The sequence below is a fragment of the Theropithecus gelada genome, chromosome 1 (assembly GCF_003255815.1).
Source record: "Theropithecus gelada isolate Dixy chromosome 1, Tgel_1.0, whole genome shotgun sequence".
Classification (NCBI taxonomy): Eukaryota; Metazoa; Chordata; class Mammalia; order Primates; family Cercopithecidae; genus Theropithecus; species Theropithecus gelada.
This window is the reverse complement of record NC_037668.1, coordinates 154,473,673-154,545,761: the sequence shown is the minus strand read 5'-3', so window position 1 is coordinate 154,545,761 and position 72,089 is coordinate 154,473,673. Positions and strand designations below refer to the sequence as shown.

Here is a 72,089-nt window from a genome sequence, read left to right as displayed (position 1 = left end):
GGTATTGTGTATGTATGTGCGTGTCTGTAGATACACATACTACATAGAGTGAAATAAGAGTGATATATTATATCATGATTTAATTGAAAGCATTTACAGTTTTTTCACAATATGGGTAGCCAACCCTTCAGATAGGCTTCTGCACTCTTCTTAGATGAGTTTATACTTGATTTGGCAGGCTTAGGAAAATGATTCCACTTCATACAGACACCACTGAAGACAAAAGACTTGGAAGAAGACAGGGTCTGAGGAGCTAAGGGTTGTGGTGAGCCATGATCTTACAGAGGAGGGTGAAGGAGGAGGAATTACTAAACATGGCAATCTATTATTGAGAATGCTTTGATCTATTTAAAAGGAACAGAAAACACAATATTTATGAGGTGAATCTATAAAGCTACTATTTTTATAAATATGCTTTTAATGAAAATCTACAACCAGTCCTTCCCTCCACCTGTCCCATATATACATAAATTGCTCTTGAGTGCCAACAGGTGCCAAGCACAATGCAAGATCCTGGGGGTCTCCAGATTGATAAGAAACGGTCCCTGCGCTCAAGGAACTTAGCAAGACAAATAGATACGTCCACAACTAACTAAAGAAACAGGTAAGAAAACAATGAACTCTGAGAGAGGTAAAGGGCTGTATCTTAGAAGGGATAATATTTGAATTTGCTCTAGTCTAAAAGGATGAGTAAGATTTATTTAAACTTTTTGAATGCCTAATATGTAACTGGTACAGATAATACAAAAACAATAGATATAGAAATTAAAATATGATCACTGTCTTCGTGAACTCAAGAGGGTGTGAGAGGAAGAGAACATTCCAGGCAGAGGATCCAGCGTGGGCAAAGGCATGGCAGCATGGAACACGGCGCAGGCTAGGGTAGACAAAAGGCAGCCAGGAAGAGTGGCAGGATAAGTAACTGGAGACTAGACTGGGAAGGGTCTTGAATGAATCAAGTCAGAGAGCTTTGATTTTATCCTAGGGGCAGAATAATCCTTCATATTGGTCTTCTCTCCCTGAATAAACTCAATTTCCTGAACTGAATAGCTTAGACTTAAAAGTAGTACAGTATTTACTAAATTCCTCCCAAGTGTACATGAAGCCTAGTCAGTTTGACTATCTCTTTTGTTAAATCCTGAAATAGTAGTTAATTTCCCTCAAAATACCTAGAGCAGGAGGAAAAACTGAGTATTCTTTATCATGGCTAATGCTCCACTGAGATTATCTATGCAGAAAGAGGGAAGAATAGCCAGTTATATGTAACGGATTGACCACATGTGTTTATTTTCTTTTGTATACCAGACCCCAGTAAAATAAAAGTAAACAAATTAAAAATGTAAAAATCCACAAAAATGAAAATTACGTAAAAAAAGAATGAACAACAAAAATAAAATATCTGGGGAAGAAGGTGCAATATTATAGGAAACAGAGAAGAACTTAAAAAAAAAAAAATCTAATTGGTATCCTTAGAGAGATTCAAGAAGTATTACATCCACAAAACAAAAACAGAATGCTATGTGGAAAAAATAATAAGGGAACAAGAACTCTTGTAAATTAAAAATGAATAGCAATTAAATATTGAACATGAATTTTAGAAGATACAATCTAACAGAAAGTAATACAGAAAGAGAAAGAGACAAGAAACACGGAGAAGAAAAAAAAAAAAGACATGGATGATCAGTCCAAGAGGAAAAAACATGCACCTGAAGAGGAACAGCAGAAAGAACAACTTGAGAAAAGGCCAGAAGACATTCTTTTTAAAATTAAAACAATCAAATGTGAGTGTACAATGAAGACATTTTCATATATGCAAAGATTAGGGGAAATTATTTACCACATGTTCTTTCTTTGGCAGTTACTTGAGTAAAATGAGGGAATAAAGCAAAAAGGAGGACAACATGGAAACCAGGAAAAAATAGCTCCAAATGTAGAAAGCAAGGAAGAGAGCTAGTAGACGGTATTCAACACGAAACAATTCAGAGACTAGAAGTTCCAAAAGAGAATTATCTACGGATAAAGGAGGTCAGGATTTGATGATATTCTTGATTATTTAGAACAACATTGTCAATAAAGGTATGGCAGGAAAGGGAATTAGAAACATCAAAGAAAACAAAAACCAAAATCTCATCATCACATCATTGTAAGAATAAGGTAAGCACCTTATTAATTTCCAATTTTAAAACCAATACATAATAAAGAATGAAATATTTAATTATCATAAGTATCTGAATGTAATCTCATTGATTCTGACACTAAAAATACAGATGATAAAAGTTTAGGGAGAGAAAAGAGAACAATGATGAAGAGAATAAGAGATGGTGTGTACAGCTGATTAAAAAATGGTATAAATATTTTACTTAAAGTTGCAAAAATAAACAATAAGAGAGTAATATAATTATATTAGGAGGAGGGGTAGGGAGTAAGATTAAGTGAGCTAAAACCTCAACTAATTAACAGAAGTCAACAGATAATATCTAAAATGGATAAATCTATAAATAGCTGTAATGCATGTTATTTAGAGACATGGCAGAAACTATAAGAAGAAAGCTAAAATTAGAAGACACGGCCTCTGGTGAGTAGGATGGGAGGACGGACAAGGCATAGAATGGTTATTGACATTACATTACAAGCTCTTCTGCTTGATTTTTGTAAACATGAACTTACTGACTTTGATAAAAATAACTATGTACTTAATTTTAATTAATTTAATCTAAAAGATTAATTTATTGATCACATTTTTTACTTACTGAAAAATGAGAGCAAGATAGATTTCAAGCTCCGGATATCACTGCAAGTGCTCACAAAAGTGTTCTGATCACCTTTTAAAGTTATTCATCCTTCTGGAAGCATACCCTCAGTCCCTGGTGTGCATATTACAGCCCCATCTAAGAAAAACCAAGCCCACCGCCTCTGCCCAGCGGTCCCACCGTCTGGGAAGTGAGGGGCGCCTCTGCCCGGCCGCAGCCCTGTCTGGGAAGTGGGTGCCCTTCTGCCCGGCCACTGCACCTCTGGGAAGTGAGGAGCGCCTCTGCCCGGCTACCCCACTGTCTGGTAAGTGAGGAGCGCTTCTGCCGGCCCCCACCCATCTAGGAAGTGAGGAGCCCCTCTGCCTGGCCGCCCCACTGTCTGGGAAGTGAGGAGTCCCTCTGCCCAGCCGCCGCACTGTCTGGGAAGCAAGGAGCACCTCTGCCCAGCCTCGGCCCCGCCTGGGAAGTGAGGAGCCCCTCTGCCAGGCCGCCGCACCATCTGGGAAGTGAGAACGACCTCTCCCTGGCCGCCGCACTCACTGGGAAATGAGGAGCGCCTCTGCCCGGCCACCGCCCCGTCTGGGAAGTGAGGAGTCCCTCTGCCCGGCCCCCCACCACCGCCACCGTCTGGGAAGTGAGGAGCCCCTCTGCCCAGACCCCACCACCGCCACCGTCTGGGAAGTGAGGAGCCCCTCTGCCCGGCCGTCGCACTGTCTGGGAAGCAAGAAGTTCCTCTGCCCCGCCGCTGTGCAACCCTCCAAGTATTAAGTAACAGCCTTGTGTGTGATCTTTCTGCCCTCCCCAAGTGTGCATTTTGGACATTAAAGTTTACTTTTTAATAAGAAGAAAAAAAAAAGAAAAACAAGCCCACTAGCATCCTCTCTGACTTTAGTAAGGGAAACAAAAAAATAGGAAGTGCATTAGGAATCGAATCATCAGCCTATCACCCACTCAGAAGATTCTCACCATAGAATTTAAAATTCCAAAATAGTTTCCTCTCACTGCTAACCCAAGCAAGCAATTATAGCTCTAGGGAGCAAGATTCCCTTGTCACTCCATGATAGAAGGTCTAGGAATTCCCTCTTTACCCAAGGAGTCAGAGAGAATGGAAGAAACATTTCTAGTCCCAGCCACACAGCCGTTTGCCTCCAACAGTATAGAAATTCTTCCCCCCTCCCTGCCCCGTTCCTAGCACGTACTTTCCCTTCTATTCTAAACCACAAATAATTGACCTGTAAATTACCTTCCAGAACACAATCTGTTTATAAGTTAGGGGCTACCCATACAAATGCCATAACACCACAAATATCATCAGGAACTAAGGGATTCCACAGAAGTGAGATTTTAGGTATTAATAATAATGGGCACCATTTATTGATGATTACTCTGTACCAGGTACTGTTTTAAGTACTTTACCATATATCATGGTATTTTTCAACCTTTACATAAATCTTTGTGAAGTGATATTACTTTACTGAAGGAAGTCTCAGGGATTGCATCATTTTACTCATGAGGAAACGGGGTCTCTGAGGATGCACAATCACCATTGATACCAGAGTAAAGTTGGGATTTGAACCTAGGTCTGTGTGACTTCAAAATTTATGCTTTTAATCATTATATTACATAGTCTCCTTATGCCATTAGGTGCTAAAATCAGACCATTTCTATGAATACTGTTATTGTAGTCATATATTGTTATTCTGCTTCTGGTATACAATGATGCCCTCTGGAAATTTTGATGTGAGTAGAAGTCATTGTTCCAGTGCTGAATGCTTGGGTTCTCCTGTCTTTTCAATGTTTTGTCTCTTCCCTCACTTGAAGACTACCATCTTTTACTTCTTAAAACCTAGCATGCTGGCCAATTTCTGTAACAGTCCTGCTTCCACACAGTAGAAGAGGAGAAGGAACAGGAGAGAAGAGGGTAAACTTTGTACCTGGCTCCCCATTTGACACTCAGGGGTGAGGAGGAACACCACACTGGGTGACCCAAAGCAGCTGCACAGGAAACTTGGCCATGTTAGCAGTCCTGAGCCTCCCTCAGTTCCCATGGAGTCTGGAAAGAATCCAGAAGTCCCCAACTGCCCGTGGCTGCTGAAGTTGAATAAGCAGATGATTATCACAGTGGAGTGAGCTGACCTTATAGCCAAGGGCTGTATGTTAACCTACCCAATCCTAGGATCAAATGGGGTGGGTGGGGGTGTTTGGGGGAGGACAGTGAGTCAGGCAAATATCAGATGTGAGCTGGAGGCCAGGAATAGCCTACATTAGATCAAGTCTCTCTTTCTCTCTCTCTCTCTCTCTCTCTCTCACACACACACACACACACACAGAGAGAGAGAGAGAGAGAGAGAGAGAGAATATGTGTGTTGGATTGGGGCAGAGATACCAAGTTTTATTCCATCCAAGAGAGTGGAATGTAAGTTTGCCAGCTGTGGACTGGAGCCCCACATATCAGCTGCGCACCCAGTGACCAGCAGAGCAGGGACCATTGCCAGAGACTCAAGGAACAAGAGGGGAAAACTAGGGCTCTGCATCCAGGGCTCTGAGGCTCCAGAGGCTATGCAAGTGCCACTTGTTTCCACCCCACACACCATCTTAGAAGCAATGAGGTGAGTAGAAGTGGAATCTGAGTCCAGAAGAGACTGAGGTACCCAAAAGACTATTTAAACCAGAAGAGCTAGAGATACCACTTTAGAGTCCCCTCAACCACATTCCCTTTGCTATTCAGTAAGATGGGAGGGAATAGCAAAGGGGAAGATTAGATCCGTTCAATAAAATAAAGAAATAAGCCTATGTATGTATGTCTGAGTGAATTTGCCAGGATGCCTCTAGAAGTATGTCTGCCATAAGAATAAATAGGCTCAGAAAATGGGAATCTCCTGAATAAAGTACATAAATTCCAGTACGAGGACACTATGACAGCAACTTCGCTTAGCCAAGGCTTCTGAATTCCTCCAGGTGGTTGGCCGTATTCCCCATGGTTGAGAATGCCAAATAAGAGAGCTAAAGTGAAGCGACACAGAGTTTCTAGCCAAATGCACAGATGGGCATTCTACGTCCAAACATCAATGACTCTGGGATTATTTACTATTTTTCGCACTCAGTAAACAGAAACCTAATTTTAAGCTAAGCAAAACTTAATTAGCAAAGTAACCCATTGCTTGAATAAAATATCAAATAATATATAATCTCCTACATAAATAAATGGAAATATATCCCATGTTCATGTACTGGAAGAATTAATAATTCTTTTGTGTGTAGGAGGAGTGGGAGTTGGGTTTTTTGTGGTTTTTTTTTTTTTTTTGAGACAGGGTCTTGTTCTGTCGCCCAGGCTGGAGTGCAGTGGTGCAATCTCAGCTCACTGCAACCTCTGCATCCCAGGTTCAACCTCCACCTCCCAGATTCAAGCAATTCTCCTGCCTCAGCCTCCTGAGTAGCTGGGACTACAGGCACACACCACCATGAGCAGCTGATTTTTGTATTTTTAGTAGAGACGGGGATTCACCATGTTGGTGAGGCAGGTCTCGAACTCCTGACTTCAAGTGATCCACCTGCCTTGGCCTCCCAAAGTGCTGGGATTACAGGCATGAGTCACTGCACCTAGCCAGAATTAATATTGTTAACATGTTCAGACTACCTGTGATGGTTAATAGTGAGTGTCAAATTGAGTGGATTTAATGATACAAAGCATTAATCCTTGGTGTGTCTGTGTGGGTGTTGCCAAAGGAGATTAACATTTGAGTCAGTGGGCTGAGGAAGGCAGACCCACCCTTAATCTGGTGGGCACCATCTAACCAGCTTCCAGCAAATATAAAGCAGGCAGAAAAACGTGAAAAGGCAAGACTAGTCTAGTCTTCCGGACTACATCTTTCTCCTGTGCTGGATGCTTCCTGCCCTTGAACATCGGTGTCCAAGTTCTTCAGTTTTGGGACTCGGACTGGCTCTCCTTGCTCCTCAGCTTGCGGACAGCCTATTGTGGGACCTTGTGATTGTGTAAGTTAATACTTATATCAGTTAATATTAATATGTATATAAACCTGCCTTTATACACACACACACACACACACACACACACACACACATACACACACATCCTATTAGTCCTGTCCCCCTAGAGAACAACCCTAATACACTACCCAAAGTGATCTACAGATTAAATGCAATCCCTGTCAGAATTCCAAGGACATTTCAGCCAGGCATGGTGGCTCACACCTGCAATCCCAACACTTGAAGAGGCCAAGGTGGGAGAATTGCTGGAGCTCAGGAGTTTGAGACCAGCCTGGGCACCACAGTCAGCTCTTGTCTCCAATAAAAACTTTTTAAAAATTAGCCAGGCACAATGACATGTGCCCATAGTCCCAGCAACTCGGGAGGCTGAGGTGGGAGGATCACTTGAGCAAAAGAAGTCAAGGCTGCAGCGAGCTATGAGCATGCCACTGCAATCGAGCCTGGGCAAGACAACAAGACCCTGTCTCTATAAAAACAAACGAATCAATGACATTTTTCACATAAATAGAAAAAATATCCTAAAATTTGTATGGAATGCTAAACTCATTCAAAAACACCCTCTCAGAAACACTGAGAATAATGTTTGATTAAATATCTGGGCACCCCATGGCCCACTGATAAAATTAACTACCACAAACACCAAAGCGGAGGCTCTTAACAATACCACTTCTGCAATAGTCTTTAATGGAATCAGCAGAGCCACAGCTTGCAAATGTTCAATGCCCTCACAGGCCCAATGGTACTCTGAGTTTGGGAGGATTGAGCACCCTTTCAAAGCTCTATTTTGATAAAGACTTTTTATGCGGGCAACACTTACCTTTCCACTCCTGGGGTTTCCACTGAGAGAAAGGAGTGTCCACCCACCCCTAGATAGAAGTATTGGGGTGAATACTTTTGTCCCCCTTTTCATCCCCACCACTTACACCTTCATAATCAGACTGACCAAACTGTCGGTAGCTACCTCAAGAGCAAGAGGAATCACTCTGTCTTGGCCTCTCATACTTGCCTATGCCCCAGCCTGGTGGGGAAAGAGAGGGTTTGGGCTACTTGTCTCCTTATGGCACTCAGAATCTATAATACTTGTGACAGGCCCTGCCAGACCTGGGCTTAACTTCAGCTTCTTAGCCTAGGAGTAGGTCAGTAACTCATGGTCTAGAAGCCAGGGTATAAGCTTGAGAAGGGAGACAAATGGCACCACTATCTTCTCTAATCCAATAATAGTAATAGAGCTGATTCTGTATTTTGACCCTCATTTGGCTCCTTCAGACAGTCTTCAATTGAGTAAAAATCTGAAGAGAATGAGAGTAAAATGGGCTCCAACACATTAATAAGCATCAAACCCCCAAGATTCCAAGGGTATTAAGAGGTCACCCATGTTCCTGACTCCTAGAACTGCTGAATCACACTGGTGAGACCCTTTATGAATACCTCCAGAGGAAGAGGAAATACGGCCACTTTTACAACACTGCTGATGCTGTGTAAGTCCTTTTCACTGTCCTTCTTTTTTATGTGTGTGGAAAAGACCAGACCCTTACACATCTCAGGTCCCCTACTCTATATTAGGTAGTACAGTCAAAGCCTCATTATAACCAGTTAAGATTATATTGGTAGCCCCCAATAAGCCCTGCCTCCTTGCATTCATGCCTTGTGTAGTTCTCTCCCACTTGTATCTGGGCGGGCCTATGATTTGCTTCAACCAACAGAATGCAGTAGAGTTGGTGCTGTGCCCACTGCAGGCGTAAGCCTTAAGATCTGGTGACTTCTGCTGCGTGCTCTTGGGAGCCCTGAGCTTCCATGTAAGAAGTTCGGCCATGCTACAGGAGAGGCCATAAGGAGACCGTGCAACCAGAGCCAACCTAGAGAGAAAGAGGTCCTGAGATTACATGGAGAAGAACCGAGGAAATCTAGTCAACAATGAAAACCAATAGAAGAATGAGGGGTAAAAGACACTCTAGTAATCTACTCTTCCCCTTCTCCAGCAATCCCTAGGCTTCCCAGGGCACAATTTGTGAGAAGAAAGGGGATGACAACAAGTTTAATTCTAGTCACAGTGTTGTCCCTAATGAGCTGTAGGTAAGTCACTTCAGCTCTATAGATCTGTTGGGGGACAGGGTCAACTAAATCTCCATGCTTGTGGCAGCAATAAAATACGACTCTCTAAGTAATCAGATGCATAACAAAGAACAAATCAGATGATGCCCCGCAACCTGCAATCCATGCATCCATTTGGAGTAATCAAACCAGTCATCACCATGAAATATCACTTCTCTAAATGCTGGACTCTGTGCAGCCTGGATCACTTCAAAAACAGCAGAAACACCCTCTAAACTTAATACCCTTATTCCAGGTGAACCATGTTGTATCAGGCTTTTGCTCAGTGGAATTGTTTGGATTTGGGATATGATGTGATGTGCAGTATTAATATTAAAATGTACCATGTTGTCAAATGATTCAACAGTAGAAATAAATTACATATTGGTGGGTCCATTTATATATAGGGAAAATGCCTAAATGTGTCTTCGAAAACAAACTATTGATGCACACACATACACACACACACGTATATGTACATATGTATCTTTTACAAGTAGAATGTGTAACTTCCAATCAGCCAATAGCCCATTCTGAAGCATTAAACCTGCCTCCAAATTTGTATTTTCTGAACTTATCAAGTCCTTCCTACATTGTTCAGTAAAATATGTAGGTTCAACCTGGCTGCCCTTGACATGATTTATTCATTGGCTCTCATCTGAAAGTTCCCCTGCATCCCAGGTCTTTGATGCAAATTAGCCAGATTCTACTGCCGACTTCTGATTCCTTTTTACCCCCTAAGGGTCTATAGCTGCAAGAGTGTGTGCAATTAAGTGTAAGGTTTCCTAAATTCAACCTTCCTCAGCCCACACAGTTTTCCTCTGGTTCATAGCATAAAACAAACATTCTCTAAAAATTTAAAAGACTCCCCTCCTCCCCTTACTGTGTAAAGTTTCTCCAACTGATGAGGCATGAGCCAAACTACACTGCAGTAGTCAGAAGTGTCAAAATCATTCCAAGCCTGCCATTTGCCCATAAAGCATAACACAGACATATTCTCAAGATAAATTATTAAAAATCGCTTTTCATCACAATTACCACAAATAACAAAGGAAAAACTAACTAAAGCAATGACTTAGAAAAGTGACTCAGTTTGGCAGTTACGCAGATAAAAGCTACATTCAGCAAGCAGTGCACACAAGTGTACTGTTCCCTGCCAACACTGGTTATTTGGAGGGCTACAGTAAATATTTCACAATACACTTCTAATAACTTGAGATATTTTAGTCAGAAAAGCACATGTCTTCCTGACATTTTAGAATTAGAATTACAGATTTCTAAGGATATCAGTACTCCTACAAAAAGGAAGTTTGAGGCCGGGTGCGGTGGCTCATGCCCAGCACTTTGGGAGGCCAAGGCGGGCGGATCATGAGGTCAGAAGATTGAGACCATGGTGAAACCCCATCTCCATTAAAAATACAAAAAATTAGGCAGGCGTGGTGGCAGGTGCCTGTAGTTCCAGCTACTCGGGAGGCTGAGGCAGGAGAATGGCGTGAACCCAGGAGGTGGAGCTTGCAGTGAACCGAGATCATGCCACTGCACTCCAGCCTGGGCGACAGAGCGAGACTCCATCTCAAAAAAAAAAAAAAAAAAAAAAAAGCAGGTTTGAGTAAAAATATACTTTCTTTCTTTTAGAATAAAGAATTGAAAGATAATGATTGAGATAAATGAGAATAAGTGCTATGTATTTTTACTATATAAAGACCAGAAAACAATAGTTTGATTTACCTGAACCTAAATAAAATCCATACCAGAAATTACTTAAAAAAAAAAAAAGACAGATCAAGGTTATTTAGGAGAATGGAGAAGATGGAATGAGAAACAAGAAATTAAATCAGTATGATATACCCAAATAAAACATCTAAAATCTTAACATCAGCAAAAGTCATCTTGTGGCTCTATTGTGATTTTCAACAATAAAGTCTCATGAAAATGACTCTTCTAAATTGTCAAAAGCCTAATCTTTGCACAAAACAAACTGAACTCTCAAGAGATTCAATAGTTATTTGCTTTCTCTGATTTTAATATCCTACAGAAATACATTTTTTATTAAGTCAGTAAATTACAATGGAGAGAGAGATTTCAATTTCAAAAGCAAACTCAAATACTTCATTTATTGGGTAGTTACCCCTAAGTACATGATATCAAAAGCATGACCTCCATCTTCATTCAGCATCAAATTAATTTTAAAACAATAAAAACAGATGAACCAGTTTCACAAGAAGTATGGAAGAGAATGAAAATGTGTTGAAATATAGAGACTTTTATTACTGAATGATATTTGACTTAAGAAATAAGAGATCGCCGGGCGCGGTGGCTCAAGCCTGTAATCCTAGCACTTTGGGAGGCCGAGACGGGCGGATCACGAGGTCAGGAGATCGAGACCATCCTGGCTAACACGGTGAAACCCCGTCTCTACTAAGAAATACAAAAAACTAGCCGGGCGAGGTGGCGGGCGCCTGTAGTCCCAGCTACTCGGGAGGCTGAGGCCGGAGAACGGCGGGAACCCGGGAGGCGGAGCTTGCAGTGAGCTGAGATCCGGCCACTGCACTCCAGCCTGGGCTACAGAGCGAGACTCCGTCTCAAAAAAAAAAAAAAATAAGAGATCAGTGATATCTTGAATTACTGCTAAGAAATATTTGTGTAATCAATTGTTTAAAAGTGTTTCAATAGATTAATCAATCTATTTAATGATTGATTCTATATATATATACACATATATATATATATATATTTTGAGACAGTTTTGCTCTTGTCACCCAGGATAGAGTGCGATGGCACAATCCTGGCTCACTGCAACCTCTGTCTCCTGGGTTCAAGCAATTCTCCTGCCTCAGCCTCCTGACTAGCTAGAATTCCAGGTGTGTGCCACCATGCCCAGCTAACTTTTGTATTTTTAGTAGAGACAGGATTTCACCATGTTGGCCAGGCTGGTCTCGAACTCCTGACCTCAGCTGATCCAACTGCCTCAGCCTCCCAAAATGCTGGGATTACAGGTGTGAGCCACCGTGCCTGGCCTAATTCAATAGATTTTATTCTCATTTTTACAGTCTTAATAATTTCTTAATGCACATCTGTATATATTATAGACAATTTGAACAAAAAGTCTTAGACCATAATCGAATAACACAAAAACATTCACTCTCAGAACTCAAAAAAAGTGACGACTCAAAGTAAGCAACATAAAAATATTAATGAATGCTAGAAAAAGGGTTTTTTTTTTTTTTGGTAAGTTGGCTTTACATTTGTCTCCTGTGTTATTTTAAGGAAGTCAAGTTGTCTCTGTTTGCAGATGACATGATTTTATATTTAGAAAACACCATCACATCAGCCCAAAAATTTCTTGAACTGATTAACAACTTAAGCAAAGTCTCAGGATACAAAATCAATGTGCAAAAATCACAAGCATTCCTTTACACCAACAATAGGCAAGCAGAAAGCCAAATCATGAATGAACTCCCATTCACAATCACTGCAAAGAGAATAAAATACCTAGGAATACAGCTAACAAGGGATATGAAGGACCTCTTTAAGGAGAACTACAAACCACTGCTCAGGGAAGTAAGAGAGGACACAAACAAACGGAAAAAAATTCCATCCTCATGGATAGCAAGAATCAACATCATGAAAATGGCCATACTGCCCAAAGTAATTTATAGATTCAATGCTATTCCCATCAAAATACCATTGACATTATTCACGGAATTAGAAAACACTATTTTAAATTTCATATAGAATCAAAGAAGACCCCATATAGCCAAGACAATGCTAAGCAAAAAGAACAAAACTAGCGGCATCACACTACCTGACTTCAAACTACACTATAAGGCTATAATAACCAAAACAGCAAGGTACTGGTACCAAAACAGACATACAGACCAATGGAGCAGAACAGAGACCTCAGAAATAAAACCACACATCTACAACCATCTGCTCTTTGACAAACCTGACAAAAACAAGCAATGAGGAAAGGATCTCCTATTCAGTAAATGGTGCTAGGAAAACTGGCTAGCCATATGCAGAAAACTGAAATCAGACCCCTTCCTTACACCTTATATAAAAATTAACTCAAGATAGATTAAAGACTTAAACGTAAAACCCAAAACCATAAAAACTCTAGAAGAAAACCTAAGTAATACCATTCAGGACATGGGCATGGGCAAAGACTTCATGACAAAAATGCCAAAAGCAATTGCAACAAAAGCCAAAATTGACAAATGGGATCTAATTAAACTAAAGAGCTTCTGCACAGCAAAAGAAACTATCATCAGAGTGAACAGACAGCCTACAGAATGGGAGAAAGTTTTTGCAATCTACTCATCTGACAAAGGTCTAATATCCAGAATTTACAAGGAAATTAAACATATTTACAAGGGAAAAACAAACAACCCCATCAAAAAGTGGACAAAGAATATGAACAGACACTTCTCAAAATAAGACATTTATGTAGTCAACAAACATATGAAAAAAGCTCAACATCACCGATCATCAGAGAAATGCAAATCAAAACCACAATGAGATACCATCTCATATCAGTCAGAATGATGGTTATTCAGGAAACAATAGATGCTGGCCAGGCTGTGGAGAAACAGGAACGCTTTTACACTGTTGGTGGGAATGTAAACTAGTTCAACCATTGTGGAAGACAGTGTGGCGATTCCTCAAGGATCTAGAACCAGAAATACTATTTGACCCAGCAATCCCATTACTGGGTATATACCCAAAGAAATATAAATCATTGTACTATAAAGACACATGCACATGCATATTTATTGCAGCACTATTTACAATAGCAAAGACATGGAACCAACCAAAATGCCCATCAATGATAGACTGGATAAAGAAAATGTGGTACATATACACCATGGAATACTATCCAGCCATAAAAAGGAATGAGATCATGTCCTTTGCAGGGACATGAATGAAGCTGGAAGCCATCATCCTCAGCAAACTAACCTGGGGACAGAAAACCAAACACTGCATGTTCTCACTCATAAGTGGGAGTTGAACAATGAGAACACATGGACACAGAGAGGGGAACAACATATGCCAGGTCCTGTTGGGGGTGGGAGTAGAGGGGAGGGAGCTTAGAGAATGGGTCGATAGGTGCAGCAAACCACCATGGCACATGTATACATAGGTAACAAACCTGCACGTTCCGCATATGTATCCCGTTTTTTTTTTTTTTTAGAAGAAATAAAGAAAAAAAAAAATTTTTTTTTAAAAAAAAAAGACTTGGACAGGGTATAGCACCAGAGTGAATGGGAGGAATCTCAAAGCAGCTCTCTGTTTAATACAACAAATATTTGAGTAACTACTCTGTCCCAGGCATGGCAGGAGTGTAGGGGACACGCTTGTCCATTTTTAAGCAATGCCCAGTTTCCCTATCTGGCTTTATCTGCCCCACTCTACATATCACAAAATTCCATGTCCTACCCCCTCCACCCAGGCCCCAGTCACAGAAAACTAGGCCTGGAGTGGACCACTGGCCAAACAACCAATAGTCAGGGCTGGACCAATGAGATTCTCTCCCCAGAACAAAACTCAGACAACTAAAGCTGAGAGATCCGTAGAGCTGAGCATGTATCTTTGACCACATGCAAGCTGGTGAGTAAATGGAGAAAAGTGGTTTCGAGAGAGAAACAGGAGCTCAGATACACAGGGGAGCATATATGAGGCCATTTGAAGGGAGAACTGGACAGACAGAAAGACAGGCAGATGGGCAGAGATGGATAGATGGAGGCAGAGACAGACAGCAAAGAGACGTGGACAGTGGCAGAGACAGCAAAAACAGAGACAGTGATGAAGACAGATGGTAGATGGTGACAGAAGGTGACACAGATTAAAGGTAGACAGTGGCAGAGACAGGCAGGAAGATAGACAGATGGAGAAAGGAGAGGAGACAGCGAGGGAATGAAGGGACATAGGGCATGGGGCAGAGGCCAGGCCCACGGAGTACAAAAGCATGAGCGGAGAGCAAGAGACCAATAATAGCAAGACCAAGAGAGTGAGCCGCGGGAGTGAAAGACCAGGAGAGGAGAGGACATGAGAGACTGAGGGGAGAGAAGAAGACCAAAGGCCAAAGAGAGATACAAAAAGAGAAGAAGAAAGCCAGGAAACTGGAGATACGGTGTTACTAGAGACACGTGAGAGGTACGCATTGGGAAGATGGAGGGGAGGAGACATTTTAAATGAAGAAAAGACGGAGGAAAGCGGCCACTCAATGAAGTCAGGCTGGAGCACAGTCCTGGAGTGCTCCAGCCAGGTGGGAAAGCGTAAAGGAGAATTTCATCTGACATGAGAGTTACTAGAATTTAGGAGCCCTTTTTTCTTTAAAAAGTATCAGCTATCATTTCAAAATGGCGAATGCAGTATACACACTTATTTCCTCATTCTTGAATGATGAAAAAAGATGGAAATGGGACGTGAAAGTATTCTATCAAGCTTGTAGGTGACCAACTCACTAAACTGAAAAGCAAGGGCAGGCACATACTGCCTTCTTCAGGCAGAACACAGGTGTTTTTGTGTGTTGAAAGGAGTACCTAAGTGCACATCCCCTCACCAAATTCACCGCCATGACTGAATGGTCTGCACAAAATGTTAAGAAACCACTTTTGGTTCATGCCTGTAATCCCAGCACTTTGGGAGGCCAAGGCGGGCGGATCACAAGGTCAGAAGATCAAGACCATCCTGGCCAACACAATGAAACCCCATCTCTACTAAAATACGAAAAATTAGCTGGGCATGGTGGTGAGCACCTGTAGTGCCAGCTGCTCAGGAGGCTAAGCCAGGGGAATTGCTTGAACTCGGGAGGCGGAGGTTTCAGTGAGCCGAGATTGTGCCACTGCACTCCAGCCTGGTGACAAAGCAAGACTGAATCCGTCTCAAAAAAAAAAAAAAAAAAAAATAGAAAGAAACCACTTTATCCAAAGAACAAGTAATTGGCTTTCTCAGTCAGGGTCTTGGCAGCAAAATATGACATACTCAATGGGTAATTTGAGGAATGTTTAATAAAGGAACTATTTACAAAGGTGTGGGAGAGGTACAGGCAGTAGTGTGTTAGCAAGCTGACTCTGGGAAGAAGAGTCCCGATTTATAACATTGGCCAATTTCTAATGTGTAAATACCTTACGCCTTGGTATAAGCAGTTTTCAAGCTTCCAAAGCGAAGTCCCTGAACCAAGAATAAGGAAGAGATGCACATAATCACATCTTAAGAGGTAGAACCAGCCAGTTGCAGCCTGCTCCAGCACTCCACTGAGGAACACTCCAAGACATTAGTAACAGCTAGAAGCTTTAAGTCTCCAACCCTACCCAAACCCAAAGAGAGCAAGCTAGAGACGGTAAGCTTTAATCAGGGGAAAACAGCTAGGCTAAGATGACCTCACGGGAGAGAACAAGGAGAATAAGGACTACAACCTCTCTCTTGCTTCCCATTTCATGTGATGTACCCCACAAGCTGAAGGCAGCCAAAAGCCAAAAAGCAAGGAAGGCTACAGGTGTACTCTATACAGGTCAGCCTCCCAACCTCCAACAAGAGACAGGCTGGTAAAGAAGAATGTGGTTCTAGGGAGGCAAACAGAAACTATTCAGTACCTTGGCCCACACAGAGGCTTCAAGCACAGCCTTAATGATGACAGCATAGAAGTCTAATATATTCAGTCCTGATAATGCCGAGAGGAAAAGAAAGCAAATAAAATAAAAACTTAAATATCAATTTAATGGAAATAAATATAGTCTTATCACTCAAATTAACTCCATTTTCTTTGCATGGCCCTGAAGTTCTAGTCTAAGATGTATTTTCCAACTTCACTCTTAATACAAATCAAAGTTAAGCCATAGATAAATATCAGTAAAATTTGCCAATACAGTATCATCTTTCAAATGCTGACTCCAGCACTCTGAGAATGCCAGTGGAGGGTGTCTAAATCATTGCTTTAAGGGAAGAAAAAGGAGACGGAAGGCCATTTCTCTTCCTTACAGAAGCACCTGTTGTGATTGCAGAACCTTTAAAAGGCTATGGGAAATGATGGCTTTTAGTCACTCTCAATTAATAATTACATTAATAATTATAGCATTGACTCAGTTAATTTCAGAACATCAGTTTTATGCAACATAGGACTGATCATAAGAGTTGTCATTTTAATTTACATAATGAACAATCAGTATGAGTAAGCAAAATTGACTATTGGCGTAACTCTGTAATACCTAATCAGGAGAATTTTAAGTGGTTTTGTCATTAACAGGAGTGTTTCACTGTTAGAGCAGAAACTGTGAGAATCAAAGGAGATGCTGAAGTTGGCCAGACTGTGATCTGTTCAGCAAGACCACACTTGCAGCAGGGCGCAGTGGCTGACACCTGTAATCCCAGCACTTTGGGAAGCTGAGGCAGGTGGGTCGCTTGAGCCCAGGAGTTCGAGAATCCCCCGGACAACATGGCAAAACCCCATCTCTACAAAAAATATAAAAATTAGCTGGGTGTGGGACCAGGCACAGTGGCTCACACCTGTAATCCCAGCACTTTGGGAGGCCAAGGTGGGCGGATCACGAGGTCATGAGATCGAGACCATCCTGGCTAACACGGTGAAACCCCATCTCTACTAAAAATACAAAAAATTAGCCGGGCATGGCGGCAGGCTCCTGTAGTCGCAGCTACTAGGGAGGCTGAGGCAGGAGAATGGTGTGAACCCGGGAGGTGGAGCTTGCAGTGAGCCGAGATTGCACCACTGTATTCCAGCCTGGGCAACAGAGAGAGACTCTGTCTCAAAAAAAAAAAAAAAAAAAAAAAAAAGATGGGTGTGGTGACACATGCCTGTAGTCCCAGCTACTCAGGAGGCTGAGGTGGGAGGATAGGAGGATTGCTTGAGCCTGTGAGGCAGAGGCTGTAGTGAGCTGACATTGCACCACTCCAATCCAGCCTGGGTGACAGAGTGAGATCCTATAATATCTTAAAAAAAAAAAAAAAAAAAAAAGACTGCACTTGCCTAGAGAACAGCCAGAGCATCAAACAAATTCCAGCACCTAGGATGTACTAAAAACTCACACCAATGGATGAGCAACTCAAGACAGCATGCCAAAGAAGACAGAGCAGTGGGATATCCCAGAGGAATAAGGTTTGTTTAAAAAAATCTCAACCGCATCAGAACAAAATGTCACACATTCTGCAATCTTCTTTTAATTCACTTACGGGATCTGGTCATCCCACACCCAACCTCACAAAAAATAAATAGCTATAAAATCTAAGAATAATTTTGGGTGAGGTGTTTATAAGGGAAAAATATGTAGTAAGTGTTGAATCCTTATAACATCCCTTAAATCTTTGGAGAGGTTTACAAAGCATGTTGGCCTCCGTCATAGATTCCTCTGTTAGACCCAGCATCACAAAAGCTGTACTCATTTTGGTATTCCTACTTGTTAGCACAGTATTGGGCACATAGGAAGTCCACCGTGCTTATAAAACTGAACCATAAGCTAGCCTTTGCTTTTTGTTTTAATTTTCCATTGAGTTTTGATTCCTCCACTAAATCTGTGCCTTTCCTTCTGTCATTTTGTTTTCATTTCAGTGAAACAAATATAAATCATTCACTTCCTAGTTCCTTCTCCCTTCCAGCTCTAATTCTTGCATAATCTCTGTCCCCAGGGTTTAGTGCTTCTCAAATTAAGAAAATGAATCTCCTAAACACACACACACCAAAAAAAAAAAAAAAAAAAAACCCACCACACTTGCATGTACCCTTTGCACATAATTCTAACTGTACGAGTCTTTCACACGTCATTTACAATCATGTGTGAGGGAGCTCCTCAGAGAGAATAGTTCAACCCACAGTGGATACTGATGCCTCCCAAAGGGCAAGAACAAGTTTTGTTTTCATTTCATTTTGGTCATGTGCTCCTATTAACATAACTCTCAATGACCCTGTTTTATTAGTTACTAGATTGTTTGGGCAACACCACTATTAAAGACAAAAGAAGAAAATACCAAATGCTGGCAAGGATGTGCAGTGATGGAAACGCTCATACACTGCTGGTGGGAGTCTATATTAATATAAACCCTTTGGAAAACTGTTTGACAGCATCTACCGCAGTTAAACATGTGCATCTTAGATATATACTCAAGAGAAATGTGGGCCCACAGGTCCCGAAAGATATTCTAAGAATGTTTGTAGCAGCATTAATAGCACAAAAGTGGAAACAATCCATCAATGGCAGAATGGATACAATGTGTGGTACAGTCATACTATAAAGCACTATGCAGCAGTGAAAACGCATTAACAGGCCAGGCGCAGTGCCTCATGCCTGTAATCCCAGCACTTTGGAAGTCCGAGGTGGGTGGATCACAAGGTCAGGAGTTCAAGACCAGCCTGACCAACATGATGAAACCTTGTATCTACTAAAAATACAAAAATTAGCCAGGCGTGGTGGCGCATGCCTGTAATCCCAGCTACTCAGGAGGCTGAGGCAGGAGAATTGCTTGAACCTGGAAGGCAGAGGTTGCAGTGAGCCAAGATCCCGCCACTGCCTGGGCGACAAAGTGAGACTCTGTCTCACAAAAAAAAAAAAAAAAGAAAGAAAGAAAGAAAAAAGAAAAGAAGAGAAAAGGAAGCAGTACATGCAACAACATGGAGGAATTGCCACCCGACAAAAGAATACATGCTAGATGATCCCATGTATATAAAGCTCCAAAACAAATAAAAATTTGTTTATTAACTATAGTGGGGTTTTTTTAGGAATGCAAAACAAACTGGTAAAATTATGAGGAAAAGCAAGAAAGTGATCATCATACAATCAGGAGACGCCACCCGTTGGGAGAAGAGTGAGGGTCTTAGGATCAGGAAGGCTTTGAGGGCTTCTAGAGGAATGGCAAGACCCTATTTCTTGACACAGGTGGCAATGACATACAGTATCACTTTATGGAAATATGTTAAGCTGTACAAAATTGTTTTGTGTGCTTTTCTATTGGTGGTACTGAACAACTAAAAAGAAAAAGATTAAAAGGGGAGAAGAATACAATACAAAACTTATCAAAATTTTTTAAAGGTTTGCAGCTGGAAAAAACAGTGGGCTGTCAGTTTTGTTCCACGGAGCAGACTGCAAATAAGTGGTAGCTATAAGAAGACAGATTTTGGTAAGACCAAATGACAGCAACAAAGGGAGGAGGAAGAGGCAGAAAGAAGAGAAGAGAAAAACAAGGAGTGGAGGCAAAAAGAAACACAATTATACTTGCTTACAAACAGAATATTCCTCATAAGAAAGTGAGGGTTCCATCACTGAAGCTAGTCAAGCACAGGCCGGAGGACCATCGGGAGGGATGTTCTGGAAAGGATGCAAACAGTGGAAAATGAATCGTGTAGCATGTCCCCCAGAACGAAGATGCTGTGATTCTATTTCTCTTTCTCAACAGTTATAGGTGTGGCCACTTAGAGAAACAGAAAAAATAAAAACCAAGAAAATTATGGTCCAAATATCCTAAATGTATAAAGCAGATATTCTAGTAGATTTTAAAATGTTTACAAGCCATTAACTAATCAAAAATAAAGGGAAGGGAAGAATTGAAGAGCTTCAAGGTAATGCTCAAGGAACCACTCCCAAATGAGGTCCAACCATAAATGAAGAGCTGGCATTGGAAACAATGAAGACAAGGATTCAATTGACCCACAGTGTTCCTCAAATGCATCTATTCTTTTAAGATAGATTATTAAAATAAATGGGTTGCCTAAAAGTCATGGAATTTGGAAGCTTTATTTCCTTAACATTAAATCACAAGGCTTCAGTCTCTCAATCCCCCATCTAACATCAGCCAATAGATTTAACGTTTTGACACTTTCAGAGAAAGATAGCTGAGCCTTGGCTTAAGACTGTCTTAGAATATTTTGCAAGAAAAAACAAGCTCTGCTGAGCTGGTGATAATCCAGATTACCATCCATTTCCCCTTTTAGAGGCACAATGGATTTTAACCAGTTTTCTGTTTTATAAATATTACCATGGCTCAAAACATCTATGAGGAGACACAACATTACTCGTGGCTCTCATCCTGTTTGCTAACTAATTATATCAACAACCTGAACCAACTTAACACTATACAAAAACACAGCTGATTTAGCAATCTGTAAATTATACATGTACATAAATCTGTACTAAAATGTGCTGTGTTTCACTCCTGCTAGTGTGCATGGATTCTTACTGGCACCTACAATTGTTTGATATAGGTTCCCGAACACTAAAACATATGTTCTGCCCAGAATGGGACCATTTAGAGTAATATTTTTGTAGTTTCCTGGCACTAAGGTCTGCCAGCCTTTCTAAGACAGATCTCCTATTTGCTTCAGCGAACATTCTGACAACAAGTGCCTGCAGATTTAAGCAACTATCAAAAAATATTCTGTAACAACACTTTCCATCCATGAATATAAAGAGAAACGGGCTGGTTTTGCCTATGTGGCAACAAAGCCAGTAGGATTTAAAATGATCACTGACATGACCATAAGCAAAATCAAATAAAATATGGAGTATTAATTATTTCTGCTGCCTACTTATGGCAATAAAAAAACAGATAATTATCAAATCTTTCCTTCAAATGGGATTCAAAGTGTACCAAAGAAAGTTAAAGTAGATTTAATACCAGCAAGACCACTAAACACCTTAGAAATGTTTTTTAAATACAGTGACAGGCCTAAACAGTTTCAGCCAGTCAACACTGTAAAATAGGGGCAAGAACCCTGGACCAAGATTCACTAGAATGTAATTTGCTATCACAAGGAGGGTTTCTTGTTTACCACTGTATCCTCAGTGTTCCATAAATACATTCAATAAATCTTTGTTGAATGAATAAACCAGTAACAACTACTGGCTAGTCCTGATCTGTCCCTAATTGCCTTTTCCTAACTCTGCCTCTTACTAACTGTAGGTAAATCACTTAACCTGAGGATTCTTAGGTGAGTTTTAGTTTAAGGATTTTAGTTCCTTAAATTCTAAAATGGAGACACTGCACCTCCTCTACTAGCTTATCAGGATCAAAGGCGATATTCTATGAAAAGTGACTTGGTACTTTATAATGGGGCACACAGATGTTAAGTGCCCATTATCCCCGCCTTTGCCTTCAGCTAAACCACTGACAAAGGTGAACAGACTGCATTTCCTTGAAATATAATTAGCCTCTCCTTTGCCCTATTATTCTGTTGAGATGTAGTAGTGTGGCTGTTAGCCAAGATGGATGTTGTTCTTGTTGTTATAGCATTTTATTTAATCTCCACTCGGAAATTATGCTTCTTGAGAGAACATAATGGTAACACGAGGAAAGTGTTTTTGCATGGTGTACCATAAAGAATATGACATTGGATTCAAATGGTTTGGGGCCTCATCAGTTCTGCCCTTAAATATTTGAGGAAAGTCTCTTGCATCAGTTTCCTTATTTATACAGTGATGGGGAAGGAGAGGCAGACTAGATAATAATAAAGGTCTGTCTCTTCCTACAGTTCTATGACATTCCAGACATCAGATATTCAAATAACCCAAAATGAAGTCAGTACTACTGTTCATTATCATATGAGAAGTTTTTAAAGGATGATAAAAATAGTTCCACAGACTAAATCATAAAAGCTGAAGCAATAATAATGCTGAGAGAAGGATATATGATATATGTCCTCTAAGGAATACCAGCCTCAGGCATTGTTTGCTCTGCCACTTTGAATAAGCCACTTACTATTCCTAGGACTCAGTTTTCTGATCTGTAAAAGAGGAACATTAATAGTGCACAGGACCACTGGGAGAAAACACCTAATAAAATGATCATAAAACATTGCTTTTCCAAGGTAAAATGCTATTTTAATACCATAATGTCCAAAAAAAGGGCTCATGGATTTTAGAACGAGACAATCAATATCTTTAAATAGACTTTTTCCACCACAGTAAAATAATATAATGCACGCAGATATTGTGATATTTCCAGGAGTTCGCATTTTTCTTCCATTTGTGTTCAGGAAATATTATAAAAAGGATCACCTTTTAAACATTAAGTGCCGTATTTCAAGATGATAATCATTTCTTCTGAAATAATAATTTTAAAAATTCATCCAACTCTCCCAAGATGCTTCATTTTTGTTGAAGCTATTCGTTTGATTGGTTCATTGAAATCAACCTGCTGAAACTGATGTTGAAATGACAACGCCCATCCTAAAAATATTCCCAGTGACTTACTCTAGTCACATTCTATGCTTACAGAGGGAAAGTGGCTCTAATAAGATCTACTAAACTAGACAGTATTCTGCCTTCACAGCTCCAAGATTCTTAAGGTTCTCTTACAAACCCAAGGCATCTTGTGACTTTTACATGTAAGTTTCTCTTCCTGCTCCCTCCACTCAAAAATATACACAGTATACATTGGGGTTTCCCCTCTAACTTACAGGGTACTGCCTCTTTACTGAAAAATAGAATTGTCATTGATATTTATGAGGAAGTTGGTGTCACTGACAATGGGATAACCAAATTTTCAAGATTGTCTCCATACCCCTTAGTAGTCCAATAAAAATAGCAATAATAGCACAGTAACTCTTAGTTATTTTATTTAAAAATCCATGAACACCTCCAGCTTTTTTTATGGCAAAACAGTTCATTGTGGCTGTTCACATAGTAATTATCATCCCCTTGCATCCCCAGGTAATGACTGTGACCTTGACCTAAAAGCCACCTTAGTTTGAATAAGGAAGACCTTGAAAGCAAAGGTGACTGACCAGAAACACTCTTAGGAGGCACACAATGAAGAAATGATCATTTCTAAGAAAGTACTTAAATAATACATGATTATTTGCTATGCTAGTTGATGTGTTTTATTATAAGATAAACTTAAATCACTGTTTAATTAAAGAGTATTAGTAACATAATACTTTTCATGCCCTTCCCCTGAATCCCTAACTAAATCCAAACAGAATCTCACCTGAAATCTTGAGATTTACACATGATTAAAACCCATTTCCTAAGTTAGCTCCTCATGTCCCCCTGGTAGAAGAATGTCATCTGTTTCTGGAAGGGGTGGGGTGGGGGGTCTAGGAGTCTGCAAAGAGCATCTTATGCTTGGCTGTCTTTCAACGTAGCGTTTGATGAGCTCGTGCGCTGCGCCTTCCAACTGCCAGGACTCCTTTTTGCTCTGCAAGTGCTTAGCTGGGGTCTCTCCGCTGTAAGTCCAAAAGCGTTTGGAATTCTTCCTTACCATCCCTGCTCCTAGGACTCTCGCCTCTCAAGGCTTCATGCTACCGTCGATCTTAATGCCACAAGGAAACAGATGAGTGCTGATGATCAGTGTATTGGGTAATGGATCTATTTATAGGTTTGGTGAGATTGGGAATTTATAAGTGAGCAACACTTAAGGGTGGCATAAAACAGTTGTGGGTTTGGAAGACAGGAAATATAACAGGTTTGTACCTGTGACCATTTAGTCCGCTCTGCACCTGTGCCCTCCACTTCCCACCTGACGCCAGGAGAACCATCTGCCCCTCACTTCGAAGGTGAGCTTTAACTTCACCTGGAAAGGGGTGGGGGAGTGAAGGGGTGGAATCAGGCCGCCGACAGCACTTCCCCACACCTCGGACTTTTCAGTTGCAGGGATGGAAGGTGGAGGCAGCCGCATCCTCCCATTCTGAGGCAACGGGGACCAGGAGTTGCCCGTCTCTACTGCTTGCTCTCCCTGGGGAGAGCCGGCGCCTCCGGGAGCCCCAGAGCCTTCGCGGAAGGGTGGGCAGTGCCGACGGGGCACGCGCTGCCGCTCCGGCTGCGGCCAGCTTTCCATCACTTTTCCCAGGACTTTGCTCAGCAGCTGTCACGCACCCTTGGAGATGAGACCGAGAGGGCGCGAGAAAGGCCCAAAAGGCGTCCCCAGAAGAGCTCTCCTGTTAGGATGGGGACCCATCAGACCCCGCCCCGCCCTGCCCACCTTTCTCTGCCTCGGGGAGGCTGCCCTGGGTGCCCGCGCCGCGGCTCCTTAGCAGAGCTCGCGGGTTCTGCTGCATCTGCTGGCTCCGAGCGGCGAGAGGTTCTGCAATAAAAGCACGGATAAAACGCCCGGGTAATCGAAATCCGAATGCACCTCTTACCATTGGACCGCCGGACAATATTCTCCAGAAACGTGTTCTGCGGGGCCACCAGTCCCCTCCTGCCCCCAGCCATGGTCATTCTCCCAGCAGCTCAGGGTCCGGGGGGCGTCCTGTCGCGGCTTCTTACGACAGCAGGAAACTGGACTCGGGGCCCGCACGCAGTCCCGGCTCGAAGCGCCCCATGCGCCCCGCAGGGACCCGCAGGCAGGGCTGGCGGCTCCCTACGGCTGCTACCCTCGCGCCCTCTTCGCGCCTCCCTCCCTGCGGCCCGCCTCGCAGTGCACTCGCGCCGGCCTCGGCTCGCTGCAGCCGCCTCCGGGTGGGCGGAGGGAGCAGCGGCGCCTAGGCCGGCGGCGCCCCCTACCGGGCTCGTGCCCCCCGCCGGCCTGCGGGAGACCAAGCTTTGGGGTTCCCGCAGAGGCCGGGAAGCGGCGGGCGGCCGTGGACCAAGGCTGGGACGGCAGCGCCACCCTCTGGGTACAGCCGGGAAATGTGTTCAGGATGTGCCTTGGGTTGGGTGGAGAGGGCATTGTGAGCAGCTTTCAGGGCGGATTCACCCCTAACAAGTCTTGGGGGAGCGTGCTGATGTAACTCTCTTCCTTTGCTCTGTTTCAGGCCAGGGACCCCGGGACTCTAAGGCTCTGGGAACACCTTCTTGCCTTCCTGTAAGATTTGTCAGCCTGACTAGTGAAAGTTGCCCCACCTTGATTCTAGGCCAGTGTTGGAGCAGTAATTAATGAAGTTGTATTGCAATAATGCAGATTTACAGAGTGACTGGCAGATTCAGCTTCAGAAGAGTTGTCTTGGGTTGTTTTTACCGTAGACACAAATGCAGGCTCCTGATGTTTGGTATGATCAATATCAAACTGCCTGACAAACATCAAAAACGGTGGACTTGTCTCTAAGGACCAATGGTCAGGGGAGGGGCAGTATTAATTAAGCAACCGTGGCTTTGGCTTGAAGGGTAGTCTGTAGTGCAGAGGATACAGTTAGTTTTTACAGCTGACCCCTAGTATACGGAAGAACCACGTACATCCAAGGTTTCTGGACAGGGGCTAAGACAATAGTCGTTTGTTCACTTATTTTGGGGGATTTCGGACCAAACATACTCTGTACCTGCCTTTTTACTATATATCCCCCGTCGGTGTGGTGGGAGACTAAGCCTATGTCCCACAGAGGAAATGAATGGAGAGTTTACTAGTTTCAGACCAAGTCAACAGTCAACACGAAAATGTAAGAGGAAAAAAAAAAACTGACCCTGGAAATTAATTGTCTGGGTTAGCCATCCTGACATATCCTAATGTATTGCAAAGACATCCTGTCTCAGTTAATTAATCTCAAAAACAGAAGAACTAATTCTTGCCCAGAAATCTCTCAGAGTTGCTGTGAAGATCAAGCAAGATTATGTATGGGGACAGCACCCTAAATTGTAAAGTGCTTTGCCAAGGTCAGATGTCATTATTGGAGTGACTAAATAAATTGGGCCATTACGAATATCACCCTTTGTCTCGTCTTGTGAAGAGACAAAGTAAACAGATTGCTGTTAGCAGAGAGTTAAATAAGGTTGTCATAGGATTTGAAATGAAAGTAATGATACACTTTTCCCTTAAGATAGCCTTCTACCCATCGCCTGTCACCCAGTCTAGAACTGTGATTTCTTAAACCCTAGCTCCGTCTAGTGGTTCTTTGTTCTATTACAAATGAGATAACACAGTGGTTGAAGAGAACTTGACTCTCAAATGCATTTGGTGCTGAGCTGAGCCAGTTTGGTGCCTATCGACTTCATTTAAATAAGTTCATTTAAATAAGGTTTTTAAAGTTGTGTTATCGCACAAACATGCCAAGGGAAGATTTTTCATGACAATATTAAAAACCCATCAAGAAACTTCATAATCCTGCTTGTGAAAGGAAGATAAAGAAAATAATGCGGAGGGGAAAACTATCATAGAGTTAATAAAATCTGTAAGGTTTTAATGAGCTCTCATGTTCTATGGCTTAGATAAAAAAGGAAACAGATGATATTAGTTTGAGATGAGAGATGTTAAAGCCTTGGTGGGCTACCTGATAAGAAAAAGAAATGAGATGTCTTCTATTTTAAATGTACTACTGAAATGGATCTCAACATGGACTGTGCGTGCGTGTGTGTGTGCATGCGTGTGTGTGTGTGTATTGGCACCTTTTTGAATACTACAATTTTTAGTGGCACACTTGAAGAAATTAAAAGACCTAAAACAAAGTAGTGCTACTACAAAGTGGTCCTTTTTTTAAAGTTTTAAACCTCCAGATTGTGTGCCATAACACGATCACATTATTTCATATCTTTTTGCTTAAATAAGACTGGATGCTTATAAAAGCACTGTTATACTGTGTTATGGCACTTTAAGTACTTGCTTAGAAATGATCATTTCTTCATTGTGTGCTTCTTAAGAGTGTTTCTGGTCAGTCACCTTTCCTTTCAAGGTCTTCCTTATTCAAACTAACTAAGGTGGCTTTTAGGTCAAGATCACAGTCATTACCTGGGGATGCAAGAGGAAGATAATTACTACGTGAACAGCACAATGAACTGTTTTTGCCATTAAAAAAAAAAAAAAAAAAAAAAAAAAGCTGGAGGTGTTCATGATTTTTAAATAAAATAAATATTTAAGAGTTAAATTGTTCAAAAGTCAGCAATCTTTCATCACAATGTGAGTGTCTCACAGTGTCTGTGGAGGTACATCCAGTTTTTTCCCCCATTCCCTTGGTTCACTCACAACACATCTGACTGTAGGAATAGAATCACATTCTGCCCTGTCCACAGCCACATCCTCAATATTCCAGTAAACACTCCCTCTTTCTTGGTGCTAGTTGACAGGATACTGTGCTTCTTACCTTTTACTTGCCACCTTCTGTTCCCTCCTTAACATTGAGTTCCAGCACCTGCTCAACTTAAAAGTTCTGTCTGAGATCTACCTCTGTAATATAGGAATCTCAGTTAGAGTAAATTTTAATCTTACAGATTTGTCGAAACTTGGTTACAGATTCGTGAAGGATTCACAATATACCAGTGTACCTTGGAAAACAGTTGAGAACGCTTATATTTTTGCATAACATACAAAGCCACTCCTTCATTTAAAGGGACAACTTTAGATAACTGTGACCAGAGTTCCAATTCAACTGCCTCTATCCATCTGTGCGGAAAATGTAGCCCATTTTCTGCAGGGATACAGAGTTCAGATACAGAGTTGGAAATAAATTCTAAAATGTGAGTCTACTGCTTCTAGGCTTCTTTCCTCCTCAGGGGCTCTCCTCCTGTATCCCTCAGCATTTTGTTTACCCCTTAGCTATAAGATGTGTTTATGTCTGTATCATGCTGTAGATTATGTCTGTATCACGCTCCTTGAAACAAAGACACACTATAACTCTCTTTGTTCTCATAAATGCTATTAAGCTACACTGTAGTTAGTGAGTTCACAAATGTAATAGATAGTGATGGAGGCATAATGCTATAGGGAGAATATGGAGATGGTGGTCTGCAGATTGGCTGGGAAAAGAGTCCAGGAGATGACAGAAAAATCTCTCCCCGCAACAACAACAACAAGTCTATCAAACGAAGAGGATGACAATGCCACACATCAGAAGGGGCGAATGGTATCATATAAAGACAGGAACTTCATTTTGCCTTCCATTAAGACCACAAGGTGTGGGTGACAGATTTTCGAAAGCCAGGAACCTCTCTAACCTAGGAAAGTTGCCTGTGAGTCCTAGAAGGTCTGAGAGCTGGAAGGGGCAGGCCACAGATGCATCATCATGAGCAACTTAAGTGGAGGAGAAATTGAACATAGAGGCGACTTCACTACTCAGCCACCATGAGTGAAATATCTAAATATCTAAAAGTGGAGAGGAATTTGCAGCATGAGAAATTTCAGCTTCTATAGCCCAATGACTGACTGACGTCTTGTATGTAATTTCTGTTAACAAAACTTCTATTTGAATCAACTTATAGGAAGAATGTTGGGCAGACTATATACATTGAAAAAAATGATTCCCTACTATAGATGTATCTCCCCAGTGTTGGGAGAAGGGACAGAATCTGCTTCAAAGGAAATACTAGTCCCTGAATTCGATTGACTAGGGGCAAAGAATGCACTGATGTGGGTCTACACTTACCCATGGCTAACCCAACAGACAGTGTGAAGCGTTTGTAGAATTGAGTTATATCCTTCCAAGTGCCCTAAGCTATTCTTCCTTCTCATTTCCTCTAAACAAAAGAGAAAAGGATCTTTTATCACACCCTTCCCTCAGTGGGAAATAATTAAAAGTCATTTACAACAGTCTCATTTTATTATAACAAACATTTGCATGGTGTCTAGTATATAGCAGACACTGGGATAGGTTCTAAGGATTAAAAGATGGTTATGACTGGCACCCGCTCACAAGAAATTCAACAAACACTTAATGAATGTGTATGTTCTTCATGATTTCTTTCAACTGCTTTCCTGTCTCCAACGTGCCCTCTAACTCTTCCTTTCTTTTTAAATAAACTATAGTTCAACTTGACCTCTTCGCTTAAGATTTTTTTTTTTTTTTTTGAGACAGGGTCTCAAAAAAGCCAGAAGTTCAGGTGAGAATTTGTCTAGTTCCTCATTGCCATATTTAAACCACTACTCTTCTCCATTCATATAAAATGTCTCCTACTTTGAAGTTCATGACCAATGACAATATCACTATTACTTCCCTTCAATTCTTAAAACAAACTTGGGGAAAACTGTATTCAGTTATGAAAAGGCTGAGTTGCCTGCAGGACATTTCAGAGAAATATCAAGTAGGAAGTTGGATATTCACATCTAGAACCCAAGAGAAACATCTGGGTGGTGCTCGAAATTGGAAATCACCAGTTTATAGCTTTCAAAGGAGACTGAGAAGGAGCAGTTTAGAAGTGGAGGGAACTGAGAGAAGTGGTTTTATAGAAGCCCAGAGGGGAAAACTCTTTAAATGAAAAGAAAGAAGAAAAGCGACATTTGTTGTACACTGTAGAGATAAACACTGGAAAATGTGCATTAGCTCTAATGATTAGTTGGCCATTTGATACATTAGTGGAAACATTTTCAATGGAATAGTAGGGAGGGAGCCAAAGTGCAAGGCATTTAAAGATTAAATAGAAACATACAATTAAACCGTTCACGCCTGTAATCCCAACACTTTGGGAGGCCAAGGCAGGCAGATCAGCTGAGATTAGGAGTTTGAGACCAGCCTGGCCAACATGGTGAAACCCCATCTCTACTAAAAATACAAAAATTAGCTTGGCATGGTGGTGGGTGCCTGTAATCCCAGCTTCTTGAGAGGCTGAGGCAAGATAATAGCTGGAACCCGGGACGCAGAGATTGCAGTGAGCCAAGATCATGCCATTGCACTCCAGCCTGGGCAACAAGAGCAAAACTCCGTCACAAAACAAACAAACAAAAAAATATATATACAATTAAGATGGCAGATGGGGCTAAGGTGCAGTGGGTACCACCTTGCTCTCCTAAGCATACAGAAATGCCAGGTAAGGCTGGGCACAGTGGCTCACGCCTGTAATCCCAACACTTCAGGAGGCCTACGCGGGTGGATCACTTGAAGTCAGGAGTTCTAAACCAGCCTGGCCAACGTGGTGAAACCCTGTCTCTACTAAAAATAAAAAAATTAGCCTGACGTGGTGGCACACACCTGTAATACCAGCTACTCAGGAGGCTGAATATTTTATTGAAAACTTTATCCATGTCTATTGAGATGATCATATGGTTTTTGTTTTTAATTCAATTTATGTGGTAAATCAGGTTTATTGATTTGTGTATGTTGAACCAACCTTGCATCCCAGGAATGAAGCTTACTTGATCATGGTGAATTAACACTTTGATATGCTATTGAATTCGGTTTGCTAATATTTAATTGAGGATTTTTGTATCTATGTTCATCAGGGATGTTAGCCTGTAGTTTTCTTTTTTTGTTCTATCTTTTGCCAGGTTTTGGTATCATGGTGATGCTGGCTTCATAGAATGAGTTAGCGAGGAGTCCCTTCTCCTTGATTTTTTGGAATAGTTTCAGTGAAATTAGTACCAGCTCTTCTTGGTACATCTAGTAGAGTTTGACTGTGAATGGACCTGGTTCAGGGTTTTTATTGGTTGGTAAGTGTTTTGTTTTGTTTTGTTTTTTTTCACGGATTCAATTTCAGAACTCAATATTGGTCTGTTCAGTGTTTCAATTTCTTCCCGTTTCAATCATGGGAGATTGTGTGTTTCCAGGAATTTATTTATTTTCTCTAGATTTTCTACTTTGTGCACATACAGGTGTTCATAATAATTTCAAAGGATCTTTTCCGTTTCTGTGGGATTGGTTGTAATGTCAACTTGTCATTTATGATTGTGCTTATTTGGCTATCTTTTTTTTGTTATTCTCACTAGCAATCTATTGATCTCGTTTATCCTTTCGAAGAACCAATTTTTGGTTTCACTGATTTTTTATATGGATTTTTGGGTCTCAATTTCATTCAGTTCTGCTCTGATCTTAGTTATTTCCGTTATTCTAACTTTAAGGTTAGTTTGTTCTTGTTTTTCTAGTTCCTCTAGGCGTGATGCTATTAATAGATTATTAATTTGAGAGCTTTCTTTTTAAAGTGAGTATTTAGCACTAAACTTCATACTACTTTTGCTGCATCCCAAAGATTTGGCTATGTCGTGTCTCTATTTTCATTAATTTCAAAGATTTTTTTTAAATTTCTGCCTTAATTTCATTGTTTACCCAAAAGTCATTCAGGAACAAGTTCTTTAATTTCCATGTAATAGTGTGGTTTTTGTTTTGTTTTGTTTGAGATGGAGTCTTGTTCTGTCACCCAGTCTGGAATGCAATGGCACAATGTCAGCTCACTGCAACCTCTGCTTCCTGGGTTCAAGTTATTCTCCCACTTCAGCCACCCAAGTAGCTGGGATTACAGGCCCACACCACCACACCTGACTAATTTTTGTACTTTTAGTAGAGATGAGGTTTCAACATGTTGACCAGGCTGGTCTCCAACTCCTGACCCCAAGTGATCCGCCCACCTCAGCCTCCTAAAGTGCTGGGATTACAGGTGTGAGTCATCGTGCCCGGCCAATAGTGTGGTTTTGAGAGATCTTTTTGGTACTGATTTCTATTTTTATTCCACTATGGTTCAAGAGTATGGTTGGTGTGATTTGTTGTTTTTTTTTTTTAATTGAGACTTGCTTTATGGCTGAGAAGGTGGTTGATCTTGGAGTATGTTCCATGTGCAGATAAGAATGTATATTCTGTGGCTGATGGATGGAGTATTTGGTAGATGTCTATTAGATCCAGTTGATCCAGTGTTGAATTTAAGTCCAGAATTTCTTTGCTGACTTTCTGCCTCAATGATCTGTCTAATATCGTCAGTGGGGTGTTGAATTTCCCTAATATTGTGTGACTGTCTAAGTCTTTTTGTAGGTCTAGAAGTACTTGTTTTATGAATTTGAGTGCGCCAACATTGCGTATTTAGAATAGTCAAGTCTTGTTTAACTGAATACTTTATCATTATATAATCCCTTTCTTTGTCCATTTTAAACCTTTTGGTTAGTTTAAGGTCTGTTTTATCTGATATAAGAATAGTAATTCCTACTCTTTTTTGTTCTCCATTTGTGTGGTAGATCTTTCTCCAGCCCCTTACTTTGAGCTGATGAGTGTCATTAAGTGTGAGATGGGTCTCTTGCAGACAGTAAGTGAATGTCTGCAAGAAAAAAAATGTTTTTTTATCCAATTTGTCACTCTGCGCCTTTTAAGTGGGGCATTTAGACCATTTACATTCAAGGTAAATATTGACATGTGAGGTTTTGGTCCTAGTGTGAAGTTGTTAGCTGGTTGCTTTGTAGTCTTTATTGTGTGATTGCTTTATATGGTCTGTGAGCTATGTACTTAAGTGTGGTTTTTATGGTAGCAGGTATCATTCTTTTTCATTTCCATGTTTAGAACTGCTTTAAGGATCTCTTGCAAGGCTGGCCCAATGGTAATGAATTCTCTTTGTGCTTGTTTGTCCGGAAAAGATTTTATTTCTCCTTCACTTATGAAGCTTTGTTTGCCTGGATATAGAAATTCTTGGTTGAAGTTTCTTTTCTTTAAGAATGCTGAAAATAGCCCCCAGCCTCTCCTGGCTTTTAAGGTTCCTGCTGAGAAGTCTGCTGTTGACCTAACAAGGTTCCATTTGCACATAATCTGACCTTTTTCTCTAGCTGTCTTTAAGATTTTTTTCCTTAACATTGACCTTGGACAGTTGGTGACTATATGCGTTGGTAGCATTCATTTTGTATAGTGTCTCATAGGTGTTCTCTGGATGTCTTGTATCTAGATGTCTATCCTTCTAGCAAGATTAAGGAAATTTTCTTGGATTATTTCCAAGAGAATGGTCATAAAGAAAATACAATCAAACCAAAATATGCCGTGAAAAGAAAAAAAGGACGTAAAAAATTAATATGGTATATGGTAAATACATTGAAAGTGACAGAAATGCATTCAAATATATCAGTAATCACAGTTAATGTAAAGGGATTAAATTTGCTTTTTCAAAGAAACTATTAGATCAGAAAAAAAAACACCACCTTTTAGTGGTTTAAAAGAACCTCACGTAGAGCACAGTGATATAAGAATGTTTAAAATGTAAAGAAATGGGCCAGATGTAGTGTCCCATGCCGGTAATCCAGAGTGTTGGGAGGCCGAAGCAGGAGGAACACTTGAACCCAGGAGTTCGAGAATAGCCTGGGCAACATGGTGAGACCCATCTCTACAAAAAAAAATTTTTAATTAGCTAGGTGTGGTGGCTTATGCTGTTCAGTCTAGCTACTTGGGAAGCTGAAGCAGGAGGATCACCTGAGCCCAGGAATTTGAAACTCCAGTGCTATGATCATGCCACTACACTCCAGCCTGGGCAACAGAAGGAGACCCTATCTCTAAAAAACATAATAAAAATCGGTTGAACATGGTGCCAAATGCCTGTAAACCCAGCATTTTGGAAGGCTGAGGTGGAAGAAATGTTTGAGTCCAGGAGTTTGAAATCAGCCTAGGCCACAAAGCGATACCTTTTCTTCACACACACACACACACAAAATTTAATAAAAAATTAGCTGGCATGGTGGCATGCACCTGAAGTCCCAGCTACTCAGGAGGCTGAGGCAGGAGGATCACTTGAGCCCAGGAGGTTGAGGCTTCAGTGAGCTATGATTGAGCTACTGCATTCCAACCTGGGTGACAGAGTGAGACCCTGTCTCTAAATATTTAATAGTAATAATAAAAAAATAGAAAAAAAGGAAAAAGGCCAGGCACGGTGGCTCACACCTGTAAGCCCAGCACTTTGGGAGGTCAAGGCAGGCAGATCACCTGAGGTCAGGAGTTCAAGACCAGCCTGGCCAACATGGTGAAACCCCATCTCTATAAAAATACAAAAATTAGCTGCACGTGGTGGTGGGCACCTGTAATCCTAGCTACTCAGGAGGCTGAGGCTGGAAAATCACTTGAACCCCAGAAGACAGAGGTTGTAGTAAGCCAAGATCATGCCATTGCACTCCAGCCTGGGCGACAAGAGCAAGACTCTACCTCCCCCAAAAAAAAGAAGAAGAAGAAGAAATAAAGAAAAGGATATAGCAGAACTTTAGATTCAGGCAATATTTCAAATTAGAAAACTTTAAAACCCTCCTACTACAAATATCAAAAAATTCTGGCGATATATATATGTGTGTGTGTGTACACAACCTTCTGTGAAATCAAGTAAATTCCTCAGGCACAAAAAACAAAGACAGAACTGAAAACCAAAGCAATGAGTACAAGCACAGTGATCTAACACTGTGACTGCCCAGGCAATTAGGGGAGGAGATGGTGGAAACCCCAATTAAGGCCAGGTCAAGAAAAGTTTTATTGTCATGCTGAATTCAGGCTTTATTTTATGAATAATGTAGTGTAATAAAAGTTTAGGCAAGTGCATGACATGATTTGTATTTTATAAAAATATCTCTGACAGCAATGGGATAAATGGGCATGTAGAGAAACAGAGAAGGAAAGTTGAGTAAGGAAGACAAGGGCTATGCTATGTCAATGGTAAGGGAAATAGAGAAGACTGCATGGATGTAAGAGCTGTGTGTGAAGTAGAATCATCAAAACCTGGTGAATCTGTGGATATAAGAATTTGAGTTAGAACGTCAAAAGTCGTAACCAGTGTTCTGCCTGGACAAGTAGGTATACGATGGAGCCACTCCTTCAAAGGGGAGCACAAAAAATTTCAAAAAGAGGATCCTCCTCCTCCTTTTGAGGGGGCTGAAAAACAACAACAAAACATCTCTGACTTTAAATACTTAAATTCTGGTTGAGTGAGACTGGCAAAAATAAATTTGTTTTTCATGTCTTAAAACATAAATATCTTTCACTCACCTTTAATCATTTCATTTTGGAGCTAAAGGAGAATACTTTAGAGCAGGTATAATTATTATAGAAAATATAAACTATCAGAATTATTTTACAGCATGGGACTTTGGAGATAAGTGCCATTATGTTAAGGTAAGGGGTACCTCAGTTGTTCAGCCTTTCAAAAGATCCTTTGACATTTTCTTTTCTAGTTGACTTCCTCAGCTCATTCATGAGATTTGGAACCTTTAAAATGTTGCTGCAATCCAATTCTCACATGACTGTTGTTAAAAAAAAAAAAAAAAAAAAACGCTTAACAAAATATTGGCGTATCTAACTAGTACTTTGATAACCCCACAATATTAGTTACCTATTGCTGAAAAAAATTACTGCATAATTTAACAGCTTAAAAAAACAAATATTTATTATCTCACAGTTTACTTGGGTCAGGAATCCAAGTGCAGCTTAGGTGGGTGCCTTTGGTATAAGGTGTCTTATAAGGCTGCAATCAGGCTGCTGGCTGGGATTGCAGTCTCATCTGAAGGCTCAGCTGGGCAGAGGATCTTCTAACCTCCCTCACATGGATTTTGGCAAACTTTAATTCCTGACAGGTTGTTAGACAAAAGCCTCCTTCTGTTCCTTGCCATCTGGACCTCTCCACTGAGCAGCTTACAACATAACATTTGACTTCCCACAGAGTGAGCAAGTGTCAGAGCAGACGAGTGACTGTCTAATATAAAAGCCACAGCCACACAGTCTTTCTTTTTTTTTTCTGAGAAGGAGTCTCTGTCTGTTGCCCAGGCTGGAGTGCAGTAGCACAATCTCAGCTCACAGCAGCCTCTGCCTCCCGGGTTCTAGCAATTCTCCTGCCTCAGCCTCCCAAGTAGCTGGGATTACAGGCATGCCCCACCACGCCTGGCTAATTTTTATATTTTTAGTAGAGACAGGGTTTCACCATGTTAGCCAGGATGGTCTCAAACTCCTGACCTCAAGTGATCTACCCACCTCAGCCTCCCAAAGTGTTGAGGTTACAGGCGTGAGCCACCACGCCTGGCCCAACACACTCTTTTTGTGACCTAATCTCAGAAGTAACCTTCCATCCCCATCACTTCTACTATGTTCTGTTCATTAAAAATCAAGCTCACACTCAAGGGGAAGGGATGACACAAGGGCATGAATACCAGGAGGTCGGGACCACTTTCTTAGAGGCTGCTTACCACATCTACTTTTGACCCTAAACATCTATCAACCATTGTCTACCACATTCTTCTGTATCTTTGCGATATTCAAGTTACTTAACTCTTTAACCACTACTGCACCACCACAACCTTTACTCCCCAAGTTATTCAGCGTAGATGGCGTGATCTGTCATTTTAGTAACTTTCTCACTAGTATCTTACCTGGCCTCTCTATCTCTTCATGATACCTAACTCGGGATAAACACACTATCTACTCCCTCTTGGCATGCATCCAGGTGGCTAAGCCATGCTGGATGAAGCTGCAAAACAGGCCAGGTTGGCATTACTATCCATTAATGATTTCCTATTCCACTGGAGCCTTCAACACTATCTGGCCGTCATGTTATACTGCTCTAGATAAGCTTGCTTTCTACTCTTCACCCTTTTAAACCTTCTTCCTTCCTTCTCACTCCCAATTTCAATTTTGCACCCCACTTCCCAAAACTAAAAGCCAATGGTATGAGTTCCCTTGTGCTTCTACCACAAACACCTGTTTATAATTGCTAGCTACCATCCCCTCATCTTTTCCACCTTTTGAAATTGTAGTGTGCTCTGAATGCCATTGCCTGTCACTTTCTCTCTATTGAATCCTTCATATTAATATTAAAAAGTAAAATCCCCTGACAGCACTTTTGACTACCAGCTGCTCTCCTATATTTCTCCTCCTCTTCTTTACTGTCAATCTTTAAAGAATTGCCTGGACTATTTCCATTCCCTTACATCCTATTATTTCTTCAACTCAATACATCTGCTTTCCCTCCCATTACTCTAATGAAATGGTTCTTACTAAAGTTATTAATGGCCTCCATATCACTAAAGCCAGGGGACATTTTTCAGCCTTCATATTACCAGACCTCTTGGTGGCATTTATAGCATACTTTTCCCTTGGCTTCTGTGATTACTGTATTTTTTATTTTTTTTCTTCTGTGTCTTTGTAGTGGCATTATTGATATTTATGGTTTTCCAACATCTTTTAGGTGCCTTTCTATATTGTGTTCATTTCCTCATTCACCCCTTACCTCCCCCAAGTCAAAGACCAGGACCTACATTGCCAGCTCCTCTCACAATCAAGTTTAACCATGTGATCTAGAGTCCTCCACTCAGTTGCATCCACATGAGACTTGGACTTAGAAAAAAATGATGTGAAGAAGGAAACAAGTCAAATTCATTTAGCTTGCATAGGTTATTGTGAGGGTTAAATTTTATAATATACATAGAGTAATTAGAACAGTGCCTGGGACAACGCAAGCACTGTTTCTGCGTTAGCTGTTATTATTCATACAGGAACAGTGATAGTGCTGGCGGCTTTTGGGGATAGCAAGAAACATTATCAGTAATCACAAAAACCAAGGTTAAGTTTCATTACCCTGATGTATAAGTTTCAAATAATCAAAAAAATATATTTAAAGGAGCCCTATTACCACCTTATATTGAAAGGACACAAAGATAGATGTGTACCCGCCCCCCACCCGCTACACCCTTGTTCTGCTCTCTAATCTTTGCACATACCAGAGATTTCGTAAGTTCTGTGAGTACCTGGTTTTCTGCACGTACCAGAGATTTTGTTTTGCACATACCAGAGATTTTGTAAGTTCTGAGGCAAGGTCACAAGACATGTTTAAGTAAGATAAACTCTTGCTGCCATAAACCTGCTCTCCCGCCTCAAAGTTTGAACCAAAATATCAGAAATGGCGGGAACCAATCATAGTTAGCCAAATCGCCTTGTTCAAACACTAGCCAATCATATATCTGATTTGTATAATAACTCTATGCCCACTTTTCTTAGACTATATAACATTGTTCGGAGCTCAGTGGGGGAGCTCTCCTGCCCGTCTCGTTTCACGAGCGAGGGAGAGTTCCAGGTTCGAACCTGTAATAAAGATCCTTGCTGCTTAGCTTTGACTCTGGACTCTGGTGGTCTTCTTCGGGGAATAAACGGTCTGGGCATAACAATATAAGCCAAAGATTATCATCAAACATAAGACACTCAAAGCCATCTAAGGACCTGCTAGCATGGCTGTATGCCAGGTAGAATCATGGATAGATCAACAATTAAGGAAATAGATCAAGGTGTGTTAAACATAATCTATAGGAGGTTGGAAGATTCAGTGTGATTTCAATAGTGATGTCAAATGCTTAATCTACATTTCTAGGTGTGGCCAGCTGCAGAAGGACATGGTCAACCTTCATACATGGAATTTATTTTTTCAGAAATTAAAAGAGGATCAGGGGAAAAAATGCCTTGGTCTAGAGGGCAAAAGTTGACTCAATTAACCTGAAACAGGGACTACCTTCCCCTAATTCTCATCAACGTTTGGGATTAGCTATGACTGTAAATTGTATAAAATGAGAAAAGTCTTTTTTTTTTAATGGATTACTGCTTTGCAAGACTGCATACCTGAATAATATGGGATGATATGTGTAATTTCATATAATCAACACATCTGAATAATAAGAATAACATATTATCTACTTCACTTGGTTGTAACAAGGAGTGATTAAATAAATTAATACACATAAAGCAATAAGAGCAATGTCTGGCATACCGTTGTTTGCTTGATTGTTTTATTTTGTTCATACACTTCATGCTGTGCCATTCCCTTTTACTGTTCTAAAAACAGTATATGCAGCTAAACTGCCTGCAATTCAAGGGCTCTTTGAGGGGAAGGTCACTCACCGCATGAGAGGAGAAGGAAGAAAACCCATGAATTTTAAGAGTTTATTTTGGAAGACAAAGTCCTCCCATCCCACCTTAATCTTTCCAGGAACTTGTAGCAAAGGTCTCCTAAGAGAAGAGGTGGGCAGAGGCCTTAAGGGTTTCTATTGTATGACAATGCTTAAGGCTATACCTGCCTGCCCCAGACAGGCTTTCCACCCACTACAGTGCCTAGCTCAGGCAGTGCCTTCCTCTCCTTCCCCAGGCCAGCAATGCTGACTCCCTCAGAGCCTTGTAAGCAGCAATTTTTATAACCTTAACCATGCAAATGAGTGTCCAACTATAGCCAGAGAGTCCAGGAGAGCAACAGAAAAGGATTGCGCTCTCTGCATAACACTGGGCAAGATTCAGAATTTAAAATTCTGAATCCCGCTGAACAACCACTCCTCTTTGTGCTTTTAAGTCACTGGGGAATTGTTGGTGTGTTTGGATACCTTTGGTTTATTTACACTATACATGTTCTTGTTATCACAGATTTTCTCTTCACCAGCATGGGGTCTACTTGCCTCTGCTCTTCAAATGCCACTTTGTTTACTCGCTATGGTCCTCCTTTTCTGTAAATACTGTCTCAGCATTAACAGCCTCCTCTATGGCTACCTAGCAGGTCATTTAGTAAATTATCTTTTATTAAGATCTACATAGAATGAATACTCAGGAGCGTTAATTCAATTTACCTGTGTAAAGAAACTATTCACTATTACAACACAGTTCTAAAAGTACTCTGATAAATCATCCTGATAAGGAAGAAAGTGAAGAGGAACATAAAGAAACCAGAGCATCTATAACTCTTTAAATAGTTCCTCTTTTGAATAATGTAAGTACAGAAATAACAAAAGGTAAATGCCAGTCAGATACGGTGGCTAATGCCTGTAATCCCAGCACTTTGGGAGGCCAAGGTGGGCGGATCATTTGAGGTCAGGAGTTCTAGACCAGCCTGGCCAACATGGTGAAATCCCATCTCTACTAAAAACACAAAAATTAGTCGGGTGTGGTGGCATGTGCCTGTAGTCCCAGCTACTTGGGAGGCTGAGGCAGGAGAATCTCTTGAACCTGGGAGGCGGAGGTTGCAGTGAGCCAAGATCACACCACTGCACTCCAACCTGGCAACACAACCAGACTCCATCTCAAAAAAAAAAAAAAAAGATAAATGCCAAATAGCTGTATCAACCTAGGGAACAAATGCCAGAGACTAATTCCTTTAAGATTCTGAGAACCCGTGTAAAATGTTACAGGTAACATTATTCTTAGAACAAGAAAATGAATATGTAAAGGAGAGGATCACCATTTGGAGTATATGCATATAAATGTAACAGACTACAGAAAATATGTAATTCCTCAAGATCCTTTTTGCTGTTACCTACTTTGTTAAAGAGAATAATATTTGAACTATAGTCAACTTTTTACCATCATAAAGAAGAAATTGAAGTCTAAAATATGGAAAAAATATCTTAGGAAACTGTAGCTAAAGTTAGTTCAAGTTTCCAAGCCCCGCTGAATTAAAAGGAACTAAAAGCCTAAACTCAAGAAAATGTTTTCTTGATTTTGTTCAAAAGGGATAAGAAGTGAATTATTTTGAAAAACCACACTTTAACTAAATACTTATTCTGGACAAATTGCTGATAGGTTATTAAACAGATGAGTTAGGAGTATGTGTTAGCCCTTTCTTGCATTGCTATAAAGAAATACCTAAGACTGGTTAATTTATAAAGAAAGGGGGTTTAATTGGCGAATGGTTCTGCAGTCTTTACAGGAAGCATGGTGTTGGCATCTGCTGGGCTTCTAGTGAAGCCTCAGGGAGTTTTCAATCATTGTAGAAGGTGAAGGGGGGACAGGGTCTCACATGGTGAGAATGGGAGCAAGTGAGAGAGTGTAGGGGGAAGGTACCACACACTTTTAAAGACCAGATGTCATGAGAATTCACTCACTATCACATAGACAGCACCAAGTGGATGGGGCTAAACTATTCATAAGAAATCCACCCCCATGATTTAAATACCTCCCACCATGCCCACCTCCAACATTGGAAATTATATAAGATTTAGAGGGGACATCCAAACTATATCAGTGTACCTACAAGAAAAGAAGGTTAATTGCTGAGAAGCAGAATAGGTAAATCAAACGGGGAAAGAAAGAGGAGCATAAGGTGGTAGAAGGAGGGAGAGTACAAAGAGTTCTTTGTAATATGGACCAAAAAGATTACTCAAGGAGGTCTTCAATGAAAAGTAGGCAGTATAGGCAGTGGTTACCACGAGCCTTGGGTGAGACTCAGTGCTGTCCCAGTGGTGGTGGCCACAGGGGTGCTTGTGTCACCCCACCTCAGCTCCAGGCAACTGGAGAAAGAACACAGAAAGAGAGAGAGAGAGAGACTCCATTTATCTGGAAGAAAATAAGGGAGAGAACAAGAGTCTTCCTGCTAATCCAGAGAATTCCTCTGGATCTTATCGAAGACCACCAAGGAGGTACCTCAAAATGTCTGCAAGAGACACAGAAATACTGAACTTGGGTTGCCCCCAATGCAGATACAGCTATGGCGGCCAAAAACTTAGATCACAACATCCAAGTCCCTTCAAATACCTGGAGAGCCCTCCTAACAAGGATGGGTACAAAGAAGCCCAAACTATGAAGATTTCAATAAATACTTAACTATTCAATGCCCATACACTGACAAACATCAAGAAGCATCAAGAATATTCAGGAAAACATGACCTCACCAAACAAACTAAATAAGGTGCTAGTGACTTGGCTCGGCGCAGTGGCTCACGCCTATAATCCCAACACTTTGGGAGGCTGAGGTGGGTGGATCATGAGGTCAGGAGTTCAAGACTAGCCTGGCCAAGATGGTGAAACTCTGTCTCTACTAAAAATACAAAAAATTAGCTGGGCGTGGTGGCAGGTGCCTGTAATCCTAGCTACTCGGGAGGCTGAGGCAGGAGAATGCCTTGAATTCAGAGGGCAGAGGTTGCAGTGATCCAAGATCACACCACTGCATTCCAACCTGGGTGACAGAGTAAGACTCTGTCTCAAAAAAATTAATTAAATAAATAAATAAATAAAAATAAGGTACTAGTGACCAGTTACAGAGACACAGAGATATGTGACCTTACAGACAAAGAATTCAAAATAGCTGTTTTGAGGAAACACAATGAAATTCAAGATAACACAGAGAAGGAATTCAGAATCCTAACAGATGGGATTTAACAAAGAGATTTAAATAATTTAAAAGAATTCAGAAGAAATTATGGAGTTTAAAATGCAATTGAGGCCAGATACAGTGGCTCACACCTGTAATCCCAATACTTTGGGAGGCTGAGGCAGGTGACTTACCTGAAGTCAGGAGTTCAAGACCAGCCTGGCCAACATGATGAAACCCCATCTTTACCAAAAAATACAAAAATTAGTAGAGCGTGATGGCACACGCCTGTATTCCCAGCTACTCAGAAGGCTGAGGCAGAAGAATTGGTTGAACCCAGGAGGTGGAGGTTCCAGTGAGCCGAGATCGCGTGACTGCACTCTAGCCTGGGTAACAGAGAGCCTGTCTCAAACAAAAACAAACAAACAAACAAAAAAGCAATTGATATGCTGAAGAAAGTATCAGACTCTCATAACAGCAGAATTGATCAAGCAGAAGAAAGACATAGTGAACTCGAAGACAGACTATTTTGAAAATACACAGAGGATACAAAATAAATAAATAAACAAGAAAAAGAATGAAACACACCTACAAGATCAAAAACATAGCCTCAAAAGGGCAAATCTAAGAGTTATTGGCCCGTAAGAGGAGATTGAGAGAGATAGGAGTAGAAAGTTTATTCAAAGGGATAATACCAGAAAACTTCCCAAACCTAGAGAAAGACATCAACATTCAACTACAAGGTTACTGAACACTAAGCAGATTTAACCCAAAGAAGACTACCTCAGAGCATTTAATAAACTACCAAAGGTCAAGGATAAAGAAAGGATCCTAAAAGCCACAAGAGAAAAGAAACAAATAACAACACAATATGTCCGGCAGAAGACTTTTCAGTGGAAACCTTACAGGCCAGAAGAAGGCGGCATGACATATTTAAAGTGAGGAAGGACTGTAATCTCAGCATTTTGGGAGGCCGAAGCAGGTGTATTGCCTGATATCAGGAGTTCAAGACCAGCCTGGCCAACATGGTGAAACCCCATCTCTACCAAAAATACAAAAATTAGCCAGGTGTGGTGGTGCGCACCTGTAATCCCAGCTACTCGGGAGGCTGAGGTGAGAGAATCGCTTGAACCCAGGAGGCAGAGGTTGCACTGAGCTGAGATCGTGCCAGTGCACTCCAGCCTGGGAAACAGAGTAAGATTCTGTCTCAAAAAAAAAATTTTTAATAAAATAAATAAATAAAGTGATGAAGGAAAAACTTTTATCCTAGAATAGTGTATCTAGAGAAAATATCCTTCCCACATGAAAAAGAAATAAAGACTTTCCCAGACAAACAAAAGTTGAGGGATCTCATAAACACCAGACCTGGCCTACAAGAAATACTAACAGAGTTCTTTAATCTGAAAGAAAGGAATGTTAATGAGCAAGAAGACATCACCTGAAGGTACAAAACTCACTGGTAATACTAAATACACAGCATATTATAACACTGTGATTGTGGTGTGTAAATTCTCAAATCTCGAGTAGAAAGAATAAAAGATGAACTGATCAAAAATAATAATTATATCAAATTTTCAAGACAATACGATAAGATATAAATGGAAACAAAAAAGTTAAAAAGCAGGGGGGGCCGGGTGCGGTGGCTCAAGCCTGTAATCCCAGCACTTTGGGAGGCCGAGACGGGCAGATCACAAGGTCAGGAGATCGAGACCATCCTGGCTGACACAGTGAAACCCCATCTCTACTAAAAAATACAAAAAACTAGCCGGGTGAGGTGGCGGGCGCCTGTAGTCCCAGCTACTCGGGAGGCTGAGGCAGGAGAATGACGTGAACCCAGGAGGCGGAGCTTGCAGTGAGCTGAGATCTGGCCACTGCACTCCAGCCTGGGCGACAGAGCGAGACTCCGTCTCAAAAAGAAAGAAAGAAAAAAAAAAAAAGCAGGGGGATGAATTTGTTTGTTTGTTTATTTATTTATTTATTTATTTTGAGATGGAGTCTTGCTTTGTCGCTGAGGCTGCAGTTCAGTGGCACGATCTTGGCTCACTGCAACCTCTGCCTCCTGGGTTCAAAGGATCCTCCCACCTCCATCTCCCAAGTAGCTGGGATTACAAGCATTTGCATGACACCCAGCTAATTTTTGTATTTTTTAGTAGAGGCGGGGTTTCACCATGTTGGCTGGGCTGGTCTCAAACTACTGACCTTAAATGATCCACCCACCTCAGCCTCCCAAAGTGCTGGGTTTACAGGCATGAGCCACCATGCCCAGCCAAAGCACGGGAATGAATTTAAACTGTAGAGTATTTATTAGCTGTCTCTTGCTCATAGTTTGTTTATACAATCATCATTAAGTTGTCATCAGCTTAAAAATGGGTTTTTAAATATTATTTGTAAGACTTGGGGTAACCTAAAATCAAAAAACATACAACAGATACACAAAAAATAAAAAGCAAGAAATTAAAATGTACCACCTGAGAAAATCACTGTCAGCAAATGGAAGACAGGAAAAAAGGAAAGGAGGAGAAGACTACAAAACAACAAGAAAATAAATAACTAAAATGACAGAAGTAAGTATGTACTTATCAATAATAATATTGAATGTAAATGTATTAAACTCTCCAATTAAAAAACATAGAGTGGCTGCATGGATTAGAAAATAAGACCTAATGATCTGTTGCTTACAAGAAATACACTTCACCTATAAAGACACATATAAACTGAAAATAAAGGAATTGAAAAAGATATTCCATGCAAATGGAAACCAAAAAAGAACAGGAGTAGCTACGCTTGTATCAGACAAAATAAGTTTTAAGACAGGAACTATAAAAACAGACAAAGAATGTCATGATACAATAAAAATGGAGTCATTTCAGCAAGAAGATATAAGAATTGTAAATGTGCATATACCCAACACTGGAGCAGCCTGATATATAATGCAAATATTATTAGAGCTTATAGAGAGAGTGAGATCCCCCTACAGCAATAGCTGAAGACTTTAATACCGCACTTTCAGCACTGGACAGATCTTCCAGAAAGAAAATTAGCAAAGACATTGGACTTAATCCGCACTACAGACTAAATGCACCTAATAGATGTTTACAGAACATTTCATCCAATGGCTCTAGAATACACGTTCTCCTCAGCACATGGATCATTTTCAAAGATAGACCATATGATAGGCCACAAAACAAGTCTTAAAACATTCAGAAAAAATGAAATAATATCAAGTATCTTCTCTGACCACAGTGGAATAAAACTAGAAGTCAGTAACAAGAGGAATTTTGGAAACTGTACAAACACATGGAAATCAAACAATACACTCCTTAATGATCAATGTAACAATGAAGAGACTAAGAAGAAAATTGATAAATTTCTTGAAACAAATGATAATGGAAACACAACATACCAAAACCTATAAGATACAGTGGGCAGGGCATGGTGGCTCATGCCTATAATCCCAGCACTTTGGGAGGCCGAGGTGGGTGGATCACAAGGTCAGGAGATCGAGACCATCCTGGCTAACACGGTGAAACCCTGTCTCTACTAAAAATACAAAAAATTAGCCGGGCATGGTGGCTGGCGCCTGTAGTCCCAGCTACTCGGGAGGCTGAGGCAGGAGAATGGCGTGAACCCAGGAAGCGGAGCTTGCAGTGAGCTGAGATCACGCCACTGCACTCTAGTCTGGGAGACACAGCGAGACTCCATCTCAAAAAAAAAAAAAAAGATACAGTGAAAGCAGTACTAAAAGAAAATATTTACAGCTGTAAGTGTTTACATCAAAAAAGTAGAAAAACTTCAAATAAACAACCTAATGATGCATCTTTTTTTTTTTTTTTTTTTTTTGAGATGGAGTCTGGCTCTATCACCCAGGCTGGATTGCAGTGGAGGGATCTTGACTCGCTGCAACCTCTGCCCCCCAGGTTCGAGTGATTCTTGTGCCTCAGCCTCCCAAGTAACTGGGATTACAGGCATGCATCACCACACCCAGCTAATTTCTGTATTTTCAGTAGAGATGGGGTTTCACCATGTTGGCCAGACTGGTGTTGAACTCCTGACCTCAGGTGATCTACTCACCTTGGCCTCCCAAAGTGCTAGGATTACAGGCATGAGCCACCTCACCCAGACTATTTTAATTTTTTAAAATATATTTTTAACTTTTATTTTAGGTTCAGGGGTACCTGTGAAGTTTTGTTTCATAGGTAAATTTGTGTCATGGAGGTTTGTTGTACAGATTATTTCATCATGCAGATATTAAGCCCAGTACTCAACAGTTATCTTTTCTGCTCCTCTCCCTCCTCCCACTCTCTACCCTGTTAGATCCCAGCATCTGTTGTTTCCTTTTTTACATTCATAAGTTCTCATCATTTAGCTCCCACTTGTAAGAGAAAACATGTGGTATTTGGTTTTCTGTTCCTGCATTCATTTGCTATAGATAATGGCTTCCAGCTCCATTCATATATATGCAAAAGACATAATCTCGTTCTTTTTATTGCTGCATAGTATTCCATAGTGTATATGTACCACATGTTCTGTATCCAATCTGTCACTGATGGGCAGTTAGTTTGATTCCATGTCTTTGCTATTGTGAATAGTGCTGCAGTGAACATTCGCATGCATGTGTCTTTATGGTAAAATAATTTATATTCCTCTGGGTATATGCTCAGGAATAGTATTACTGAGTCAAATGGTAGTTCTGCTTTTAGCTCTTTGAAGAATCACCATGCTGCTTTCCACAATGTTTGAACAAATTTACACTCCCATCAACAATGTATAAGGGTTTACTTTTCTCTGCAACCTTGCAAGCATCTGTTATTTTTTGACTTTTTAATGATAGCCATTCTGACTGCTGTGAGATGGTACCTCACTATGGTTTTTGATTTGCACTTCTCTAATAATCAGTGATAGTGAGCTTTTTCTCAAATGCTTATTGCCTGTATGTATGTCTCCTTCTGAAAAGTGTCTGTTCATATCCTTTGCCCACTTTTAAATAGGATTGTTTGTTTTTCTCTTCTTTATTTGTTTAAGTTCCTTATAGATGCTGGATATTAGACCTTTGTCAGATATATAGTTTGCAAATATTTTCCCCCTTTCTGTAAGTTGTCTGTTCAACCTGTTGATAGTTTATTTTGCTGTGCAGAAGTTCTAATGCTTTTAGATTCCACTTGTCAATTTTTACTTTTGTTGCTCTTGCTTTTGGTGTCTTTGTCATGAAATCTTTGCCTGTTCCTATGTCTAGAATGGTATTGCTTAGGTTGTCTTCCAGGGTTTTTATTGTTTCGGACTTTACATTTAAATCTTTAAACCATCTTGAGTTGATTTTGTATATGGTATAAAGGAGTCCAGGCCGGGCACGGTGGCTCACACCTGTAACCCCAGCACTTTGGGAGGTCGAGGCAGGTGGATCACGAGGTCAGGAGTTCAAGACCAGCCTGACCAAGACGGTGAAACTCTGTCTCTACTAAAAATACAAAAATTAGCTGGGCGTGGTAGCAGTCACCTGTAATCCCAGCTACTCAGGAGGCTGAGGCAGAGAATTGCTTGAACTTAGGAAGTGGAGTTTGCAGTGAGCTGAGATGATGCCACTGCACTCCAGCCTGGGCAACAGAGAAAGACTCTCTCTCAAAAAAAAAAAAAAGAAGGGGTCCAGCTTCAATCTTCTACATATGGCTAGCCAGTTATCCCAGCACTGTTTATTGAATAGGGAGTCTTTTCCGCATTGCTTGTTTTTGTCACCTTTGTCAAAGATCAGATGGTTATAAGTGTGCAGCCTTGTTTCTGAGTTCTCTATTCTGTTCCATTGGCCTAGCCGTCTGTTTTTGTACCAGTACTACGCTGTTTTGGTTACTGCAGCTCTGTAACATAGTTTGAAGTTTGCTAATGTGATGCCTCCAACTTTGTTCTTTTTACTTAGGATTGCCTTGGCTATTCAGGCTCTTTTTTGGTTCCATATGAAATTTAAAATAGTTTTTTCTAGCTCTGTGAATAATGTCCTTGGTAGTTTTATAGGCGTCACATTGAATCTGTACATTGCTTTGGGCAGTGCAACCAATTTAATGATATCGATTCTTCCTATCCATGAGCATGGAACATTTTTTCATTTGTTTATGTTTTCTCTGATTTCTTTGAGCAGTGTTTTGTAATTCTCATTGTAAAGACCTTTCATCTTCCCAGTTAACTTATTTTATTCTTTTTGTGGCAATTGTGAATGAGATTGCCATTCTGATTTGGCTTTCGGTTTGGCTGTTGATGGTGTATAGGAATGCTAGTGATTTTTGTACATTGATTTTGTATCCTGAAACTTTGATGAAGTTGTTTATCAGCTGAAGAAGCTTTTGGGCTGAGACTATGGGGTTTTCTAGATATAGAATTATGTCATCTGCAAACAGAGATAGTTTTACTTCCTCTCTTCCTATTTGGATGCCCTTTATTTCTTTCTCTTGCATGATCGCTCTGTTGAGGATTTCCAATACTAGTAAATGTTCAATAGGAGTGGTGAGAGAGGGCATCCTTGTCTTGTGTTGATTTTCAAGGGGAATGCTTCCAGCTTTTGCTCATTCAGTATGATGTTGGCTGCAGGTTTGTCATAGATGGCTCTTATTATTTTGAAGTATGTTCCTTCAATACCTAGTTTATTAAGAGTTTATAGCATGAAGAGTGTTTAATTTTATCAAAAGCCTTTTCTGCATCTATTGAAATAATCACGTGGTTTTTGTCTTCAGTTCTGTTTATGTGATGAATCACATTTATTAATTTTCATATAATGAACCAACTTTACATCCTTTGGATCAAGCCTACTTGATCATGGTGGATTAGTTTTTGATGTGCTGCTGAATTTGGTTTTCCGATATTTTGTTGAAGATTTTTGCATTGATGTTCATCAAGGATATTGGGCTGAAGTTTTCTTTTATTGTTGTGTCTCTGCCAGGTTTTTGTTTCAAGGTGATGCTGACCTCATAAAATGAGTTAGGGGATGGGTACAGTGGCTTACATCTGCAATCCCATCACTTTAGAGGGCTGAGGTGGGTGAATTGTTTGGGATTAGGAGTTCAAGACCAGCCTGGCCAACATGGCAAAACCCCATCTCTACTAAAAATACAAAAATTAGCTGGGTGTGGTGGTGTGCACCTGTAATCCCAGATACTCAGGAGACTGAGGCAAGAGAATTGCTTGAACTCGGGAGGCAGAGACTGCAGTGAGCTGAGATCGCACCACTGCACTCCAGCCTGGGTGACAGAGCAAGACTCTGTCTGGGGGAAAAAAAAAAAAAAAAAAAAGAACTAGGGAGGATTCCCTCCTTCTCAATGTTTGGAATAGTTTCTGTAGAAATGTATCAGCTCTTCTTTGTACATCTGGAAGAATTCAGCTGTGAATCCATTAGGTCCTGGGCTTTTTTTTTTTTTTTTTTTTTTTTTTTTTTGAGACGGAGTCTCGCGCTGTGTCACCCAGGCTGGAGTGCAGTGGCGCGATCTCGGCTCACTGCAAGCTCCGCCTCAGGTCCTGGGCTTTTTATGGTTAGTAGGCTATTTACTACTGAATCAATTTCAGAGCTCATTATTGGTCTGTTCACAGAATCAATCTCTTCCTGGTTCAATCTTGGATGAATGTATTTGTCCAGGAATTTTTGCATCTCTTCTAGGTTTTCTAGTTTGTGTGCAAGAGGTGTTTGTAGTAATTTCCGATGGTTATTTTTATTTCTGTGGCATCAGTTGTAACACTCCGTTTGTCATTTTTAATTGTACTTATTTGGATCTTCTCTCTTTTCTTCTTGATGAGTCTAGCTGGCAGCCTATCTATCTTAATAATGTGTTTTAAAAACCAACTTCTGGATTCGTTGATCTTTTGAATGGCTTTTTGTCTTAATTTCCTTTAGTTTAGCTCTGATTTTTATAATTTCTTGTCGTCTTCTAGCTTTGGGGTTGATTTTTTCTTGCTTCTCTAATTATTTCAGTTGTGATGTTATGTTGTTAAACTGAGATCTTTCCAACTGTTTGATGTAGGCATTTTAGTGCTATGAATTTCCCCTTTTAACACTGCCTTAACTGTGTCCGAGAGATTTTGGTATGTTGTATCTTTGTTGTCATTATTTTCAAAGAACTTCTTGATTTCTGCCTTAATTTCATTATTTACCCAAAAGTCATTCAGGAGCATGTGCTTAATTTCCATGTAATTTTATGGTTTTGAGCGATTTTCTTGGCCTTGAATTTTATTATTATTGAGTTGTGGTCCAAGAGTATGTTTGGTATGATTTTGGTCCTTTTGCATTTGCTGAGAATTATTTTATGTCCAATTATGTGACTGATTTTAGAGTATGTGTTATGTGGCAGGCAATGAGAAGAATGTATTTTCAGTTGTTTTGGGGTGGAGAGTTCTGTAAGGGTCTATCACATCCATTTCATCCAAAGTTGAGTTCAGGTCCTGAATACCTTTGTTAATCTTCTGCCTGGATGATCTGTCTAATAATGTCACCAGAGTGTTGAAGTCACTCATCATTATTCTTTGGGAGTCTATGTCTCTTTGTAGGTCTCTTAAGAACTTGCTTTATGAATCTGGGTGCTCCTGTGTTGGGTGCATATATATTTAGAATAGTTAGGTCTTATTTAATCAAACCCTCTACCGTTATGTAATATCCTTATTTGTCTTTCTTATCTTTATTGGTTTGAAGCCTGTTTTGTCAGAAACTAAGATTGCAACTCCTGCTTTCTCTGTTTTCCATTTTCTTGCTAGATTTTTAATCTCCATCCCTTTATTTTGAGCCTATGTGTATGTCATTACATGTGAGATGGGTGTCTTGAAGGCAGCATACCATTGGATCTTGCTTTGTTTGTTTATTTGTTATTCTTTTTTTCATCTACTTCGGCATCACCACACCTGGATGGAGCTTGCTTTTTTATCCAGGTTGCCACTCTGTGCCTTTTAAACCGGGCATTTATCTTGATTGCATTCAAGATTAATATTGATATGTGTGGATTTGATCCTGTCATTGTGTTGTTTGCTGGTATTATGTTGGCTTGTTCGTGTGTTTGCTTTATAGTGACACTGGTGTGTGTTTTTAAGTGTGTTTTTGTGTTATCTGGTAGTGGTTTTTCCTTTCAATATTTAGTGCTCCTTTCAAGATCTCTTGTAAGGTAGGTATGGTAGTAACAAACTCCCTCAACGTTTGCTTGTATGAAAAGGATCTTATTTCTCCTTCACTTAGGAAGTTTAGGTTTGGCTGGGTATGCAATGCTTGGCTGAAGATTTTTTATTTAAGAATATTGAATATAGGCCCCAATCTCTTCTGACGTGTAGGGTTTCAGCTGAGGGGTCTTCTGGTAGTCTGCTGGGGTCCCTTTGTAGGTAACCTACCCTTAATCTCTAGCTGCCTTTAACATTCTTTCTTTCATTTCGACCTTGGAAAATCTGATGATTATGTGTCTTGTGGGTGTTCTTCTTCTTTTTCTTCTTCTTTTTTTTTTTTTTTTTTTTGAGATGTAGTTTTGCTCTAGTTGCCCAGGCTGGAGTGCAATGGCGTAATCTCGGCTCACTGCAACCTCTGCCTCCTGGGTTCAAGCAATTCTCCTGCCTCAGCCTCCCAAGTAGCTAGGACTACAGGTGTTTGCCATCATGCCTGGCTAATTTTTTATTTTTCTGTATTTTTAGTAGATACAGGGTTTCACCATGTTGATCAGGCTGGTCTCGAACTCCTGACCTCAGGTGATCCACCCACCTCAGCCTCCCAAAGAGTTGGGATTACAGGTGTGAGCCAACATGCCCAGCCTGTGAGTGATCTTCTTGTATTGAACTTTGTAGGAGTTCTCTGGATTTCCTGAATTTTGCATTTGCCTCTCTAGCAAGGTCAAGGAAGTTTTCATGAATGATATCCTGAAATACATTTTTGAATTTGTTTGCTTTCTCCTCCTCTCTTTCAAAAATGCCAGTGATTGGTACATTTGACCTCTTTACGTAATTCCATACTTCTTAGAGATTTTGTTTGTTCCTTTTTAAAATTTAATTTAATTTAATTTTATTTTTTTGAGATGGAGTTTCACTCTTGTCGCCCAGGCTGGAGTGCAATGGCACAATCTTGGCTCACTGCAACCTCTGCCTCCGAGGTTCAAGCAATTCTCCTGCCTTGGCCTCCTGAGTAGCTGGGACTACAGGTGCCCACCACCATGCCCAGCTAATTTTTGTATTTTTAGAAGAGATGGGGTTTCACTATGTTACCCAGGCTGGTCTCAGACTCCTGACCTCAGGTGATCCACCTGCCTCAGCCTCCCAAAGTGCTGGGATTACAGGCATGAGCCACCACACGTGGCCTGTTTGTTCCTTTTTACTCTTTTTTTTTCTTTTGTCTGACTGCATTATTTCAGAGAACCAGTCTTCAAGTTCTGCAATTCTTTCCTCAGCTTGGTTTACTCTGCTGTTAATATTTGTAATTGTATTGTGAAATTTTTGTATTGTGTTATTCAGTTTTGTCAGACCTGTTAGGTTATTTTTTATACCAGCTATTTTGTCCTTTGGTTCCTGTTTTGCTTTAATTGGGATTCTTAATTTCTTTGGATTGGGTTTTGCTGTCTTCCTGAATCTCAGTGATTATTTTCCTAACCATATTCTGAATTCTGTTTCTCTCATTTCAGCCAGCTCAGCCTGGTTAAGAACTCTTGAAGAATTGGTGTGGTCATTTGGAGGAGACACAACAGACGCTCAGGTCATTTGGGTTACTAGAGTTCTTGCATTGGTTCTTTCTCATCTCTGCATGTGGATATTCCTTTAACTGCAGTGTAGACTTCTGGACGTTTTCACTGTGCCAAGGCTTTGTGCAGGGTCTTTATTTGAAACTGACTTCCTATCTCTGGTTTCAGAGTGGGAAATGTTAGGGCAGGCACGGTGGCTCACGCCTGTAATCCCAGCACTTTGGGAGGCCAAGGTGGGGGGATCACCTGAGGTCAGGAGTTTGAGACCAGCCTAGCCAACATGATGAAACCCCGTCTCTACTAAAAATACAAAAATTAGCTGGGCGTAGTGGCACACGCCTGTAATGCCTTGGCAGACTGAGGCAGGAGAATCACTTGAACCCAGGAGGTGGATGTTGCAGTGAGCCGAGATCACAACAGTGCACTCCAGCCTGGGTGATAGAGTGAGACTCCGCCAAAAAAAAAAAAAAAAAAAAAAAACCTCTCAAAGTGGGGTACGTTTGCAAGGTATTTTTGTTGTTGTTGTTGTTTTGGGGACCGAGTCTCACTCTGTTGCCCAGGCTGGAGTGCAGTGGCACAATCTTGGCTCACTGCATCCTCCGCCTACAGGGTTCAAGTGATTCTCCTGCCTCAGCCTTCTGAGTAGCTGGGACTACAGGAGCACACCACCATGCCCTGTTAATTGTTTATATTTTAGTAGAAATGGGGTTTCACCATGTTGCTCAGGCTGGTCTCAAACTCCTGAGCTCAGGCAATCTGCTCACCCTGGCCTCTGAAAGTGCTAGAATTCTAGGCATGAACCATCGCATCTGGCCTGCAAGGTGTTTTTGGAGTTGAAGCTTTGGGGTGTGATCCAGTACGTAGCATTTAGGCTTACTGATCAATTGGTAGACTCTTGCTCGGTTCTGTGGCTCCCCTACGTTTCCTAATAATTACAGCCACGTTCCCTCTCAATGCTTTGAAAGTGTGGTTTCCTCTCCCCCTCAAGTGTTGGTTGTTGATCACTGCTTGGCACTCCTAGGCTGCCCACTGTATCTCTGGGGTGATGTCAGTGTTTGTTTCTTCCCCAACTTGGAAGCAGCAGAGGAATAGGCCTTAATAGTGGTTGTGGCCAAGGGTCTTTTCTTGTCCCCCGGGGGCTCCACCCAGAGGGATGCAGGTCAGCAATTATTCAGTGCAATCAGCCCAGGATGGAGGGTCTGTGCTGTGGGCCCAAGCCAGGGGTACCCTGTCTGGTGATAAGCAGTGGAAGGTGTGTGGGACCAGTGGGAGACAGACTGGCATCCTCTCCTTGGGTCAACTGCAGCTTGTTGGAGTGTGGATAAGCACTTAGGACCTTTGCTCCTTGTTTGTCCGAAGGTGGCAAGGGCAGTTTTACTGTAGAGGCAGTAGCAGAGAGGCTTTCAGTTGTCCCTGGAGACTCTGTTCAGGGAGTTGCCGAGTTGCTACTGGCTCAGTAGCTCTGGCACAGGCCTGGCTGGAGGCCAGGTGTGGAAGACCTGCCTGGTGAGGAGATACAGAAGTGGGCACCCATGTAACAGTCTGGCCACTTTTCTTTAGGGCTTCTTCAGTATGCTGGAGGCCTGCTCCAGTCCCTAGTCACCTCAGATTTTCTAGTACCTGGAGGTATCTCTTGAAGGATGAAAAGCAGCAAAGATGGCAGCCTGCCCCTTCCTCTGGGAGCTCTGTCCCAGGGAGATACAGACCTGTTGCCAACCAGAATGCATCTGACGGAGGTGGCTGGAGATCCCAGTTGGAAGGTCCTGCCCATTGAGAAGGCATGGGATCAGGGAGCTGCTTAAAAATGCAGTCTGGCCATGTTTTCATACATCAGCTGTGCTGTGCTGGGGATCCACCTCAGCTCTCCATTGCCATGGACACCCCAAAGCCTGAAGGCTGGAATGGCTAAGTCACCCAAACAGCAAAGATGGTGGCCTGATCCTCCCCTCGGGACCTCCAACACAGGGGGGTGTGAAACCTCTGTCAGGCAGAAAACACTGGTGAGGGTAGCTGGAGACCCCGGTTGGGAGGCCCCACCTTGTGATAAGGAATGGGATCAAGGACTCACTTTAAAAAGCAGTCTGGCAATGTTTTTGCAGAGCAGCTGTGCTGTGCTGGGGTACCACTTCCACCCCTGACCAGCTTGGGCTCTCCAAAGCTGGAAGGCTGGAATCGCTAAGTTGCCCAAACAGCAAAGGTAGCAGCCCACCCCTCCCTCTGGGATGTCCATTCCGGGGAAGTTTCAAATATCTGTTGGCCAGATAATACTGCTGAGGGTGGCTGGAGATGCTGGTTGGGAGGTCCTGCCAGTGAGGAGGAATGGAACAGGGACACGCCTTAGAAAGCAGCCTGGCCACATTTTCATAGAGCAGCTGTGTTGTGCTGGAGGATCCCTTCCATCCTGATCAGCTCAGACTCTCCAAAGCCCAAAGGCTGGAATGGCTAAGTTGCTCAAACAGCAAAGATGACAGCTCACCTCTCCTTCTGGGAGCTCTGTTCCAGGGAGGTCTCAAAACTCTTGTCTGCCAGAGAACACTGGCAGGGGTAGCTGGAAGCCCCGATTTGGGGGTCCCACCCAGACAGGAGGAACAGGATCAGAGACCGACTTTACAAAAGCAGTCTGGCCATGCTTTTATAAAGCAGCTGTGCTTTGCAGGGGTACTGCCTCCACCCCCAGTTGGCTGGGACTCTCCAAAGCCCAAAGGCTGAAATGACTAAGTCGCCCAAACAGCAAAGATGGCAGCCTTCCCCTCCTGCTGCGAGCTCTGTCTCACGGAGGTGCAATGCTGCTGGTGGCTGGCTGGAATTCCAAGCCAGTGGGTCTTATCCTATGAGGTGCCATGGAAGTGGGGCCTGTAGACTGTCACTGCTCAGCCCCCTGGATTCAGCCTCTTTCCTATGGGTATGTACACTTGTCTCATCTCCTGCTTTGCCAGAGTTGCAGCTACTTTTAATGGGAGTCCAGGAAAGCCCAGGTATCTAAAGCTCCTGGTTCTCCACACATACCTGAGCAGCTGCTCTGCTGAGACTCCACATAGCTCTATCTGTCAGACTGAAGGCCCTAATGGAGTGGGTTCATGAGGGGATCTCCTGACCTGAGGGTTGCAAAGATCCATGGGCGAAGCATGGGTTCCCATGGTTGCACATTCCCTGGGTTGGGGAGGCTCCCCTGGCTCCGTGTCACTCCTGGGTGTGCCATCATCCTGCCTTGCTTTTCTTCATTCTCCATGGGTCAAGTTGTTGCCTTGGGTAGTCCCACTGAGAGTACCTGGATGTTTCAGTTGAAGGTGCTGAATTTACTCGCCCCTTCGGTTCCTCTCTGTGAGAGCCATGCACACTAGCTGCCTCTAGTCAGCCACCTTGGCTACCCTTCTCCTCATGATGCATCTTGAAGAACTAGGAAAGCAGGAACACACCAAACCAAAGGAGAAAAAAAGAAATAATAACGATCAGAGCAGAAATAAATGAAATTGACATGAAGAAAACAATACAAGAGATTAATGAAACAAAAAATTGGTTTATTGAAAAGATAAATAAAATTCACAAACCTTTAGCCAGACTAAGAAAAAAAGAGAGAAAACCCAAATAAATAAAATCAGATATGAAAAAGAGACATTAAAACTGATTCTCCAGAAATTCAAAGATCATTAGAGGCTACTTTATTGGCATATCAGCAACTAAATGCCAATAAATTGGAAAATCTAAGAGAAATGGATAAATTCCTAGATACATACAACCTACCAAGATTGAACCAGGAAGAAATAAAAAACCTGAGCAGACTAATAAGAAGATTGAAGCCATAATGAAAAGTCTCCCACCAAAGAAAAGTCTGCAACTTAGCGGCTTCACTGCTGAATTTTACCAAACCCTTAAAGAAGAACTAATACATATATCCAGAATGGTATTGCCTTGGTTGTCTTCCAGGTTTTTGTAGTTTTATAGTTTTTGGTTTTACGTGTAAATCTTTAATCCAAATTAAGTTAATTTTGTATGTGGTGTAAGGAAGGGGTCCAGTTTCAATCTTCTGCTTTTGGATAGCCAGTTATCCCAGCACTGTATATTGAATAGGGAATCTTTTCCCAATTGCTAGTTTTTATAAGGTTTTTCAAAGACCAGATAGTTGTAGATGTGCAGCCTCATTTTTAGGTTCTCTATTCTGTTACACTGGTCTATATGTCTGTTTTTGTACTAGTACCATGCTGTTTTGGTTACTGTAGCCCCATAGTATAGTTTGAAGTCAGGTAGTGTGATGCCTCCAGCTTTGTTCTTTTGTGTAGATTGCCTTGGCTATTCAGCCTCTTTCTTTTTATTTGGTTCCATATGAGATTTAAAATCGTTTTTTCTAGTTATTTGAAGAATATCTATGATAGTTTAGTGGGAATAGCATTGAATCTACAAATTGCTTTGGGCAGCGTGGCCATTTTAACAATATTGATTCTTCCTATCCATGAGCATAGAATGTTTTTCCATTTGCTTGTGTCATCTCTGATTTCTTTGAGCAGTGTTTTATAGTTCTCCTTGTAGAGATCTTTCAACTCCCTGGTTAGCTGTATGCCTAGGTATTTTATTCTTTGTGTGGGAATCATGAATGGGATTGCATTCCTGACTTGGCTCTCAGCTTGACTGTTGTTGATTCATAGGAATGTTAGTGAATTTTGCACATTGATTTTGTATCATAATACTTTGCTGAAGTTGTTTATCAGCTGAAGGAGCTTTTGGACTGAGACTATGGGGTTTTCTATATATAGAATCATGTCATCTGATACACCAAAAATAATCACAAAAGCAAAAACTGACAAATGGGATCTAATTAAACTAAAGAGCTTCTGCACAGCAAAGGAAACTATCAACAGAATAAACAAAAAACCTACAGAATGGGAGAAAATTTTTGCAAACGATGCATCTGACAAAAGTCTAATATCCAGCATCTATAAGGAACATCAACAAATTTACAAGAAAAAAATCAAACAACCCCATTAAAAAGTAGACAAAGGACATGAACAGACACTTTTCAAAAGAAGGCATAGAAGTGGCCAACAATCATGAAAAGAAGCTCAACATCACTCATCATTAGAGAATTGATGCACAGGCAATCTTTCAAAGCAAAAAATGATCAAAAAAACCTTCTGCACAGTAAAGGAAATAATCAATAAATTGAAGAGACAACCCACAGAATGGGAGAAAATATTTGCAAACTATCAACCTGACAAGAGATTAATAACCACAACATATAATGAACTCAAACAACTCTACAGGGAACAATCTAATAATCTGATTTTAAAATGGGCAAAAAATCTGAACAGACATTTCTAAAAAGAAGACACACAAATGGCAAACAGATATTTGAAAAAGGTGCTCAACATCACTGATCATCAGAGAAGTGCAAATCAAAATTACAATTAGCTATCACCTTACCCCAGTTAAAATAGCTTCTATGTACAAGACAGGCAATAACAAATGCTGGCGAGGATGTGGAGAAAAGGGAACCCTTGTACATTATTGGCGGGAATGTAAATTAGTACATCTACTATGAAGAACAGTTTGGAGATTCCTCAAAAAACTAGAAATAGAGCTACCATGTGATCCAGCAATGCCACTACTGGTATATATCCAAAAAAAAAAAAAAAAAAGAAAATCAATATATCAAAGAGATATCTGCACTTTCATGTTTATTGCAACACTATTACCTGAGTGTCCATCAATAGTCAAATGGATAAACAAAACGTGGTACATATACACAATGGAATACTATTCAGCCATAAAAAAATAATGAGATCCTGTAATTTGCAACAGCAGGGACAGAATTGAAGGTTATCATGTCAAGTGAACGATGTTAGGCGCAGAAAAACAAACTTCACATGTTCTCAGTAATCTGTGGAGGCTGAACATTGAAACAATTGAATTTATGGAGGTAGAGAGTAGAATGATGGTTATCAGAGGATGAAAAGCGTAGCTGGGGTGGGGGTGGTCAATATAATTAGACAGATATATAAAATATAATTAGAATGAATAAGATCTGATATTTAAGAGCACAAGAGAGTGACTACAGTCAATAATAATTTATTGTACATTTTTAAATACCTAAAAGTACAATCGGATTGTTTGTAACACAAAGAAAGGATAAATGCTTGAGGTGATGGATACCCCATTTACTCTGATATGATTTTTACACACTGTATGTCTGTATCAAAATATCTCATGTACCCTATAAACATATATATCTATTATGTGCCCACAATACTTTAAAAAAAAAAAAAGAAAGGAAAATAGGCAGTGGCTAGCACATATTTCCAAGACACCTGATTCTATGGGGTCTTTGTGCCTTTCGTGGCCTTTGAACTATTTACAACTCTGTAACTTATAGATGACTGATAGCAATGCAAATTATTCTTGTCCAGAGACTGCAAATGAATTATTTTTGATGGTGTTTCAGTTGATTTTCCTCTCCTGGTGTTGAAGAAGCCAGTTTTACATTTTTGAAGTAAATTCATTTAAGTATTCCTGATGGCTCATGTGGCCCAATACAAGTCTGTACTAGATTCTCCTTTGAATCTGTTTTGGTTTTTGTAGCATCTTACTAGTTCCCTCATTAATAAATGAGTTAAATAAAGTATTTCACTTGTGTTTATATTTGTATAAGATACATTTTTCCTTTAAAAATATATATTTTTCTATTGGATGATGGGAGAGGCTTCCAGGCATAGGGAATAATGATATGTTTTTAAGATATGATAATGAGAAAGAACATGGTATGCTGGTAGCAGAAGAGGCACAGGAGTAGTAGAGAGGTGGGCTAGAAGGATAAGCATAATTTAGGTCACAAGGGCCTTGTGATGTAATGAAAGTTTAAAAATATATTATCTTAACAGCTAATATCAGAATTCCTCTTAGGAAGGTTACTATACTTTTTGAGGCAATACTTGGAATGCTGCGTGGTGATAGAACATAAGGCATGAAAGTCAGCAGGGATCAAGGTAAACATTTTAGGAGGTGGCTAAAGAAAGCCACCTAAAACAAAGAAAGACATTTGTTTTATCTCCTGAAAAGGGAGGAGAGAAAGAGAATCAGAAATATGATGTGCAATTTAGACCATGTAAGATGAAGAGTCAGTAAAAATGGTGTTGAAGTAGCCAAAAAGCATTTCAAAAAAGCGATGCCTAAAGCTCAACTTGACATTTTTTGCATTGTCACAACGTAAACCCTTTCAAAATTAGCTTTGTGTCGGTGGATTTTATGGGCATATTCTAGGGGATTCTGTGATGTTTGTAGAACTTAAAAAGGAACAGAATTACATATCTCAGTTGCTGCAGAGTCCCAACCCACTAAAACCTGAGCCCAGAAGTGGGGGTGCTAACGCAAAAGGTTCTCCCTATAGAGACACAGAAATCTTAGATAGAAACCGAGATTCCCTCGTGTTTGGAATGGCCTTATTTAGCTCTCAATGGGTAATAGATGACATGTGAGTTACACAAACCAAGCATAATGAACTTCAGCTTAGTCTTGAAAATGATAGAGAGCCACTGAGGTGGCTGAAGTGTTGAGATATGACATGAGAACAAGGGCAATGACTTGAGAACAAGGGCAATGAAGTGCTGACTTGGAGTGAGGAGAGCAACAAGAGAAGAGTTGCAAATTACAGAACATCTTATTTTGTAATGGGCAAAAAAAAAAAAAAAAAAAAAACAACCTTTACATGGGAACCTTAAAAATAAACTTATAAAACTCAGGACACAGAGCAAAGCTGTGATTGGTAAAGTAATGGGGAGAAGGCCAGACAGTGGTTTGGATCACCAACTCATTGTTTCACACTTCTAGTTTCTACCAGAGGGAAGTCTAAAATTAGCTTCTCAAATATTGTCAGCATTTAAGAAGTAATATCAGCACTAGTACAGGAGAAAATGGGAAATGATGTGTGAACAGCTTCTAGGGAGTGTTGACATTTTTAAAGAAATGGTTCAGGGAAGGACCATCTTTCTTATCAACTACAAACTCTTTTTGAGGATCAACCTATATTGAAACACTTTGACAGATACAGTTGTTTAAGAGCCCACTCAGTACTGCAGAGCAAAGGAGAAAAAATAATTCTATTAGTTCATTCTTACACTGCTATAAAGAAACCTGAGACTGGGTAACTTATAAAGAAAGAAGGTTTAATTGGCTCATGGTTCTGCCGGCTGTACAGGAAGCATAGCGGCTTCTGCTTCTTGGGAGAACTCAGGAAGCTTCCAATCAAGTCAGAAGGCAAAGGGGAAACAAACACATGGCATGGCCAGAGCAGGAAGAAGAGAGAGTGAGTGGGGAAGGTGCTACACACTTTTAAACAACCAGATCTCATGAGAACTCCCTCACTATCACAAGAACAACACCAAGTGGATAGTGCTAAACCACTCATGAGAAATCCACATCCAAGGTCCCACCTCCAACAGTGGGGACTAGAATTTGACATGAGATTTGATGGGGACACAGATCCAAACCATATTATTCCACCCCTGGGCCCCCTAAATCTCATGTTCTTCTCACATTGCAAAATATAATCATCCCTTCTCAACAGTCCTCCAAAGTCTTAACTCTTTTCTGCATTAACTCAAAAGTCCAAAGTCTCATCTGAGACAAGGCTACTCCCTTCCACATATTAGCCTATAAAATGAAAAACAAGTTAGTTACTTTAAACATACAATGGGGGTATAGGCATTGGGTAGGTACTCCCATTCCAAAAGGGAGAAATCAACCAAAAGAAAGGGGCTACAAGTCCCATGCAAGTTCAAAACCCAGCAGGGCAGTCATTATATCTTAAAGCTCCAAAATAATTTCCCTTGACTCCATGTCCCATATCTAGGACATACTTATGCAAGGGATGAGCTCCCAAGGCCTTAGGAAGCTCTGCCCCTGTGGATCTGCAGGGTGTAGCCCCTGCAGCTGCTTTCATGGGATGGCACTGAATGCCTGCAGCTTTTCCAGGTGCGTGGTGCAAGCTGTCAGTGGATCCACCATTCTGGGGTCTGGAGGATGATGGCACTCTTCTCACAGATCCAGTAGGCAGTTCCCCAGTGGGGACTCTGTTGGGGGGATGCTCCAACCCCACATTTACCCTCCACACTATCCTAGTAGAAGTTCTCCATGAGGGCTCCACTCTTGCAACAGGCTTCTGCCTGGACATTCAGGCTTTTCCGTACATCCTCTGAAATCTGGGCAGAGGTGCCCAAGCCTCAACTCTTGCACTTTTCCCCCCCACAGGTTTAACACCATGTGGAAGCTCCCAAGTCTTACAGTTTGTACCCTCTGAAGCAGCAGCCCAAACTGTACCTGGGCCCTTTGAGCTATGGCTGAAGCTGGAGTGGCTACAATGCAGGGACCAGTGTCCTGAGGCTGTGCAGGGTAACCAGGGTCATGGGTCTGGCCCACAAAACCATCCTCCCCTCCTAGGCCTCTGGGCCTGTGATAGGAGGGGCTGCTGCAAAGGTTTCTGAAATGCCTTCCAGGCCTTTCCCCCATTGTCTTGGCAATTAGCAATTGGCTCTTTTTTACTTATACAAATTTCTTTTTTTTTTTTTGAGACGGAGTCTCGCTCTGTCTCCCAGGCTGGAGCGCAGTAGGCAGATCTCAGCTCACTGCAAGCTCCACCTCCCGGGTTTACGCCATTCTCCTGGCTCAGCCTCCCGAGTAGCTGGGACTACAGGCGCCCGCCACCTCACCTGGCTAGTTTTTTTTTTTGTATTTTTTAGTAGAGACGGGGTTTCACCGTGTTAGCCAGGATGGTCTCGATCTCCTGACCTCGTGATTCACCTGTCTCAGCCTCCCAAAGGGCTGGGATTACAGGCTTGAGCCACCGCACCCGGCACTTATACAAATTTCTAAAGCCTGTTGGAATTCTTCCCCTGAAAATGGGCTTTTCTTTTCTTACCACATGACCAGGCTGCAAATTTTCCAAATCTTTGCTCTACTTCCCCTTTAAACGTAAGTTTAAACATAGGTTGATTTTTTGCTCACACATATAAGCATAGACTGTTAGAAGCAGTTAGGCCACATCTTGAACACTTTGCTGCTTAGAAATTTCTTCCACCAGATACCGTAAATCATCACTCTCAAGTTCAAAGTTCCGCAGATCCCTAGGGCAGGGGCACAAAGCAGCCAAATTATTTGCTAAGGCATAACAAAAGTGACCTTTACTTCAGTTCTCAATAAGTTCCTCATTTCTACCTGAGACCTTATCAGCCTGAACTTCACTGTCCATATCACTACTAGCATTTTGGTCATAACCATTCAACCAGTCTCTAGGAAGTTCCAAATATTCCTTCGTTTTCCTGTCTTCGTCTAAGCCCTCCACACTCTTCCAATTTCTGCTCATTACCCAGTTCCAAAGTCACTTTCACATTTTCAGGTATCTTTATAGTAAAGCCCCACTCCTCAGTACCAATTTTCTTCATTAGTTCTTGCATTGTTATAAAAAAAACCTGACACAGGTAATTTATAAAGAAAAGAGGTTTGGCCAGGCACGGTGGCTCATGGCCAGCACTTTGGGAGGCTGAGGCAGGCGGATCACAAGGTCAGGAGATCGAGACCATCCCGGCTAACACGGTGAAATTCTGTCTCCACTAAAAATACAAAAAATTAGATGGGTGTGGTGGTGGGTGTCTGTAGTCCCAGCTGCTCGGGAGGCTGAGGCAGAAGAATGGCGTGAACCTGGGAGGCGGGGAGCTTGCAGTGAGCCAAGATTGCACCACTGCACTCCAGCCTGGGTGACAGAGCGAGACTCTGTCTCAAAAAAAAAAAAAAAGAGAAAAGAAAAGAGGTTTAATTGGCTCGCATAATGCTGGCATCTGCTCAGTTTCTGGGGAGACCTCTAGAAACTTACAATCATGGTGGAGGGGAAAGGAGGAGTGAGACATCTCACATGGCGGGAACAGGAGCAAGAGACATGTGCGGGTGGTACCACAGACTTTTAAACAACCAGGTCTCATGATAATTCACTCACTCGCTCTCATGAGAACAGCACGAAGAGGATGGTGCTAAAACATTCATGAAAGAGCACCCCCACGATCCAATCACCTCCTACCAGGCCACACCTCCAACATTAGGGATTACAATTCAACATGAGATTTGGGTGGGGACACAAATCCAAACCATATCAATAATGTTTTATTGGACTCAGGTCAAAACGTGGTTGAGAATATGAGCTTGGGGGTCAAACAGAATCCAACTTAAGAATGAGTTCTACAACTTACTGGTGATGTGACCTGGGCAAGTTACGTAACCTCTCTGTGCCCGTTTTCATCTATAAATAAGAGGTAAGGCCAGGCATGTTAGCTCACACCTGTAATCCCAATTACGTTTGGAGGCCGAGGCAGGTGGATCACTTAAGGTCAGGAGTTTGAGACCAGCCTGGCCAACATAGTGAAATCCAGTCTCTACTAAAATACAAAAATTAACTGGGTATGGTGGTGCATGCCTGTAATCCCAGCTACTCAGGAGACTGAGGCAGGAGAATTGCTTGAACCTGGGAGGCAGAGGTTGCAGTGAGCCGAGATCATGCCACTGCACTCCAGCCTGGGCAACAGAGCAAGACTCTTGCCTCAAAAAAAAAAAAAAAAAAAAAGGTTAGGTGCGGTGGCTAATGCCTGGAATCCCAGCACTTTGGGAGGCCAAGGCAGGTGGATCACCTGAGGTCAGGAGTTTGAGACCAGCCTGACCAACATGGAGAAACCCCGTATCTACTAAAAATACAAAATTAGCCGGGCGTGGTGGCACATGCCTGTCATCTCAGCTACTCAGGAGGCTGTGGCAGGGGAATCGCTTGAACCTGGGAGGCAGAGGTTGCAGTGAGCCAAGATCACACCATTGCACTCCAGCCTGGGCAACAAGAGCAAAACTCCATCTCAAAAGAAAAAAAAAAAAAAGAGTTAATACAATAATTTTCTTAAATGAGTAATACGGATTAAACAACAGTAATAATCATGGCTAAGTACTTAGACAATGATAGCTTATTATAGCACTTAATATTTTCCACACTGTACAGCATTTTATACGTACTTTTTAATCCCCATTAAGAATTCTGTAATGCAGATACTATTATCATCCTGATTCTACAGAGGAGATGATGCATGTAAAGTGCTTACACGATGAATACCACATAGCACATGATCAATAGATATTCCATGTTATTACAGATGAGCTTGATGTTAGAAAGTACAATTTGGATAAGAAGGACCAAAGATCACCTCATGACATTTTCTACATTGGACAAGTGCATAGTAATAATCTATCACCTGGGACACTCTACCTAGTAGCTTGCTAGTGGAAAAATTTTCTCAGCCTCTTCTATAATAACCTTACAACTTTGTATCTATTTCATATGCAATAGGAGCAATTAGAGACTTCTGTAGAGCAATGGCATGATCAAATCATGTTAAAGAAGACTGATTTGTCAAGAGTAGGTATAATGAATAGGAGTGAGGAGAGGGGAGGCATAGAAACCAACTAGGAAATTAATATTACTGCTGGCAAGAAATTTGACAATAAAATAGGAATAGGAGTCTTGATGAGAGATTTTAGAAGTTTTGCTTATCTGTACATCAGGAATGATGGTCTGTAGTTCTCTTTCCTTGTAATGCTTTTGTATAGTTTTGGCATCAGAATAATGCTGGCCTCATTAAATGAGTTGGGAAATAGTCCCTCTTCTGTAAGGAATATTTTTCTGGAAGAGGTCATGTGGAATTGGTATTACTTCTGATTGTCACACATTTTACCTATATGCATGTTATAAAACCCTCAATACACTGATGTTGGTTTTGTTTAAAAAGTCAATTATCTTTATAAGAGATTTTAAAAATAATTAAAACTCTCATATATTTATTAACAAAGTTACCACTTATAGTGCTTTTTATTCTTTTGTGTAAATCTGTATTTCTACCTGGTGTCACTTCCTTCCAGTATGAAAATGTTAACATTTCTTGTAGTGAAGATATGCTGGTAATAAATTATTTAAGTTTTTGTCTGTCTGAAAAGGTCTTTATTTTGCCTTCATTTTTAAAAGATATTTTTGCTGGATATAAAATTCTAGGTGGCAGTTTTTTTTCTCCATTCTGCACTATAAAGATTATCCCACTGTCTTCTTATTTTCATTGTTTCCAGTGAAAAATCTGATATCATCTTTATCTTTTTTATCTGACTGCTTTTAAGATTTTCTCTCTATGACTAGTTTTGAGAAATTTGATTATTGTGTGCCTTAATGTCATTGTATTCATGTTTCTTGAGCTTTGGGTTCATTGAGCTTCTTGGACCTGTGGATTTATAGCTTTCGTCAAATTTGGAATATATTTGGCCATTCTTTTTCTAAATATTTGCCTCTGTCCTACATCTCTATTTTAGGGAATCCAATTACATATATATTAGGCCACTGAAATTGTCTCACAGCTCACGGCTCTTTTCATTTAAAATAAATTGTTTCTGATTTATTTTGAATACTTTTTATTGCTATATGTTCAAGTTCATTCATCTTTTCTTATGTAATTATAGTCTACTGTTAATCCTATCCAGGGTCTTTTTCATCTCAGACATTGCAGTTTTCATCTCTAGAAGTTTGGTTGGATCCTTTTTATATCTTCACATACCTACTTATCTCTTTGTATGTACACAAAATGTTTACAATATCTTTTAGTGTCTTTATCTGTTAGTTCTAAAATCTGTATCATTTCTTGCTTCTTTGCAAGAAATTTTTGATTGGATATCAGACATTTTAAATTTTATCTGCTGCTTTTTGTCCAACATCTTAGCAAGGCTGTGTTTGCCACTGCTCTCTGAGCTTTGCAATGCGCTCAAGGACAACAAGAAGAAAGATGCTGGAAAGTTGGCCAAGAAAGACAAAGACCCAGTGAACAAATCCAGGGACAAGGCCAAAAAGAAGAAGTGGTCCAAAGGCAAAGTTCAGGACAAGCTCAATAACATAGTCTTGTTTGACAAAGCTACCTATAACAAACTCTGTAAGGAAGTTCCCAACTATAAACTTATAATCCCAGCTGTGGTCTCTGAGAGACTGAAGATTCAAGGCTCCCTGGCCAGGGCAGCCCTTCAGGAGCTCCTTAGTAAAGGATTTATCAAACTGGTTTCAAAGCACAGAGCTCAAGTAATTTACACCAGAAATACAAAGGGTGGAGATGCTCCAGCTGTTGGTGAAGATGCACGAATAGGTCCAACCAACTGTTCATTTGGAAAAATAAAACTTTATTAAATAAAAAAAAAAATCTGCTTAGGTGTTGGATATTTTTATATTCCCATAGGTATTCTTGAACTTTGTTCTAGGATGCTGGTATCTTACTTGAAAATAATTTTTAGTCTTGCTTTCAAGATGTTAGGTGAGACCGGAGGTGCACTTAGTCTAGATTATTTCTGACTACTGAGGCAAGAACTTTTTGAGTCCTCTACTAAATATCCCATGATATAACATTTTCCAGGTTGGATTATAGAAGCAGGCACTACTCCTTTCTCTGTAGTAGAGCTGAGTACTATTCTCTTTAATCTTCTTGGATGGTTCTTTGTCCAGTCTGGATAATTTTCTCATACACATGTGCCAATCAATACTCTGCTTAATACTCAAGAGGACCTTCCTCAGGCACTAACCACATTTTCATGTGCTCAATAGCCAAAGGTGATTAATGGCCAATGTTTTTGGTGACACATATATGAAACATTACTATTAATATTATTGCAGAAATTTCTATTGGAAAGTATTATTCTAGAGCCAGGCTTATCTGACATCAAGCCTTTACTCAGTGCATCAGTGCTTCTCAAAATTTACTGTGCATTTAGACCAGCTAGGGATCTTATCAAAATGCAGATTTGGCTTCAGGAGGTCTGGTTCGTATCTGAGATTCTCTATTTCCAACAAGATACCAGGTGATGAGAATGCTATGAGTCAGCAGACCACAGTTGAGCAACCCTGTAACCCAGGATACAAGCTTGCATATATTATTAAGTTGGTCTGTTTTCTTTTTATGTGGAAGAAAAACACACTGAAACAAACGAAAATAGACTAATAGTGAGAAAAGATCAGTGTAATATCTCATAATTTTTTTTTTTTGCTTTTATGCAATTGTTTCAATACCTAACTGACAATTCTACATTTACACACAAGTTAATTTTCTAAATACATATTTAGGAGGGTGAGTTCCATGTTTGCTTAATTTTAATGTGAAGAGAACTTTATGCTAAAAGGATAAAATAGTATTCAGTGATATACTAGAGGTGGCTCATACCATTTTATGAGAATTGTTAAATTTTTAGAAATTTTGCAAGCCATTATGCAAAGTTAAAATATAATTAAATTACTTTAAAATAAAGATATCAACTACTCAAACCCATCACTGCCTAATTATTTTGCTACCTTTTTTTCTATATTGTTTTACTACTTTACTATTATTTACCTCTTGAGGTCACTAGCATCTGTTTTATCTGCCAAGTTGAAATACAACATTTTGGTGAGCTACTACATGTTGGTAGTGACAGTGAGAGGAGGCTGCCAAATGCCTAGGCTTAGGGGCAGGTCCCCGGCAAAATCCCACCTACAAGCCGAAGATAGTTTAAAGCCTGAAAGCAAAGCTACAGGTTAAATCCTCGGACCAGATCGAGAACCCACCTTCCCGTTTGGCATACCTTCCCCTGATTGATCCCCATTCTTCATCTATTTTACATATACCTGGCCTTCCCTAGTTGGTTTTCTACACTGTTGTGCCGACCTTTGAGCGTTGTCTTTGCTTTGACCTTTTTTGCATACTCACACACCAATCAGCACATACTCCCCATTCTGAGCCCATAAAAGGCCCTGGGCCCAGCTATATTGAGAACTTTCCCGCCTTCAAGTAGGAGGACCATCCCTGCGTCCCCTCCCCACTAAAAGCTGTTTCATCACTCAATATAACTCCCTGCCTTGCTCACTCTTCGAGTGTCTGCATGCCTACTTTTTCCTGGTCATGAGACAAGAACCCAGAGCTCACTGAGCTAAGGAGCAAAAAGTCCTGCATCAGTAGCTTGAAATTGACCATTTACACCACAGAAACAAGAAAATACTGCAAATAAGGGCTTCCCTTTTTCCCCAGAGGGCTAATTGTTACACATTTACCAGCACACCTCTGATGGTAGTGCCTTGGGAGCCACAGTAGATTCAAAACATAATAAATTAAGTAGTGTCTTAAACAATAATATTTCTCACCAATTCTTAGAGTTAACTGGGATCAGACATTTTGAAACATGGGAGAAACATGATAATCAAGCCTAGGGGCAGATCACTCACCCAGGAAAAAAGGCCAGATCCTTAGACCCAGAGAGTCTGGCATACCATGATAATCCAGCTTCTTACCCACAGCAGGAACCATGAGGCTACACAAGATCTTGAGGAAGGGAAGCAACCAGCTTTGTTCTTAACTGGAACAGACATCTCAGTCATTTATGTGCTGGAGATAAAACTTATTGATGCAGGACTCTTCCTTCCATGTGCCCTCACTGCCTCTCCACTTCCCAGCACGCCCAGAAAGATCAAAGAGTGTCTGTGCTTTGCCATCACAGTTTCTAGGTCTTTTATGATGCAGAATTGAGAGAATAAGTAAGAATAGTAAGAACAGAATATGGGAGAGGAGGACATGAGATCTAAATTGAGACCCTTTCTGAGGGTCAATGTGGGGGTTGGGGAGAATTACAGGCTAAGTAAATAGAAGGCCAATAAGTGGCATAGCTTAATCTAAGAGTTGGAGGAGGCATGGGTAGAGATGTGTTTGAAGAGGTTAAGTGGGTGATTATGTTAGACCTTGTGAACCTGGTAAAGATTCCCTCTATCCAAGAGCAACAGAAGGCCACTGAAGGATTTGAAAGAGAGAAGATACAGGATTACATTTACATTTTGGAAATAACATTTCAGCTGCAAAGTAGAGAATATATTGGAATGGGCTAAGCCTGGAGACAGGGAGACCAGCTGGCAGTGACCTGATGGTAACGAACAATTACAGAAGTTATAGGGTATTTATACCTTTGCAGTGGGCGTAGGCAAATAAGACAAGTTCAATACAGGCTATTGAAAAGTCATTTGAATACCTGGGATCTTAACCTTTTAACCTTAGATATTTGCCTTTGTGAAAGGAAAAGAAATCTTGGGGCCCCAAGGTCGCTAAGCTAAGAGGAAAAGTTAAGCTGGGAACTGCTTAGGGCATACCTGCCTCCCATTTTATTCAAAATCATCCCTCTGCTCACTGAGAAAAGTACATATTTGATAGCCTCCTTTGGAAAGGGTGATCAGAAACTCAGAAGAATGCAACATTTGTCTCTTATCTACCTATGACCTGGACGCCCCCTCCCCACTACCAAGTTGTCCCAATATTGATTGCTGACTCATGTCTCCCTCAAATGTATAAAACCAAGCTGTGCTCTGACCACCTTGGACATATGTCATCAGACCCTCCTGAGGCTGTGTCACAGGTGTACATCCTTAGCTTTGGCAAAATTAACTTCCGAAATTGACTGAGATGTGTCTCAGATATTTGGGGATCACACCTTATACCTGGGTGTGCAGAGTCCTCCCTTCCTTATAATTATACAGGATCTATCACATGCAAGGTACTCTGGATAGAGTAAACTTCTAGTGTTCCAAAGGAATGTAAACTATTAAAGATATATTTATTTTATTGTTGCAAAGTGTCTCTCTTCTGAGGAACAAAAAGCACTTTATAATATTGTTTTATAGCCTACTGGTTCCCTGTGAAGCTGGAATAATCAACAATCACAGTCTTTTGACTCATTAACAGGATTGAGTATTCACAGGCTATAAACTATCAATAAACTATCCAGAGAGGGAGCAGTCTCTCCTTTGGGGATGTTCTGTGCCATCCTCATTGACAAACCAAACATAACCCCCAGCTACCTTAAAAGATTAAGATTTATGTTTGAGAACTCTAAGGACCCATTAATCAAGAAGACTGGTGAACAAACTATGCTTTAGTTTACTTGTAAACAGTATATATGTGTTCTCAACCTAAGAATAATCACTAATGCTATCAGCATACCTTGGATATACATTTTCCCTAGATATTTTAGTTTGGAATAACTTGAATCCAATTTTCATGCATTAATATTAGTTCATAATTATAGTCATGTGTCACTTCATAACAGGGATATGTTCTGAGAAATGCAGCCTCGGGAGATGCCATTCTTGTACAAACACCATAGAGTGTACTTACACAAACCTACATGGTATAGCCTACTACACACCTAGGCTGTATGGCATAGCCTATTACTCCCAGGCTACAAACATGCACAGCATGTTACTGTGCTGAACACTGTAGGCAACTGTAACACAATAAGTATTTGTTTATCTAAATATATCTAAATGTAGAAATGACACAGTAAAAATACAGTATCATAATCTTACGGGACTACAGTCGTATACATGGTCCATAGTTGACTGAAACATCATTATGCAGGTCATGACTATCACATCTGAAAACGCAAAGCAACAGATTCTCTTTTGTTTTTGTTAAAACTGTGTTGGCTCTACCTTTTCTAGCAGAGCTGCACCTAAACACTTCCAACTTAATGTACTCACAAAAATGTGATTGTCTCTTTTGAGAACATTCTGTCTCTACATAGATTAATATCTGTAGAATTCATAAGGAAAAACAAAACAATACATATCTTTCATTTATATATACACAGATACAGATAAATAGACCATTCCAGAAAAGGAAATTAACTTCAGTGAACTATTTGTAATTCATTCCTTCAAAAAATTAAAGGTTATTTGAAATCTGGAATTAATATTAGACTGTGAAGTTAAACTCTGGGTGAACTTTTCTGATGAAGAGAATTTAACATACCAGAAAGAATAACTTCCAAATCTCAAGGTCAAACATGGGGCTATGAACTTATGGCCACTGGGGTGATCAAATGGCTGAAAGTTATTGCAGTATAATTCAGGTAGTAAAACCTGGGAAAGGGTGGGGTATCGATGTTATAGGGAAAGTGCCCAAATGTTGGAATAA

General features: G+C 40.8%; 1 protein-coding gene and 1 pseudogene across 2 annotated transcripts in view; one reads left to right on the top strand and one right to left on the bottom strand.

Moving 5' to 3' along the window:
- Window positions 1-25,179, bottom strand: part of KCNH1 (potassium voltage-gated channel subfamily H member 1) — a 437,701-nt gene extending 412,522 nt beyond the window's left edge. The window contains exon 1 of one of the 2 annotated variants that reach the window (XM_025393409.1): window positions 24,931-25,179. In XM_025393409.1, coding sequence (XP_025249194.1) covers window positions 24,931-25,009 — 79 coding nt within the window. In that variant the 5' untranslated portion in view covers window positions 25,010-25,179. The remainder of the gene's footprint in view (window positions 1-24,930) is intronic. The other variant, XM_025393400.1, reaches the window with a different exon arrangement.
- A 5,211-nt stretch (window positions 25,180-30,390) lies between these two features.
- On the top strand, window positions 30,391-67,297 carry LOC112631019 (annotated as a pseudogene).
- Window positions 67,298-72,089: the final 4,792 nt, after the last annotated feature.